The sequence below is a fragment of the Pinus tabuliformis genome, chromosome X (genome assembly GCF_031772625.1).
Source record: "Pinus tabuliformis cultivar Carrire ecotype Pingquan chromosome X, CPIR1, whole genome shotgun sequence".
NCBI lineage: Eukaryota > Viridiplantae > Streptophyta > Pinopsida > Pinales > Pinaceae > Pinus > Pinus tabuliformis.
This window is the reverse complement of record NC_142308.1, coordinates 1,523,293,075-1,523,365,163: the sequence shown is the minus strand read 5'-3', so window position 1 is coordinate 1,523,365,163 and position 72,089 is coordinate 1,523,293,075. Positions and strand designations below refer to the sequence as shown.

Sequence of the window (72,089 nt, the reverse complement as noted above, 5' to 3'; positions counted from 1 at the left end):
ATCATGAATTTGACTATTAGAAAGAGAAAAGTCAAACTGTGAGGAAACTAGGCGAAAAACAGAGTTTTTTTGGCCAAAATGAGCAAATTTCATCCTATGCGTCGCGTTGATTTCCCTATGCGCCGCGCCACTTTGGAGCTGATTTTGGAGGCCTTCCTGTGCACCAAATTTTCTCCAAGTGGGCTTGTTGGAAAGGTATTCCTATCTATTTTCCAGAACAATTAGAATTTCTAAATTTTACCTCCATTTGCTCCTCCAAAACTGAGTTCTCCCAACACTTCTTCCTGTGTGTCCAAAAAGGGGCAGAAAGGTCATTTTTGAGGTGTTTTTGACCCTTTTTGGAAGCTCAAAACCTGTCAAAATTTCTTGGCCATGTGAGGGAATTCATATTTTTCCATGAAAAATCCAAAAATGTTGAGTTTTCCTCAAAAGAATGTCTCTAGCAAAAGCGTGCACCAAGTAGCGCGACACATCAGGCAGAAAAACCTGTTTTTTAGGCCAAAAAATTCAAAATTTGCAAAAAGTGTCCCAAATTTCTTGAAATTTGGGCTGAGTGTCCTTCATTAAGTGCTATGTTGGGCTAAGGAAGCCTCAGCCAAGATCTGGAGTCTATCTTGCTCTTTTCGCTTCCTCGATGCTTTCTTCAACTTGGCCTTCAAAATCCTGATTCTTGCTTTGCACACCTTGTTTCTCACCAAGTAGTGGTAGGCCATGTGCCTCAACATATTTTTCTCTCTATTTTCCTTTTCTAGCATCTTTGCCAAGTGCATATTTGCCCTTTCAAGCCAAGATTCACGATCAACATCAATTTCTTGTTCAAGTGGTGTCAACTTGACCTTCCTCCTCTTGGCAGCTTGCCGGTTTTATCTTATGTTTCAAAGCTCCATGATGGTTTGTTGATCTTATAAATATTTGTTTCTCTACTCCAAACAGTTGATTATCCACTTGGCTCTTTCCAGGTTGAGAGACAAGTGATGAATGTCCTCTTGCTGCTCATGAATGATCTCTTTAAGCTTTGAGCTTTGTGAGCCTAAATCAGTGTACTCATCCTGAATGAGGATGAAATCTGCCTCTTGACCTCCTAACGGTCCCTCATCATGCAAGGGCTACTTGCTCTTGTCTTGTACCTGCTCTGCTGATGGAGGAAACGAGACCCCTTCCACCCCGGTTGGAGATAGTACTCATTTTTCTATTGGAAACAACCTTCTAGTGCCCTTTTGGTATGTGAAAAACACAGGCACACTAGTGGTTTGTGTCTCATGAACCTCCTGCTGATGTGAAGGCTCTCCTGCCTCATGAAAAACTGACGAGGGCACTTGAGGACCAGTGAAGACCTCATGTGAAATGAAATCCTCCCATGAGATGTTCAGTAAACCAAGCTGATGCAAGACCACAATTTTGATTAGTGCAAAATGATATATGTTGTTATACTGCTGCTGAGGAGGCTTCCTATGCACTAAGGTGGTCATCTTCTCAATGTTCTGGCAAATGAAATAAGGGAGGTTCATCATCTTCACCCTAGTAAAGTGCATCAATAACCTGATATGATAGGTGTACATACGATAAAATCTACCCTCACAGCTGAAATATCTAATTATGAGCTTCATCAAGGGAGCATATGTGTCCTATAGATACTTGAAAGGAAAAAATCTACTGACATGTCTCTGAAAACCAGCCTTGATGTAAGGCTCATAATGCTCTCTATCTATCAGTTACCTCTTATTCCACTGCTCACCTACATTTGGAATGCCAGTTGCTTGAGCAATAGTCTCAGGTGTCAAGGTGAATGTCACACCTGCCAAAGTGACTTGGCCATTATGAAGATGGAGCACAAACAATCTGGCCAGCTCATGGTGGTACTTGACTCTCTCCACCATCTCACAGAACTGATAACAAGATTGGTGTTGAAAGCATGTGACAGCAAGAGGACAGGTCAACAGCTCAGCAAGTGAAGTAGGCTCCTCCCGGTTATGTTTTCCACTCTTGTGAGGTTTCCTTGGTGCATGCATTTCTCTAGAAGAATCACTGTCTGTCTCCTCATTTCTGTCAAAGGAAGAATCTAACTCCATGTTTGTCAATTTTTGAGTTTTCTTAGATGAGTATAAAGAGATTTTATGGTGTCTTTAGGTTTTTGCTACCAAAGATATGAATGGATGAGGGACTATGGAGGGAATGTGTCTGAGGGGTTTGGGAATGTTGCTGACAGGTTTTTGGGGAAATGAAAGAGTTTAGGGAATAATATTTAGGCTTGGGAATAGCAATTAGGGTTTGGGGATATTTGACTAGGTTTTGGGATAGTGGGATTAGGGATTTAGGATTAATAGTTTTAGGGATATGGAGATTAGGGAGTGGGTAATATGAATGAAAAGGGAGGGAGAAAATGGAAATGAGGGAGTGAGGGAATGAGGGAGTGAAAATGATAGGAGTGGAATTAGCAACAAAATATGCAAAGTGTAAACGCTATGCAATTGTTTTTAACAAGAAATGCAAGGAGGGAGGGTTTCAATTTTTTACCATTAAATCACCATAATTACCAATATAAACTCATTCATTGGTGATGAGGGTGCATTAACTTACCTGGACAATTGAGGATTTATCTATTTTGTAAGTTTGGAAGAGGCTGTGAGTTATTTCGGGCCTTGTAGCCCTGTGCACATCGCCACCTCACAGGTGCGCTGCGCTCTCTCAATGCGGCGCGCCTATTATAAAATTACACTACCAACTGTTTCCCAATGTGCCACACTAGATGAGTGCGCTGCGCGGGCCGGCCGATATGGGATTCTTCCTCACCCTCCATTGTCAGGTGAGAAATTATTCCTTGCCCCCGTGTTAACGCTCGAATTTGCCTCAGGCTGAGGAAGGCAAAACTCAAGGCAACATCAAACCACGCTCAGCCTCGTAGCTAACCCTACGAGGACAGGAGAGGGCTCTCTCCAGGTCAATCTCAGAAAAATATAATCAATGAGGCTCGAGATGACTGAAATTGTAACTAATCTTAGGCTAGGTATTAAGTGCAGAGGTTTAAAGGTGATTTTTTTGGGGTTTTTATTGAATCAAAGGGAAAGACAATTTTGGGTGCGGGGATGAGACACAGTTTCTGCAGAGGTCTGATTGGAGCAGGGTAGGCAATTGTTTTGATGCTTTAAAAGCAATGAGGTGAATAGATTAGACAGGTGAGGAGCTAAGGAGAGCAAGAAAACCTCAAGAGTTCTCCTTAAATAGATGAAAACATAGGATATCAAACAAACTTAAAGGCAGAGCATTACAGATTATGAATTCTACCTTAACACTTCATTTGTTCAATTGGAGAAGATGAGAGAAGGAAAATGAGACACATAACAAACTTACAAGTACTGAAAGAAGCACACCATCAAGACATAAAGCCACAAGAATTCCAAACAGTGCTGCAAAACCCTGGTCTTTCCTTTGCCAAAATGTTGAAGTAAAATATACAATAGAGTCTCAAAACCTCTTCCCCAAGAGTCCAACCATGAAAATGACTAAGAAAATACATAATATAGGCAAGCTAACTCATTCCCTTGCCTCTAGGGGTCGAGCTCATCATCCTAGGAGTTGTTTCAACCAATTCTAAACATGGAGCAAGAATCTAGTTGACCAAAAAAACCTACCTCTAAAAAGAAGGAAACTGATTCATTCATTTAATTTTCAATTTTTAGTGAATGAATCTTCTAGAACAAGTAATAAAGTGCCGAAATTACATCATGTTTCATTAATTACATCAAGAGGAGTGAAAAAATCCATCACAAGTTAAAACTGGTCAAACTAGCTTCGTTTCCTGAGTTGAAAATGAAAATTGTGCCAAAAAAACCCTGATGCACCACGTGCCTGAGCCCTATGCACTGCGCCAATGTATTTTTACACTGTGAAAACTTGCTCAATGCGCTGCGCGCCGCTGATGCGTCGCGCGCCTGCCCAACGCGCCGCGCGCCTGCCCAACGCGCCGCGCACCACATAGTGCATTTTGCAAAAGGCTTTCGGAGGCCTTCCCGGTGTCAAAATTGGGCGCATGATAGCTCGTTGGAAAGGTCCTTGAGTCTATTTTTCAACCCAACTGAATTTTTCAATTTAGAGTTCATTTTCCTTGTCAAAAATCAAATCTCCCAAGACAGGTCAAAATATGCCAAATGAGGCTGCCTCAAGGCAGAGTGCTGTTGCAGTCAACTTTTGAATGCCTTCCTCAACTCAAAATTGAGCTCGTGATAGCTCATTGGAAATATATTTTTTTCTAGTTATCGTTTGACTCATCAAGAAAGTTATTTGGCCAACCAAACTAGGAGAAAACCTGATTTTCCCAAGGTCACTTTAGAGGTGCATCAATTCTCCCGAGGCGATTGTATTTTTGACATTTCTCTAAAACCATGACACCTGTGTAAAAAGTGAGGGAGTTTTTTCTTCTTTGGCATGTTTTGGACAAAAACCTCTCTCCGTTTTCCAAAATTCATCTTTTATTGCTCTGAAACATCTTTTGAGTGAAACTTATCCCGATGTGTGAAACAAGGAATTTTGTGGAAATGAAGCGAAATGAAGGGGATGAGGGGCTTGTAAATTCTTGGGGAAATTTTGGGAAGTAGGGAGGGATGTTAAGAAGTAGGGGAAAGTGGAATCTTAGAGATGGAGTGAGGGGAAGGGGTCCAAAAGGGCAAAAAACAGGCCTAGCCTAGAAAATTGCCAAGTTGTGGCAAGAAACTAGGGTTTGTGGAAAAATGAGGAATTTGGGAAATCTCAGTGATGGGAAGTGTTTAATAAGGTACATTAATGATAGGGGAAGGTGTATGAACATCAGGATACAAATTTTTCCGATGATTTGACCCTCCAAGGGAATTTACCTCCAAAACCCTAGGAGAGGGAAATGAACCTTGCCTAGGCGCAACTGAAGCATGAACAAGGTGTAAAATGACCCAATGGAACCTGACATGATGAGGAAAACCCTATGAATGATGATAGACTCAGCTTAATGATGACATGGACCGACATTTGGACAACTTTAGAAGGAGTGAAAGCAAACCCTAGACCTAATGCCTAGTGACCAAATTTTGCTTGAAGACTCTTTGAAATGACAAAATTTGACCTTGACACTCTGAGACCACTTTGTAAGAGCATATTTGATCACTGGAGGAAGGCTGGAAAGACTGACACTAACAACCCGGAGGGACAAGCGGCTTCGCACCTTATAATATAAAGAGAAAGCTTCAGCACTTCGCAGAGCGGAGGGAGGCCGAAGGCCTTCAGGGTATTCAGCCAGCCCTGGATAAATAAGGATATCCAGTGGGGGGGGGGGGTGGGTGGGTAAAGAACGGGGATATATCCTCGTAATCCCTCCCTCGGGGAGCGTTTTCCCTTCGCCCTTCAGATAACACTGCAGGCCACCTCCTTTCTTCTGAAATGGAAAATCAATAAGGAAGGAAAGGATGCGCAAGCAGGCTCGACCAACGCCCCCCACCCAAGCCTGCATCAAGGAAGGCATGACTCGACTGATAAGGAGAGGATGCGGAGCATGCTCACCAACGGGAGAGGAATCCAACCCCAGTGCGCCATGCCAGTGATAATGCCAAACTTGCTGCGATTTTTGCCTCCTTTGTTTCAGCACGACTTTTCAATTGTTCACTCTTTCTCCCTTGGACACAAATGAAAATTTTAAACATGAACAATAGTTTATATACATATAGTTTTAATTTTTCATTTACAAAACCCATTCTTCTAATGTTTGCTTTTGACTTGCTTTTAAAACTCTATTTTTGGGCAGTTTGCTTTATTTTTGCCTTTAATGGACTGAATGCTTTGACTTCTTTTTTTTTCTTTGCTTTGCAGGTGGTAGATTTGAATAGGCTTGGCAAGGTGACCAGGGCTGCCTCTGAAGTTATTTCATATGTAAAAATTGAAATTACATCAAATTTGTACATGAAAACATTAAAACTATGTTTTTCCTCAAAACAGGGTTTTGAGGAAAAATCAATCACTGAGCATGTCATTATGGAAATTATTGTTGCTAAAACTTTATTTGACCTCCTCATGCGCCTGCTGACCTTTATTGAGCATTTACAAGACCTTATTGACGAAACCCTAGACCTAATGAGACCTAAAACCCTAAAAATGACTTTTGCATATTTAAAGGCAAAAAATGACTGTAGGTGATCTAGATGTATGAAAATGGGCCAGTAGGTAAAGGACATGAGGGAAAATGTATAATATGCCACTTCCATTAGATGATCCATGACCCTAATGGAATTTAGTTGATCGGGTGAGACACCTAACATGCAATGCAACAAGAGAATTTGATCACTGATGGAGGGATGAAGATACCGACACTAACACCGCGTGAGAAAAAAATGACTTTTCGTAAATAAACAAAACACTGTTTGAACACGACACGTTTCAGGAAGATAAATTCGATTTGAAAAAAAAATCATGATGTGGCATTCAATCCATATGGTGAATCTAAGAGTCCAATTCACCACGCCTTCCATCCTTAATGCCTAAACGGTCTCATGATTTAATCTCCGTGTTTGACTCGTACTTCACTATACTTCTCCAAGCACACCTGTTAAACGACTAGATACATGACATAACCCAATTGAATACAGCTCTTCGAAACCCCATTGTTCATTTATTTCATCGAGTTTCTCTCTTATACTTTCGCAGTCTTCTTGTGTATACAAACCCTCTGTTACATTGAGCACATAGTTATTCTATTTTCATATCTGTGTATAGTGGTCACTCTGTTTTCACACAGTTCACATGTGCAGCCACTCCATTTCATATATCTTTTGCACACTCTGTTTTCACATATTTCATGCATACAGCTTCTCTGTTTTCATGTATGTTGTTGGCATTATGAGACAAGTGTTGTCCTTGATGGCAAAATGACAGATTATAGTGTAGCAGGTCAGTAGCAAAGAATTGATGATCAGACTACAAAGAATGAAGAAAGAAGAGTATATACGCAGGTTCACTATATACCAAGTAGGGTATACACGCAGGTTCACTATATACCAAGTCGCGTATACGCAGGTTCGCTATATACCAAGTAGGGTATACACGCAGGTTCACTATATACCAAGTCACGTATACGCAGGTTCGCTATATACCAAGTAGGGTATACACGCAATTTCATGCATGGAAAAGCGCCTTCATGTCGGAAAGCTTACTTTTGGTTCATGGTAGTTAGTCCTCGGTATTTGAACCTATGGTTTTGGACCATGGTATCTCTACAAGTGTGTTGATCCCAAGTATTGGGTTCTTGGTATTGATTTGTTATGGTTTTGGACCGTGGTATTGAGCAAGGCCTAAGACTATAAAAGGAGAAGAAGATCATTAGGCAAGGGAATCGAAAAAGTCTTGAATATCTGATGAAGGATGAGATCCAGTATGCAGGTTATGGGTTGATGATGCATTGCTTGATCTGAGCTAAGGAGGGATCTCACCGGTTGATGGAGAACAAGATCTAAGGAGAGATCGGGATCAAATGGTTTGAAATGAACTATCTTTATGATGCTTATTCTAGATCTGCATACTGACGCATGTAATATACTATAAATATTATGAGTATGACTGATGTCTGGTACAGCTACAAAGTTATAAGAAAATATTTTTAGATCTGTGCGCGGGTTGTCTTTGGGAAAAGCGTGTATGTACGCGGGTTTGATTCATCGTAGTAGCGTATACATTATGAAGTATAATATTTGAAGTTGCAGATGGGTCTGAATGTTATGGCAGAGTTTTGTAGTCTATTCTGGTGACTGTGTTATTGACAGGGTTTCAGTGTTTCAGTGATTGATGATGTTAGTAGTGATTGTTTTGAGCTTCAATGATAGTTATGGGTCCAGTATGAAAATTGGATGAAACGTGGTACCCGGAGGAGAGAAGATTGTAGGCCGGCGCCTACGTACTAGTATCTTAGCTAGTACAAGAGCAAAGGGGGTTGTAGCTCCCTTCCAAGAGAGTCTGGAGAACGAGAGAAGGTTGTAGCCTTCTGCAGGTTGTAGCCTGCGTGCTGGTAAAGGACTACACCAGTACATTGTAAAAGAAGTTTCTTAATAAAGGAAGATAGAAACGAATTGCAGCAGGTGGTTTTCACCCACATTGGGTTTCCACCTTATATCATGGTGTTCATGTGTGTTGATCTATCTGTTTTACTGCTACTGTTGATTGTTAATATGTCTAATAATGTTCTGATGCACCCATTGAAGATCACATAACTGAATCATGAGTTTAATGGTTATACGCTAGTTGCAATAGACATAGTCGCGTATATACGCGGGTATACTTAACTGAAGTAGCGTATATGAATCTGAGTATGAAAATGAAAAAGTTTTATTGATTAGATAATACTGATTCACCCCCCCTCTCAGTATTATTTCCAACAATTGGTATCAGAGCAGGTCCTTTGGTAGAAGCTTGATCGCTTGAAGGAGATCCGTGGAACAATGGGAAAGAAGCTTAAGAAGAAAGCACCTAAGAAGAAGAAGACATCTCAGAAAGTCTATGACAGTGGGAGAATCGATTGGGGATTAGGTATAAGAAGCTCTTTAGATTCAGAATCAGATTCAGAATCATTTCAGAATGAAGATGAACTATCAGGTATGAATTTGCTATCCTCTGATGTTCCAGCTATCTATCCATTTGGAAAAGATGAAAGTGATAGCGAAACAACTGAATTTGCTCTTATGGGTGAACAAGAAAGATATCAAATAGAGGCAGAAGTTAAAAGTCTGACAAACAAAATTAGAACTCAAGAAGAACTTTTGAACATAAAGGATGGTGCCTTCAAAGAAGCTGCTACTAGACTAAAGACTCAACTAGAGTTATTCAAGGACAAATATCAAAAGTTGCAGGATGAAGTAACATCTCTAAGAAATGAAGTCATTGAAAAGAACACAACAATCAAGGAGCTTAGAGATCGATCCAGTTATTATGAAAGTCTTGAAGCTACGACCCTCTCGCTAAAGGAAGAACTTGAAGAAACAAAGAAGCAGAATAAAGATCTACTCCAAGCTATTGAAAAACAAGAAAACGAAGTTATCAGTGTAAAATCTCAGCTGGAATTTGCCTTCAGAATTCGTCAAATGCAGCGTGATGTGAATGAAGAACAAGAAAAGGAGATTCTCAAACTAAAGAAACAAATGGAAGAGGAAAGAAAAGCTAAAGAAAACATGAAGAAACAATGTCTGGAAAAGGAAGAAAAACTTCAAGTTGAGGTAAATATCTTGAGAGGTAAATTAGAAGAAAAGGATAAACTATTACGATTTCAAGATAGTACTAAAGCCTTGGATGATATTCTTAGTAGTCAAAGTTCTCCTGCTATCAAGACTGGTCTTGGTTTTCATGAATCTGTTGAAGGTGAATCTAGTTCACAAGGTGAGGCAAGGAACTCTAAAATTATCAACAAGGAGATAAGAGAGATGAAAGGTCAATCTCATCATCAACCAAGGAAAGAAATTCTTCAAAGAATTTTTTTTACTCCTCCTATGAATAATGTTGAATGTTATGTATGTCATAATCTTGGACATGTTGCAGCCAGATGTAGAAGAAGAAGAGTTCAAGACCATCATGCAGAAAGATCATCACATTCAAAGTACTTTAATGGATATTGCTTTGCTCGCAATATGTTTGGTCACAAAGTTGCTGATTGCTACAGGAGGAATATGAAACATGTAAGATGTTATGCATGTAACAAGCTTGGACATATAGCAAAGGAATGCAGGAAAAAAGGACAAACATCACACCAAAAGGAGAAAACATAATCACACTTGAAGATATGGAAGAAGAAGGAAGTACAGTCAGACAGATGTGGCACAGCACAATGTACTCAGATACAGCACAACACAGACATAACAGACTCAGAGGGAGCTGAAAGTACAAAACTTCAGTATCCTCAATCTCATACGCAAGTTCCATAGAGGGAAGTCGCGTATATACGCGAGTTAGACACTACAAAGTCGCGTATATGTCAGTCTGAGGAAAAGCAGTGGGGACATGCTCAGAAAAAGGATCTGATATGATTCAGTCCATTATTTTCTCTATTGGTTAATAGTTACAGTCTGCTGAGGATGTGTGGAAATGTTTTGATACTTGTAAGATGTCTAGAAGTGTTTTGATCCTAACTAGATGATGATGATGTCTTGATGCTTATTGCTGATATATGCATGATCAGATCTAACAGATGGCACAGGTTGAGGGGGAGCATATGCCTTTAATAATGCATTGTTGGCATTATGGTTAATAGTCCTTGCCGATGATGCTTATATGGCTAAATGATATATCTTGCTATAATATGGTTATGAGTTGTTCAGATGATTCTTGGATTTTTAGATCAGATCTGTGGTTGATTCTCTAATGGTGCTTACATGGTGATATTCATAAAGATAAGGAGAAGTACATAGCTTGAATTCACATCTTCTTTACTTGATGATGAGTCACTCATATGCTGTTGTCATCATATGCATAAGGATCATATTATTCTTGGCACATATATGGATGAGGATTGTTGGCTGGATACATGGATGATTATTCAAAATTGCATTATTGGAGACATGATGATGATGAGTTCTTACCTAAATGATGATAGGTTGTAGATATGTTGATTGATGCAGATATTCCCAATTGATGATACTTGGTTCATGCAGATCTGGATGGCTATGGTGTTTCTCACATATGATAAAATGTGAATGAGTCTGTATATGCAGAATTCTGTTCAAAGGGATGAATTGATTATACCCTGTCATAGGACATTTACAGGTTGCTGATCTGAAATTGGATGTATGCGAGTTTAATAAGGAGTATCCACTTATATACGCAAGTTTCTGTGGATACAGTCGCATATATGTTGGTTTGAATAAAATCAGTGGGCCAAACTCAGAATGAGAAGATTCTGATATGGATCTGACAGAGACCATCTGGCACAGGTTCAGGACGAGCAGATAATCTTCCAATGATGCATTGTTGGCATTATCTTAGAAGCTTTTGGTTCTAGTTCACAGTTGTTGTTGGTTTCAGGTGAAACAAAGGCAGAGGGAGAACAGAAGGATCTCTTGGTTGCTGATCTGAATGGTGATTGACAGATGCTGGCGATATCAGTTATTGGTGACTTTCATAAAGTCTTACTCTAGATATTTCGGTCATATATCTCTTGTGTGATATGTCTTTCATGGTGTCAAGGTCATGTAACGGCCTATATTGGTTTCCCCGCTATGCCTGGGATGAAGATGTAATGTTCTTGCTTTATCATGTGTAAACTTTTGATGTATCCCCACTTGGTTGGGTGGATAAGTCAATTCTAGTATATTCCCACGTGGTTGGGAAATGGATGTATGTTATGAAACCAGCTCAAGAAAAGATAGAAAAGATAGATCAACGCCTTAGAATTCAGCCTCTTCGAGGGGGCAACCTTCTTTACATTACATAAATGAACAATTCTTGGATGATTCAAATGACAAAACCTCCTTTCTATATATAGGAGTCTAAGGAGTCACAATATAATCCAGCCGACCTAACAATAATAATATAAGCCACAAAAATAACAATAGAGGGATTCTATGGGGCACAGAAATAACAATATGGGGGTAATAGGGGCACAACAATATAAATAAGGGGTATAACTACAATAGTAATGGGGTAATCACTAGTATTATAGGGACCCAACATGCACCTCTCCTTCAAAAAAGTGTTGACCTCAACGCTTGAGTAGTTCTGGATACTTCTGCATAAAATTCTCATCCTCCCATGTGGAATCTTCAGTGGATAAGTTCTTCCACTTGATAAGATACTCTGAAATTGATCAATTTCATAGCTGTCGAGTTCTTATTTCTGTGACTGCTTCCGGTTCCAATATAATTTTTCCTTCCTCGTCAAGTTCTGGCAATATTGTTTGAACTGGGAGCTTGTCACCTATAACCTTCTTTAAACATGAAACATGGAAAACTGGGTGCAATCGAGAAGCTGCAAGAAGCTCCAATTTGTATGCCATAGTACCAATCTTTTGCAACACCTTGTACGGACCATAATACTTTGGTGATAATTTATTATCCTTCTTAGCTTACTTTAGGGACATTTGCTTATATGGTTGTAGCCGTAGGAATACCCAATCACCTACATCAAAACTTCTTTCACTGCGATGTTGATCTGCCTGTTGTTTCATCCTATTTTGTGCCAACACGAGGTTATCCTTTAAGAGTTGGAGGACTTGTTGTTGATGTTTGATGTGATGTTCCACTGCCTGAACCTTAGAATTTTCTCTTAAATATGATGTGATGGATGGTGGTTGATACCCATAAAGTGCCATAAATGGGGTCATTTTTGTTGCTGTATGGAAGGAAGTGTTATACCACCATTCAGCCAGAGGCAACCATTTGACCCATTGTGTCTGTTTATCAGATACAAAGCAATGAAGATATCCTTCCAAACATTTGTTTACTATCTCAGTTTGCCCATCAGATTGAGGATGATAAGATGAGCTATGAGCTAACTGAGTACCAAGACAAGAAAATAATTCTGTCCAAAAATTTCCAGTGAAAATGGGATCTCTGTCACTTACAATAATCTTTGGGTTTCCATGTAGCTTTTGAATTGTTTCCATAAATGCAGTAGAAACTGTACTGGCTTTAAATGGATGTGATAATGCACAAAAGTGTGCATACTTGGTAAGTCTATCAACTACCACCATGATGACACTTTTCCCTCAGACTTGGGTAAACCTGTGATAAAATCCATTGAAACCTCCTCCCAACGTTGGCTTGGAATGGATAAAGGTTGATGTAGACCCGGTGTCTTAATTGTTTCAACTTTATTTTGTTGGAAAACCAAACATTCCGCCACAAACTTTTGAATATCTGATTTAAGGCCATCCCAAAAAAATTCCTTCTTAACCCTGTGGTAAGTTTTTAAAAATCCTGAGTGCCCTCCTAAGGGAGAAGTGTGCAATTCCATAAGAATCTTTTGTTTTAGCTGGGAATTCTTACAGAGGTATAAGCGATCTTTGTACCATAACGAATCATTTTTCCAGCTAAATGTATCAGACGTACTGGAATCTTGTTGTAGCTTTCGAATAAGTGCCCAAACTTCTTCGTCATTCTTCCATTCCTCCCTTGCTTCATTTATCCAATCTGGTTGGATAATAGAAATGGCGCACAACAATGCTTCCACATCCTCATCCTTTCTTGAGAGTGCATCTGCCACCACATTTTGCTTCCCTTTTTTGTAGATGATTTCAAATTCATAACCCAACATCTTTGTGACCCACTTTTGTTGCTCTTCAGAGGATAATCTTTGTTCTAAAAAGTATTTAAGGCTATCATGATCCATTTTTACCTTGAAGTGTCTTCCCATTAGGTAGGGTCGCCATTTCTTAAGTGCATGGAGTATTGCCAACATTTCCTTCTCATAAATAGCTTTGCTTAAAAAATTTCCCTTGATTGGACGACTTTCAAAAGCAATGGGTCTTTTATCTTGCATTAGAACAGCACCAATTCCATTTCCTGAAGCATCACATTCCACAATAAATGTTTTTGTGAAGTCCGGTGTAGCTAAGACCGGTGCTTGGCACATTGCCTCTTTAAGATGTTCAAAGGCCTTTGTTGCTTCCGGAGTCCATGAAAATGCATCTTTCTTCAATAATGTTGTTAGAGGTGCTGTTATTCTCCCATAATTCTTAACAAACTTGCGATAATACCCTGTCAACCCAAGAAATCCTCGAAAATGCTTTATGGATGTGGAGATTTTCCATTCCTTAATGGCTTTAATTTTGCTAGGGTCTACCTTAACTCCTTCATGAGATACATATGACCCAAATATTCCACCTCCTAGACTCCAAAGAAACATTTGGATCTTTCTGCATATAATTGTTTCTCCTCCAATAGTTGTAGCACCCTGTCAACATGTTCAACATGATCCTTCCAAGACTTGTTGTAGATTAGTATATCATCAAAAAATACTAACACAATTTTTCTAAGGAATGGTTTGAAAATTGAATTCATCAAACCTTGAAATGTTGAAGGTGCATTGGTAAGGCCAAAAGGCATGACCAAAAATTCATAATGACCCTCATGAGTTCTAAATGTTGTTTTCGGAATGTCTTCAATCTTCATTCTGATTCGATGATATCCCGAACGAAGATCCAACTTGGTGAAGTAAATTGATCCATGCAATTCATCTAGTAATTCATCAATGACAGGAATGGGGAACTTATCTTTAATAGTGAGCTTGTTGAGCTCCCTATAATCCGGACACATGCGCCATGATCCATCCTTCTTGTGCACCAATACTACTGGAGCAGAGAAAGAACTTTGACTCGGTTGAATTATACCAGCCTCTAGCATTTCTGCAACCATACGTTCAATTTCACTTTTTTGGACATAGGGATATCTATACGGCCTGATGTTTGGAGGAACACTTCCTGGAATCAGATGAATAGCATGATCATGATCACGCATAGGTGGGAGACCTTTGGGAGTCTCAAATACCCTGGAATGATTGTCCAGGACTTTTTGGAGATCTGGAGAAATAGATGATTCCGATGTGGAAACATCTAGCGAACATAATTGTGCAATTACACCTCTTTGCTCCTTTTTTAGAAGCTTTGTCATACCATTAGAGTCGATTATCTTTCCTGGTTTCCCTGCAATACCCCTTAATTCAACTTCCTTTCCTTCCGTAGAAAATTTGATGAAAAGTTCTTGAAAATTAAAAGCTATTGTACCCAAGGATTGTAGCCATTGGACTCCTAGTACAACATCAGCACCTCCCAACAATGTAAACTTTGAAACGGGAACTGATACTGTTACCCGTTTTGTAGAGGTGGCAAAAAATGACCCGATTTTCAAAAGTGGTGATGCAGAATACACATGTTTTTTTTAGAACATGGTTTTTGGAACTTTAATTTTTTCATGTGCATTAAGTTTTAGAATGGTAGTGAATGGTAGTGATTTTCATCCTGATTTTAAAAAGTGAGTATTCTGCATCACACCCTTTTTTTAAAAGACCTATTTTTTGACTTTAAATTTTCTAGTGTGTGAAATGTAAAAAATTATTTTCTAAATTTGATAGTTTTTGAAGTGGTCATTTTATTCATATTTTCTTGTTCTCTATCTTAATTTTATTTTTTTTTCTTTTTAGTGGGGTTTTTATTGTTTTGCGTTTTTAAATTAGAAAGTCGATAGTTTGAATTTTAGATAATCTACATATTTATACATCCTTAATTAATTTTTCAATCCACATGAAATAATTGTTTCTAAAAAACAACATTTTTTAACAATGGACATAAAAATAACCATTTTTAACATAAATATAACAAAAAAACTAAACGTTTTGATAATTTTTTGCTAGAATTAACATGTCAAAATCACAATTTTTATACAAAAATATTAACTAAAAATGGTCAAATAATAGTTTTTTTTATGAATTTCATGTCAAAAAAATAATAATAACAACATTTTTTTTTTCAAAAAATAATAATTAACTAAAAAATCAATGCGAAAATCACAGTTGTGCTCTCCCCCGCCCACCCCTCCACCGCCACCGCCCCCGCCCACCCCTCCACCGCCACCGCCCCCTCCCCGCCCACCCCGCCCACCCATCCCCCGCCACCGCCACCGCCACTGCCCCCCCGCCCACCCTGCCCACACCCTCCCCGCCCACCCCGCCCACCATCCCCCGCCACCGCCACCGCCACTGCCCCCCCGCCCACCCTGCCCACACCCTCCCCGCCCCCCCTCATAAGAAGTTGCAAAAAGAGGACGGATTGTAGTTTCCTGTGTATATTTTTTAGATCTAAAGGTCAAAACAGTGACATGTGGCACTTCATACAAGTTCTCTCTTCTGAAAAGGTATATAATCAGGTCATCTTGGGAGATTGTGCATAACTCTTTCTTGGAGAATCTAAATTCGATCAGACTGGTGGCATTGGAAAGAGGACAGAGAGGGATACTATAGGTCGCAATTTCAGAACTCAAAGATCTGAAAGTACAGAGTTACAGTCATTTCAAGATCGAGATCCTAAAATCAAGAAAAAGCAAGATGAGGAAGTTTGATGGCAAGGATCCAGTAAATTGGATACTACAGATGGAGAAATATTTTGATCTACATGGTGTACCACTATTACAAAAGGTATGTATTGCATCTTCATATTTAGAACAAGATCAAATTTTATGGTATAAAGGGCTTTGTTCTTGTAAACAACTTGTTACGTGGTCAATCATGGAGGAAATTATAGCACATTATGAGAATACAAAGAGCAACACCTTCTTTAGAGCAACACCACAACAATTGGAATAAAAAGGAGAAAAAGGGCTTTGTTACAAAGTGGAAAGCAAAATTATGGCAAAAAGGAATTCTACCCCTCACAACTATAAAGATGGAAGTGTTGTTTCTCCTAGCCTTCCACAACCTAAAAGGGTTACACCACAACAATTGGAAGAAAAAAGAGAAAAAGGGCTTTGTTACAATTGCGATAGCAAATGCACTAAAGGTCATAAGTGTTCTGAGAAGAAATTATTTTACATAGAGTATGAAGAGGAGGAATAAAATGATCAAGAAACATCAAAATAAAAGGATATAGCTAGGACCCAACCCCAGAGAAAGAAGAAATGAATCTGACCATATCTTGTAAAGCATTGGCAAGAATTACCACTCCTCAAACTCTCAAGATAGAAGGACATATCAAGAAGAAAAAGGTTCAAGAAGTGAAAGATCACATCAATAAAGAAGAAATGAATCCAACCATATCTTGTAATGCATTGGCCGGAATTACCACTCCTCAAACTATCCAGATAGAAGGACATTTCAAGAAAAAAAATGTTCAAGAAGTGAAAGATCACATCGAGCATCAAGAAATGAATCCGACCATGTCTTGTAAAGCATTGGAAGAAATTACCACTCCTAAAACTCTCAAGATAGAAGGACATATCAAGAAGAAAAAGGTTCAAGCAGTGAAAGATCACATTGAGCATCAACAATAAGTTCTCCAACTTTTAAAGGATAATGCCACTTTGGTGCAAAATCGAATGAAACAACAGGTAGATCAACATCGTAATGAAAAATGTTTTGATGTAGGTGATTGGGTATTTTTACTGCTACATCTCAAGCAATATATTTATGAGAAGGGAATATTGGCAATACTACATGCACTTAAGAAATGGTGACCTTACCAAATGGGAAGACACTTCAAGGTAAAAATGGATCATGATAGTCTTAAATAACTTTTAGAACAACTATTATCTTTAGAAGACCAGAAAAAATGGGTCACAAATATGTTGTTTATGACTTTGACATCATATATAGAAAAGGGAAGAAAAATTTTGTTGCATACACACTCTCAAGAAAGGATGAGGATGTGGAAGCATTGTTTTGTGCTATTTCTATTATCCAACCAGATTGGATAAATGAAGCAAGGGATGAATGGAAGAAGGACGAAGAAGTGTGGCCACTCATTCATAAGTTTCAGAAGATCCCAATTCAAACAATATTTCCAGAACTTGAAGAGGAAGGAAAAATCATATTGGAACCTGGAGCAGTCACAGAAACGAGAAACTGACAGCTACGAAATTGATCAATTTCAGAGTATCTCATCAAGTGGAAGAACTTACATGCTGAAGATTCCACATGGGAGGAGAAGAATTTTATACAGAAACATCAAGAACTACTCAAGCATTGAGGACAACACTTTTTGAAGGAAAGGGGCATGTTAGGCCCCTATACTACTAGTGTAACCCCTTATTGTTATTAGTACAACCCCCTTATTATATTGTTGTACCCATGTAGTCCCCATATTGTTACTATTGTGCCCCATAGAAGCCCACTATTGTTATTATTACTCCCTTACATTATTATTGTTATGTCGGCTCTGATTATATTATGACCTCTTAGACTCTTATATATAGAAAGGAGGTATTTTCATTTGTATCATCCAAGAATTGTTCATTTGTGTAATGTAAAGGAGGTTGCCCCCTCGAAGAGGCTGAATTCTAAGGTGTTCAACTATCTTTTCTATCTTTTTTTGAGCTGATTTCATAAAAAACTTAGATTTTGTTAGTGAAAGAAATAAGAAATGATTGTATCTTGTAGATAAATATAAACTAGTTAGGATGGTGGTACAGCTAATTTATAAATTTTAAGGTCTTGACTATGCTCATTTGCAATATTTCATTATAGGAGGATAAAAATGTCCTTGTAACGTATAGTAGTAACCCTAAGGGAAAAACAACTTATCCCTATGAGATAAGGTGCTATGAGGATTCTAGACCGCATGGTAGTTAATTTATACGTCAACATCCTTGGGGTGGAACTTTTAGTGTGGTCTACTTTTTGGAGTGCATAGTAGCTCATTCGAAATATCTAAATGAGAAGTACAATTTTGTCGGGCTTGTGGTAACCCTAGGGCCAAAAATGGCCAAAAAACATTGTTTAAGGAATAAGCATTACTTCAATAGTTTAGAACCTAAAAAACTATGACTAGAAACTATCAATATGGAGAACTATGTTTGGTCAATGGAAGAGTTGGGAAAGCAATGTTTTCCTTATAGATAATCCTCCTATTTTTCCACTCACCATTCTCAACATTTGTGTTGGTTCTTATGAGTGGAGTAAAAAACAATAGATTTGTTATACATATTTTGGCCATGCCAAGTAAGCCTTGCATTCTTGATGAAGGTAAGACAAAATTGCATTTTAGATTTTTTACCTTCAAAACAATTTCTTATATAATCAATTGTGTGTACCTCCTCTTGAAGCCAAACATCTTATTATTAAAGAGACTCATGCTTCTACATATAGATTTTACTTTACCGAAACCTTGCATCACTTGCAATATTGTTATTTTCCCATCATAAATAAACAAAAAAAAATCAATTATGACACATCCAATCTTGTCAATTAAAATATTTTTATATCATGACCTTTGCCTACTCCTACTATACCTAAAAATATATACAAGTAAATTTTATTAACATTGTATTTATAACAATCCACACATATGTTATCTTTAAATTTATTATATGAAACTTTTCAAATATTATAGTGATTATTCCCTGCACCTAATAACTTGCAACTTAGAATTAAATTCATGTTATCTTTATAACAACCCACTTACCTATGCCATCTTTAAATTTATTATATGAAACTACTTTTCAAATATTGTAGGGTTTATTCCTTGCACCTAATAACTTGCAACTTAGAATTAAATTCATGTTATCTTTATAACAACCCACTTACATATGCCATCTTTAAATTTATTATATGAAAATTTTCAAATATTGTAGGGTTTATTCCCTGCACCTAATAACTTGCAACTTAGAATTCTCTAACCATGTTTTTGAGTCATCTTTGGGAACTTTTTAGGATTCCCCTCACCATAATCTATGATATATATTTTTTATTTTCTTGAGAATATTTTTTGGTCGCCAACTACTGCATTTCACTCTTAAACCCAAAAAAAAATCACACCCTAATTCATATCCTAATAATGTTGAACCAGGAGCACAAATAACGTGATCATATTTTATAGATTGTTCCACACAACTATAATAGGGTAGTCCATGAATTGAAAAGTCATTCTTATTCCAATGTGTCTTACAATTTTCACCCTATATTTCCATAGCTATGTCAATTCCCTCCCCAATAAGAGGATGAATAAAAGGCTTCCTCTTTACGAGATCGATTGGGTGAGACCCATAACGATTGGGTGAGATCCATAACGAAGTCCATTGTGTACTTGAGTAGGGTTAATTCAAGTATACATTAAGACATGTTTGACACTAACTTCAAAAAACAATAATTAAAGTTGGAAAGAATATATAACTTTATTGAAAATATATCATTTAACCTAACTTATAAGTTATGGTTTATATACTAATTATATAATAGGTGAAGCAAAATGCATTGAAATTTGGCTTACAAAACAAACAACCAGTGAATTATTAAAAATGATCAACTTGATATTGTATGGACAATCCGATTGGAGAGAATGTTCGCTTTATCTCACCCTTCTCTCACCATCCCAGATTTCCAGCCCAAGCCAATAGTTAAATACTGCAATATTTCGCATTAAGTTCCTTGTTTATGTGAGACAGGCGGGACCCAATTTATGAGATCTATTCTATAGAACAAATTGAGTGGCTAAATTTGATGGAGCCGTCATTAGGGTGGATTACATTACAAATTACAATGTTATTCCTTGGATGGAAGATATAAATTTATGATCTATATTGTTGTATGGACAACTTCCCTGCTACCATGATGATGATACTAACTTGATACCTCAAATCTATATCAATGCAACGCCGTCGATTGGAATAGAACATGTCCTCCATTCATCCTCTTCCTGTTTACGTTACGAAATATTATTTCTCGATCGCTATGGCGAGAAAATCAGTATCCGCATCTCCTGTTACCTGCAAACGCCACCTTCTTTTCCTTTTTCCTTTGTTATTGCTGTCTGTATTTTTTGATTTGATGGATTGCTTGCATGCGTTAAATTCGGTGCAACCGCTGAATGGATTGAGAATAGATATTGTGCGTGCAGATTCATTTACTTCAGCGAATGTCACATTCACAGAGCGCTGGAAACGAGCAGTCCATCGCAGTCACGAGAGACTTCAAAAGCTGCAGCTCATGTCTGGAAATAAATTTCAGGGTGATGCTCAAACGGCAGTTATCCAGGCTCCAGTAAGCGCAGGAAATGAAGAATTTCTTATCAACATGGGAATTATTTCGAGAAATACTGTATACAATATTGAGGAAAGCTTGATGATGGTAATACAGCAAGGAGAAAAAACTAAAATATTCAGTACCGTAGCGAATAATCCGTCTGAATATATAAACTAGAGCTCACAAGCTCCCAAGCCGGTACGGGTCGATTCCCGGAATCGACCCGCCGCCAGTCGGGCGGGGCGGGGCGGCGCGGGGGTGGCGCTGGCGGCGCGGGGTGGCAGCGCCACCCCCGCGCCGCCCCGCCCCGCCCGACTGGCGGCGGGTCGATTCTGGGAATCGACCCGTACCGGCTTCGGAGCTTGTGAGCTCTAGTTCATCCCAATTAATATAAAATGTGGGGCTATGCAGACTAAGGCGGTCTCTTAAGTAGGGCTTTGTTGTGTCTTGTTAGACTTTATAGTTAAAGAAGTTCATGATAAATTTCCATACTGTTGTATCGTGGAAAACTTCAATAGTTTGCCTTTATCAAGGTCTTATATAATATACTATGCTTCAACACTATTTATCTAGCGAAAACTTTGGGGAGCTGCTCCTACCTCTGGCCGTCCGTATTGGTGATTGCTGTGAGGATTGGCGACGTTCCTTTCTGAACTTTGCTACGCACAAGCGTGCGAAGCTTTGTTCTGTCACATGACACCGCTGCAATCACGAGACTTACAGACAAAAGTCATTTAAATGCGGTTTCTGCTAATGTCTCTACAATTCTAACTACGCTATTAGCTCGGATTTTACGTCTTACCACTTACCAGTAGTGTCATGTGATTGTTCCGTTTTCACCGTTCCGCAGAGAAGTACTCTATGAATGATGGAAAATAACTTTATAAACAAAACTTCTCTGCATATTTGAACGAGGAATAACCCTTTGACCAGACAATGCAGAAAAACGTATTTTTTTTTACACTTATCTAATTTTAAGAAAATAGGACAGTAACCTCCCACATCAACATTTTCCTATTGTAATTTATTATCTAATCTCCCTACAAAAACCGACGTTTACATGAAAATGAAGAGCTGGCGTCTCCTACATGAAAATGGAGAACTGGTGTCTCCGGGTGGGAGGATTGGGTGGTTGTCTAGATGCTATTCGTCTATCTGGTTTCAAATTTCAAATCTTATTGGGACACTATGATTTTTCACAGTAAAGTTGGAAGTAGTCACTAGATTTCATCCCTAGGCCTCGTCCATATTATTGTGATGAATTACCAATTCACTATGGTTTAAAAATTACCAATTCACCATTGTTTAAAAAAAAATAGAAAACCAGCCTGCAATGACCTTCATTCAATATGAGCACATCTCACAGTGATAATTAGAAAAATGGAAAACCAGCCTGTAGTGACCTCCATTCAATATGAGCACAATCTCACAGTGATAACTCTAATGCCAGAATCAAACGCTAAGATCACTGGTATGTTAGTAATACTTGGCCTTATTTCTATTGGTTTATGACAGGCTTTGATTTTTAGATACATAAAGTCTTCCAGTATGTTGTGTTCGATGATCTAAAACACTGAATATTAGATTGGATATTTTAATAGTTCAATATGAATATTAAAATGGGTATGTGAGCCGTTATGCACGACCTCACTGACGGTTTATTTTCCCGTGTCGTTGAATTTTTGTTTTTCAAAAAACATTTTAAGCATAAAAACCTAAAGTTAAATGACACTATGATTAACGAAGTTCGGTTAACAGATAATATATAGGAGCGGTCTAATTTAAATGAACTAGAGCTCACAAGCTCCGAAGCCGGTACGGGTCGATTCCCGGAACCGACCCGCCGCCAGTCGGGCGGGGCGGGGTGGCGCGGGGGTGGCACTGCGCACCCCCGCGCCGCCCCGCCCCGCCAGACCGGCGGCGGGTCGATTCCGGGAATCGACCAGTACCGGCTTCGGAGCTTGTGAGCTCTAGTTTATATATTCAGACGGATTATTCGCTACGGTACTGAATATTTTAGTTTTTTCTCCTTGCTGTATTACCATCATCAAGCTTTCCTCAATATTGTATACAGTATATTAGTTATTGTTTTATTACAAATTGTCATGATTTTGTGCCTGATTGTCTCGGTTTTTGGTTGGTTTAGCAAACAACTTCTTAGTTAGGAATTCTTAAAAACATAGAATACAGAGAATCACTTGAGAAATAACATATTAAGTACAACGCTCGAGTTTTCTCGCAAGATATCGGACTTTTAGTTTCCAGTTGGTGTTTGATTATTCAACTTGGTTGTCTTATACGACTCTAGAATAATGGAAAAGTAATTTGGAGCTTTAAAATATGCGAATTTCAAAGTATAAAAATGTATAATAAAAAATTATACGATATATATAATTTTTTATATTTGATATTCATAAACACTTTTATATTTGAATTTCGTATTCTTTATAACACAAGAGTTGCATGGTAATGATGTCACTGCCTTTTTCTTTTTTTGTAAAGATGTATAACGATTTAAAAAAGTAAGTAATATATTTAATGTGGACCCTGTACTAACAAAAACACTATTTATAAAATTAAATCTTATTTGGAATGTATTTTCTGCATGTAGCGTATGGAAGGCAGACCATTTGAAACCCTCCCCAGATGATTTGGAAGAAGTAAATAATATATTTAATGTGGACCCTGTGCTAATAAAACACTATTTATAAGGTTAAATGTTGTATGCTATATTGGATAATGATTTAATGATGTCTTAAATTAAATTTCTAAACTTATAACATGTAATTTGATCTCATAACTGTGATATTAACAAAACCAAAATTGTACATATCTTACTATTTCTGCTAATCAGTAATTTATTCTTCTAACCATTGAAAATTTTAAGGAAGTCAAAGCATAATATTGGCTATGGCTGATACAGAAATGAGTTCAAAAGGTTGAAAAAAGATCAGGTTCTCCAAATTACAACCAATTTAAAAGTGTCTGCATCTTATTGAATATTTGTTGTTGCAAGTATTATTGTGTCAAGCACACACATGCTCGTGGGAAAAGGTTCTCCATTTTTTGTATTTCATGATCCTTTTATATAGATAGGCCTTGCACAATGTATCAAACGTTGGAAAATATGATATCATTGATAGCAGAATAAAAGAGAATATTAGATGTGCTAAGAATCTAGCTATTCAATTTCACATCATGATTATAATAATAGGTTTAAACTGCTTCTAAGATTGTATTATTGATTTTTAATTTATAAAATTATTTTTTCAATTTGGTTTGGTGAAATAAAGAAACAAATAGTTCTATCTAATAGCATGTTTGTTACCTAATTGATTTTTCAAGTGTTAGTCTTGGAAAGGGATTTAGAGAATTAGTTATCAAATTTTGCAAATTATTTTTCCTATATCAAATAATAAAAGAAATAGCAAAACCAATCCATGGTATGACAAAGAGTGTAAAAGTGCGAGGAGAGCAATTAAGGAAGCTGTTGATGAATCTTTTAAAATGGACAAGATAAAAATATATAAAGCCCTAACTAAAAAGAAAAAGAGGCAATACATTCGTCAAAGACAAGGGAATCTCTCACACCTCTCTAAGCTAGCTCCTAAGAAATTTTGGAGGCAAATTCTGACTAGGAAGACTAAAGAGGTGTCTCACCTCCATTCTTGGAATAAGAAGAAGGATTCAGGGGAAGTTGCTAGGGGGATGCATGAGAGAATTCAAATAGGAGGATTCTCATAGATATGATTGCGCTTAGTTAAAAAACAACCGTGCATATTCATTGAACCCTTATGCTTTGGAACAATACAAATATTAGGATTGGATAAGTTCTTTAGTGATGCATACGCCCTTTGGTTGGAAGTCCTCACATGTATAGTGTATTTCAAGACCATATTACACTTCATGGACTCTTAAAGACTATTGTAATATATTGTATTTTATTATATGATACTGTGAAGGATGCCTCTTAGGTCAGCAATGGTCCAAGTAGCATGTTTTTGAAAAATTAATTGTATATATTAAATTTGTTATTTATTATGTGAATGTTTGAGCAACGATATCTATATTTGGTCGAGCTCTATTATTTTGTCTGTACTCCAATTATATATAGTTAGCATTATAGTTTTGATGAAAATTTTAAGGTGACGTTAGGTTGCCTTCGCATCCCTGACTACAGGTTTCGAGGGTGGACGTCAGCTTGTATGTGCGATACAACGGACAGAGAGACAGTACGCGACAGAGAGACTCGGCAAAGTGAAAAGATGCAAACATTCTCCATTGACGGGCAGCTTGGGTTTTACCAATTCCACGCATCAAATGACGATCCACATTACCAATTCCACGCAGCGGCACCCCCGGGCCGCCCCGCCCCGCCGGACCGGCGGCGGGTCGATTCCAGTATCAACACTTTCGTTCTGAAGCTATATTTTGCAGGAAAATTTCGTAGAAAATTTCGTAGTCACTGCCATTTTTAAAACAGCCGCAAAATTGACACTTAAAAAAAAAATCATTATTCCAGTATCAACACTTTCGTTCTGAAGCTATATTTTGCAGGAAAATTTCGTAGAAAATTTCGTAGTCACTGCCATTTTTAAAACAGCCGCAAAATTGACACCTAAAAAAAAAAAACATCGTTCCAGTATACACACTTTTCGTTTTGAGCACTGTTTTTGTGGTTTTTTTGGGGTTTTTGGGCCAGAGTTCCCGTTTTGAGTTTATAGTTCCCGTTTCAAAGTTTACATTGTTTCCCATTGGAATGGAAAGCATTGGGCTAGTCAATGCATATTCTCCCATGGATAGCTTGATATTATGGCACCTTCCAGAGCAATTTATTGTTCCTCCATTTGCAATCATCACTTGACACTCTGGTGCTGGATATAGGAAGCAATTCAATTCTTTTGCTACCCTACAATGAATAAAATTGTGGGTGCTTCTTGAATCAATCAATACTATTGCCTTTTTCTTCTTGATTTGTCCTTCTATCTTTATGGTTTGAGGAGTGGTAATTCCCGCCAATGCATTACAAGATATGGTCGAATTTAATTTTTCTTCATCTAGGCTTTGTTCCTGGAGTATATCCTCTTCTTTTGACCTTTCTTGCTCCTTTTCTTCTTCCTCTTCACAATCTATGTAGAATAATTTCTTCTTGGCACACTTATGACCTTTAGTGTATTTTCTATCACAACTGTAACAAATCCATTTTGCTCTTTTTTCTTCCAATTGTTGTGGTGTCAACCTTATAGGTTGTGGAAGACTAGGGGCAACAACACTTCCATCTTTATAGTTGTGAGTGGTATGCTTCCTGGTTGCCATAATTTTGCTTTCCATTTTTCTTGCTAACCTGAATGCCTCTCTAATGAATCAGGTTCCCAAAGGTGAACATCATGTTGGATATTATCCTTTAAAGACCCTATGAACACATCAACCCTATGCTCCTCTGGAATATCTTTTACCCTTATGTTCAATTTTTGGAACTCCTCAATGTGCTCCATTACTGAACCCTTTTGTTTGAGACTTATCAATTGGCTAAAAAAAGTGTTGCTTTTTGTATCCTCATAATGTGCTATCAATTCTTCCGTAAAAATTGCCCAAGTGATAAATTTTTTATGAGAGAAAAGCCATTGATACCATACAAACTGATTTGGTTCCAAATATACAGTTTCCATACGTACCTTTTGTGTGTTTTTCACATTATTGAGATCGAAGAATTGCTCCATCTGTAATATCCATGTGGCAGGATCCTTGCCATCAAATTTCCTCATATCGATTTTTGGAATATGGTGAGTCTTCAATCCAACATTAGCATCTATGGAATCATGATTAACATTTCTTTTATTCTCATCATGAGTTTCCTTTAGTACCCTTTCATCCTTAGTGCCCATTTCTTGTAGCAACTTATTCATATTTATCTTCAATTCGTCCATGTATGTCTTCAAATCTGTCTTCAAATCTGCCATGTCTCTCTTCAAATCTATGTTTGAATCATCCATCTTAGCTTCCATGCCCTTTATCTTAGATTCCACGCCATTTATCTTAGCTTCTGTTAGCTTTTGTGAGCGTGACATTAGTTGCACTTGTTCTTGTAATTTTGATATATCATGTAGCATTTCTTCCTCTTCTTCATGAGTCATGCTAGAGCTTTCAGGTTCCTTACTAGGTGTTTGAATTTTATTTCCTTGGGGCATCAGTTACTGATAATAATGCTTTACTATGCCCTTTGAATTCCTTCAAACCAAGCTTATGCAAAAATTAAAAAAAAAAACTACACACCTTTTTTCACTTTGTAGAAGCTTGATATTGAATCTGATCTATCTCTATAATTTCGGATCATTCAGTTCCAAAATTTTGCCTTGTAGTAGCCTTCTGAGTCCTCTTTCCAATGCCACAATTCTGACCCAAATTGGTTTCTCCACGGAAGAGTTATGCGAAATCTCCCACAGTGACTTGCTTATAGACTAGTTCAGTAGAGCAAACTTGTACGACATGCCATGAGTCATTGTTTCGACCTATGGATCTACAAAATGCATACAAGAAACTACAGTCCGTCCTCTTTCTATAACTTCTTACCAAATTTCAATCCGATCCTCAGAGAGAAAGTTATGACGATTTTCCCCAGGTCACCTGTTTTGAATGTAATTCAGGAGTCTGCAAAAAGACCAACTTCCTTAGATCATATCTCCGAAAATATCACGCGAAAAGCTCTGAAATACGGACCCAAGGTTCAGCGGGATTCTTCTCAAATGGGTTTTTTTTGTGACTTCTGAAATGTCACAGAAAAAAAGTTATAGCGAAAATGCCATGATGACCTGTTTGGAGCAGCGAAACCCTAGAATCCAAAGCTCTGATACCAAATGTTATGAAACCAGCTCAAGAAAAGATAGAAAAGATAGATCAACGCCTTAGAATTTAGCCTCTTCGAGGGGGCAACCTCTTTTACATTACATAAATGAACAATTCTTGGATGATTCAAATGACAAAACCTCCTTTCTATATATAGGAGTCTAAGGAGTCACAATATAATCCAGCCGACGTAACAATAATAATATAAGCCACAAAAATAACAATAGAGGGATTCTATGGGGCACAGAAATAACAATATGGGGGTAATAGGGGCACAACAATATAAATAAGGGGTATAACTACAATAGTAATGGGGTAATCACTAGTATTATAGGGACCCAAAAATGTATGTATTGAGTCTTTTGGTGATAGGAAGGCCTCTTATGATGTATAAGTCATGGTTCTTCTTGAAGAAAATCTTTTTTCAGATCTTGCCTTCAGTCAGGAAGAGCATGAACAACACACTTCGGCAGTACAGAGACTTGGCATGTACTCAGGGGGAGCATGAACAGATTGGAACACTTTGGCATATACAAAGGGGGAGCACATTTGGAGATTTCAGCAGGTACTCAGGGGGAGTATGGACAGCAGAATGTTTATCAAGGAAAGAGAATATCTTGGTCCACCCTTTGCCCTTGATGTCAAAGGGGGATAGTGATTTGGTGTTGTTGCCATCAAGTCCAAAGGGGGAGATTGTTGGAATTATGATGCATGTGTTGTACTTGATGGCAACCCTCTCATAGAAGAACATCTCACTTACATATAACTGGATCAATCTACAGATGTGACTAAATGCATGGGATGCAGGACAGCTCAAAGGAATAAGAAGATCAAGTTCTAAGTATGACAAGTTAGCTTTGCAATCAAGTCCAAAGGGGGAGATTGTTGGCATTATGAGACAAGTGTTGTCGTTGATGGCAAAATGACAGATTATAGTGCAGCAGGTCAGTAGCAAAGAATTGATGATCAGACTACAAAGAATGAAGAAAGAAGAGTATATACGCGGGTTCACTATATACCAAGTAGGGTATACACACAGGTTCACTATATACCAAGTCGCGTATATGCAGGTTCGCTATATACCAAGTAGGGTATACACGCAGGTTCACTATATACCAAGTCGCGTATATGCAGGTTCGCTATATACCAAGTAGGGTATACACGCAGTTTCATGCACGGAAAAGCGCATACATGTTGGAAAGCTTACTTTTGGTCCATGGTAGTTAGTCCTTGGTATTTGAACCTATGGTTTTGGACCATGGTATCTCGACAAGTGTGTTGATCCCAAGTATTAGGCTCTTGGTATTGATTTATTATGGTTTTGGACCGTGGTATTGAGCAAGGCCTAAGACTATAAAAGGAGAAGAAGATCATTAGGCAAGGGAATCGAAAAAGTCTTGAATATCCGATGAAGGATGAGATCCAATATGCAGGTTATGGGTTGATGATGCATTGCTTGATCTGAGCTAAGGAGGGATCTCACCGGTTGATGGAGAACAAGATCTAAGGAGAGATCGGGATCAAATGGTTTGAAATGAACTATCTTCATGATGCTTATTCTAGATCTGCATACTGACGCATGTAATATACTATAAATGTTATGAGTATGACTGATGTCTGGTACAACTACAAAGTTAGAAGAAAATATTTTTAGATCTGTACACGGGTTGTCTTTGGCAAAAGCGTGTATGTACGCAGGTTTGATTCATCGCAGTAGCATATACATTATGAAGTATAGTATTTGATGTTGCAGATGGGTCTGATTGTTATGGCAGAGTTCTGTAGTCTGTTCTGGTGACTGTGTTATTGACAGGGTTTCAATGTTTCAGTGATTCAGAGATTGATGATGTTAGTAGTGATTGTTTTGAGCTTCAATGATAGTTATGGGTCCAGTATGAAAATTGGATAAAACGTGGCCTTTCAGATTAAGTGTTGTGCTTCAGGAGTATCCAATCTGAAAATGTATGAAACGTGGTACCCGGAGGAGAGAAGATTATAGGCCGGCGCCTACGTACTAGTATCTTAGCTAGTACAAGAGAAAAGGGGGTTGTAGCTCCCTTCCAGGAGAGTCTGGAGAACGAGAGAAGGTTGTAGCCTTCTACAGGTTGTAGCCTGCGTGTTGGTAAAGGACTGCACCAGTACATTGTAAAAGAAGTTTCTTAATAAATGAAGATAGAAACGAATTGCAGCAGGTGGTTTTCACCCACATTGGGTTTCCACCTTATATCATGGTGTTCATGTGTGTTGCTTATGTGTGTTGATCTATCTGTTTTACTGCTACTGTTGACTGTTAATATGTCTAATAATGTTCTGATGCACCCATTGAAGATCACATAACTGAATCATGAGTTTAATGGTTATACGCTAGTTGCAATAGACATAGTCGCGTATATACGTGGGTATACTTAACTGAAGTAGCGTATATGAATCTGAGTATGAAAATGAAAAAGTTTTATTGATTAGATAATATTGATTCACCTCCCCCTCTCAGTATTATTTCCAACATCTGTACAATCGTTTTACTCTATGCTCATATTCTCTGTCATTTCATCCCCATATCCATAGCTATCTGTCTTCTTTATGCAGTCACTTCATTTCTCAAACAGTGAAGGGAATTTTGAAGAATAGCAGAGAATAAAGGCTCATGAATGATTGGTCTTGTGCACTAGTTGCAGTCTTGGACTTTCTTCCTGGTACCTGGCTGCATAAAATTTCTTTTCCAATAACTTAAATCAGAAAACTAATGTCTTGGCTGTCTTTTAGCTATGGAACACAGCCACATTCCGCAACTAATTGGTTGTTCCGCAGCTACTTTCACGCTTTTGCAAGTTCCAAGTGTCAAGAGGGAAAAATGACTACATGAGTAGCTTGGAAAACATCAGGGCAAGAATTTAGAGGTGTGTGTTATCACTATGTCGCCGCATGTTTGACTTCAGGGAGGAAAATGAAAAACAAAACAAAAGATTCAAAGATAAAAAAAAATAAAAAACGAATCAATGAAATAAGTAGATTATTTTCTCACTTTTCTGAAAGGTATTGATTAATTTTGGACTGATAATAAAAAATGGATAGCTAACTTTCTGTTCAAGATTTTTAGCTACAAAAACTATGCACGCTCTGCAGCTAAAGCCATTCTACAGCTAAACATCAATTCTGCAACTGAAAAACCTCATTGTTCAAATCAGCCTAACTTTCTCATACGAAATCAAATTTAGATGATTCAAGTGTCATTGGAAAGATATCAACGAGATCTACATAATGATAAATCCATCATCAGAGTTTGAAACAGTCAAGAATAAATAAATTGCTCAAAAGGTATAACAGTTAACTTGAGGCACTAATTCCAAAGCAAGCATAAATTCTTTTGGTTTTCCTTCGTGTACTCGTTTGATTAATATGAATTCTTAGTTTTGTGTGTAAATATCATAACTAGAGAGATTGGCCACCTCTCTGTTTTGATAGTCTTACATTCCATTGCATAAGAAGTATTAGTTTTTTTGCAGGTTCCAGGAGGAAGGACAGATGACTACAAGTGAATAGTGTCTCTCTAAGAGACCAATTTGTTTCATAAGAGGATGATCAACAACAAAGAAACATGCTAATGCAAAATCAAATCCAAACACTTGCAAAACTTTCAGATACTATTGTCTCCATTACATCCATACTTCATAATAAACCATTCACCTCATTTCCCTTCATATTTTCCATTTACACTAACATACACTTTCCATTACTTTTTGTTCACTCCTAACCCACAAATAAAAGCAAGAGGCTCAGTTACATTCTTATTGCCCATTACCATTACTACTTTCCATTGCCATCTTCCATTTTCATTTTCCCTTTCCTATCATTTTCATTTCGCAAATAAACCCTTCTTCAATGCAAACTATTGAGTCCATGTTCCTTTGAGTCTAAATTCCTTGCAAAAACACCTTGAGGCTTGCATGCCTTAATGGCAAGTCATCATGCTGACGAACAATGCGAATACATTAATATCCCTTGTTCATCAGATCTTCTAGGTGACTCGACATCGGCAAATTTATTCATACCTATCAAGATGTGTTTGGGCATCTTGACTCTCATTGTCATCAATGGTGAGAGTTCTTGTGTTGACTAGTGGCATCCATTAATGGCCACTAAGTCAACAATTTCCTATTATGTTCAACATCAGAACATCTATTCACATAGTAGGAATTGTGCCAATGAGTTTTGAAGACATGAAGACTATTATTTTCAGCATTTTGGAGCAGATATAAAATAGATCAGCACTATTCAGCAGTAGATTCAGCAAGTTTTAGTAGAAGCAATAAAAAGTCATCTTGACTCTTTTATCCATGACTCTTTTTGTCCAGCCACTTGAAGAAGATTATGATCAGAATTTTGTAGCCACCACACATACAACTCATCCATTTCCAAAGGGTAAGTTAAGGTACATCATTTTCTAACTTTTTACCATAGAATTCCATAAAAATCTAGAATGATAATGGTTGGAAAAACATTTTTCTTCCTCATTTCATAAAATTGTCAATACCATCAGTTCAGGGGGGGAATGCATTCATATTCATATCTTGCCATGTTCATATCATATTCAGAAGCCCACATACTTCCAAAATATATTAACTATTACATTATTATTATGAGCATACAATGGCTTTTCAAAAGTGCTTAAAGGATAATTGGATACAAACACAATCATGGTTGTCACACAAGAACCAACCATGATGAAATCCAATTGAAGATATATTTTGCAACAATAATCAAATTATTATTACGCAAAGTTCAAAGATAAAAATTGAATGCAACAACAAAATATGGTTGTAACACAAGAACCAACCATGTTGCAATTCAAGTAAAACACTTTGCAGAAGTATGAAGTTATCAAGTGATATCATGCAAATTTAAGCCAAAGCTCAAGGATCAAAAGAATTAATGTAATATATATTGCATGAGGGCATGCAATAGCTTCAGTTGCGGGGTATGTTGGGTCTTGAAATTGTCATTCACTTCCATTACACTTTCACTATCATGTCCATTATATCACTTCCATTTCACCTTCATTTCACTACCATGTCACTACATTCATCTCACTTTCATCATTATTGGGTCAAATTAAAGTTTTTCCAAACTTTATTAATTCTTAGCATTTTTAAGTGAATTTGTGGTTAAAAATTAGAAAATAATGTGCATATGCTTATACCTAACAAGTGGGATGAGATTGTTGACATGTGTAAGTCAAAAGGAAGCTTCTAGAAGACCTTTATGTGGCATCCTAAGGCCAAATTCTAATTTGAGTGGAGAGGATCATGGGATCATGAGGATATGTGTCACATTTCCTATTTGTATTGAAACTCTAAGAAGACATGTGTCCTATCAATTCTTATTTTGATTATAATTCCAGAGGTATAGGGAGAGATTCATGGACTCTCATTAATGAGATGACTTCTCATCTTTTTGTATAAATAGGAGATCTCTCTCCTTTATTTGGAAGCTTTGTAAACTTTGTTAGCTCAACTTTGTACTTTGTAATTTTGAATAATTTCAATAAAGCTTTGAAGTTCCCAACATGGAAGGAGATGTGAAGTAGGAGATGTCATGGAGCATATTAGAATGTAAGGTAGAGTAGATTTTATTTTGTAGTTTTTCTTTGATTTCATTCAAGTATGTCATTTTATTTTTATGATTATTTTCAAGTTTAATAGTTTAGATTTTCCATTCATGCAAGGTTAATTCATGCAAGTGTGTTCAACCGGTTGATTGTAGATTTATCTAACTGTGTAATCTATGCTTAGAAATAGTCCAAGAAAGTATTTCCAATTGGTGCTTGGAGCATTAGAGCACACAGTAGATTAATTTTCCTTTACATGTTTTGTATTTGATTTTGTTGCAATTTCATTTTCATTTTTAGAACAATGAAGTATTGAATCCCCCCAAATGCTATCACAAGGAGGTAGTTCCCCCAAAATTGTATAGCGGAGTGATAAAACACTTCATTTAGCTGTTATAGTAGAATAGTTGCAATTTCACTTTTAGTCTTAGTCTTTCATTTAAGTTTGTTGCAATTTCATTTTCAGTTTTAGAACAATGAAGTATTGGATCCCTCCAAATGCTATCACAAGGAGGTAGTTCTCCCAAAATTGTATAGTGGAGTGATAAAACACTTTTGTTATCATTTTTGCTTTCATTTCATAGATATTTTTTCGGCTTAGATTAATCTAACTATTAAAAGTTTTGATTTTTTTTTATCTAATGTCCCTTTCCTATCATTTTCATTTCGCAAATTAACCCTTCTTCGATGCAAACTATTGAGTCCATGTTCCTTTGAGTCTAAATTCCTTGCAAAAACACCTTGAGGCTTGCATGCCTTAATGGCAAGTCCTCATGCTGACGAACAATGGGAATACATTAATGTCCCTTGTTCATCAGATCTTCTAGGTGACTCGACATCGGCAAATTTATTCATACCTAGCAAGATGTGTTTGGGCATCTTGACTCTCATTGTCATCAATGGTGAGAGTTCTTGTGTTGACTAGTGGCATCCATTAATGGCCACTAAGTCAACAATTTCCTGCTATGTTCAACATCAGAACATCTATTCACATAGTAGGAATTGTGCCAATGAGTTTTGAAGACATGAAGACTATTATTTTCAGCATTTTGGAGCAGATATAAAATAGATCAGCACTATTCAGCAGTAGATTCAACAAGTTTTAGTAGAAGCAATAAAAAGTCATCTTGACTCTTTTATCCATGACTCTTTTTGTCCAGCCACTTGAAGAAGATTATGATCAGAATTTTGTAGCCACCACACATACAACTCATCCATTTCCAAAGGGTAAGTTAAGGTACATCATTTTCTAACTTTTTACCATAGAATTCCATAAAAATCTAGAATGATAATGGTTGGAAAAACATTTTTCTTCCTCATTTCATAAAATTGCCAATACCATCAGTTGGGGGGGGGAATACATTCATATTCATACCTTGCTATGTTCATATCATATTCAGAAGCCCACATACTTCCAAAATATATTAACTATTACATTATTATTATTATGAGCATACAATGGCTTTTCAAAAGTGCTTAAAGGATAATTGGATACAAACACAATCATGGTTGTCACACAAGAACCAACCATGATGCCATCCAATGAAGATATATTTTGCAACAATAATCAAAATATTATTACGCAAAGTTCAAAGATAAAAATTGAATGCAACAACAAAATATGGTTGTAACACAAGAACCAACCATGTTGCAATTCAAGTAAAACACTTTGCATAAGTATGAAGTTATCAAATGATATCATGCAAAGTTAAGCCAAAGCTCAAGGATCAAAAGAATTAATGTAATATATATTGCATGAGGGCATGCAATAGCTTCAGTTGGGGGTATGTTGGGTCTTGAAATTGTCATTCACTTCCATTACACTTTCACTATCATGTCCATTATATCACTTCCATTTCACCTTTATTTCACTACCATGTCACTACATTCATCTCACTTTCATCATTATTGGGTCAAATTAAAGTTTTTCCAAACTTTATTAATTCTTAGCATTTTTAAGTGAATTTGTGGTTAAAAATTAGAAAATAATGTGCATATGCTTATACCTAACAAGTGGGATGAGATTGTTGACATGTGTAAGTCAAAAGGAAGCTTCTAGAAGACCTTTATGTGGCATCCTAAGGCCAAATTCGAATTTGAGTGGAGAGGATCATGGAATCATGAGGATATGTGTCACATTTCCTATTTGTATTGAAACTCTAAGAAGACATGTGTCCTATCAATTCTTATTTTGATTATAATTCCAGAGGTATAGGGAGAGATTCATGGACTCTCATTAATGAGATGACTTCTCATCTTTTTGTATAAATAGGAGATCTCTCTCCTTTATTTGGAAGCTTTGTAAAATTTGTTAGCTCAACTTTGTACTTTGTAATTTTGAATAATTTCAATAAAGCTTTGAAGTTCCCAACATGGAAGGAGATGTGAAGTAGGATATGTCATGGAGCATATTAGAATGTAAGGTAGAGTAGATTTTATTTTGTAGTTTTGCTTTGATTTCATTCAAGTATGTCATTTTATTTTTATGATTATTTCAAGTTTAATAGTTTAGATTTTCCATTCATGCAAGTTTAATTCATGCAAGTGTGTTCAACCGGTTGATTGTAGATTTATCTAACTGTGTAATCTATGCTTAGAAACAATCCAAGAAAGTATTTCCAATTGGTGCTTGGAGCATTAGAGCACACAGTAGATTAATTTTCCTTTACATGTTTTGTATTTGATTTTGTTGCAATTTCATTTTCATTTTTAGAACAATGAAGTATTGAATCCCCCCAAATGCTATCACAAGGAGGTAGTTCCCTCAAAATTGTATAACGGAGTGATAAAACACTTCATTTAGCTGTTATAGTAGATTAGTTGCAATTTCACTTTTAGTCTTAGTCTTTCATTTAAGTTTGTTGCAATTTCATTTTCAGTTTTAGAACAATGAAGTATTGGATCCCTCCAAATGCTATCACAAGGAGGTAGTTCTCCCAAAATTGTATAGTGGAGTGATAAAACACTTCTGTTATCATTTTTGCTTTCATTTCATAGATATTTTTTCGACTTAGATTAATCTAACTATTAAAAGTTTTGATTTTTTTTATCTAATGTCCCTTTCCTATCATTTTCATTTCGCAAATAAACCCTTCTTCAATGCAAACTATTGAGTCCATGTTCCTTTGAGTCTAAATTCCTTGCAAAAACACCTTGAGGCTTGCATGCCTTAATGGCAAGTCCTCATGCTGACGAACAATGGGAATACATTAATATCCCTTGTTCATCAGATTTTCTAGGTGACTCGACATCGACAAATTTATTCATACGTAGCAAGATGTGTTTGGGCATCTTTACTCTCATTGTCATCAATGGTGAGAGTTCTTGTGTTGATTAGTGGCATCCATTAATGGCCACTAAGTCAACATTTTCCTGTTATGTTCAACATCAGAACATCTATTCACATAGTAGGAATTGTGCCAATGAGTTTTGAAGACATGAAGACTATTATTTTCAGCATTTTGGAGCAGATATAAAATAGATCAGCACTATTCAACAGTAGATTCAGCAAGTGTTAGTAGAAGCAATAAAAAGTCATCTTGACTCTTTTATCCATGACTCTTTTTGTCCAGCCACTTGAAGAAGATTATGATCAGAATTTTGTAGACACCACACATACAACTCATCCATTTCCAAAGGGTAAGTTAAGGTATATCATTTTCTAACTTTTTACCATAGAATTCCATAAAAATCTAGAATGATAATGGTTGGAAAAACATTTTTCTTCCTCATTTCATAAAATTGCCAATACCATCAGTTGGGGGGGGGCACACATTCATATTCATACCTTTCCATGTTCATATCATATTCAGAAGCCCACATACTTCCAAAATATATTAACTATTACATTATTATTATGAGCATACAATGGCTTTTCAAAAGTGCTTAAAGGATAATTGGATACAAACACAATCATGGTTGTCACACAAGAACCAACCATGATGCAATCCAATGAAGATATATTTTGCAACAATAATCAAATTATTATTATGCAAAGTTCAAAGATAAAAATTGAATGCAACAACAAAATATGGTTGTAACACAAGAACCAACCATGTTGCAATTCAAGTAAAACACTTTGCATAAGTATGAAGTTATCAAATGATATCATGCAAAGTTAAGCCAAAGCTCAAGGATCAAAAGAATTAATGTAATATATATTGCATGAGGGCATGCAATAGCTTCAATTGGGGTTATGTTGGGTCTTGAAATTGTCATTCACTTCCATTACACTTTCACTATCATGTCCATTATATCACTTCCATTTCACCTTCACTTCACTACCATGTCACTACATTCATCTCACTTTCATCATTATTGGGTCAAATTAAAGTTTTTCCAAACTTTATTAATTCTTAGCATTTTTAAGTGAATTTGTGGTTAAAAATTAGAAAATAATGTGCATATGCTTATACCTAACAAGTGGGAGTTGTTGACATGTGTAAGTCAAAAGGAAGCTTCTAGAAGACCTTTATGTGGCATCCTAAGGCCAAATTCGAATTTGAGTGGAGAGGATCATGGGATCATGAGGATATGTGTCACATTTCCTATTTGTATTGAAACTCTAAGAAGACATGTGTCCTATCATTTCTTATTTTGATTATAATTCCAGAGGTATAGGGAGAGATTCATGGACTCTCATTAATGAGATGACTTCTCATCTTTTTGTATAAATAGGAGATCTCTCTCCTTTATTTGGAAGCTTTGTAAAATTTGTTAGCTCAACTTTGTACTTTGTAATTTTGAATAATTTCAATAAAGCTTTGAAGTTCCCAACATGGAAGGAGATGTGAAGTAGGAGATGTCATGGAGCATATTAGAATGTAAGGTAGAGTAGATTTTATTTTGTAGTTTTCTTTGATTTCATTGAAGTATGTCATTTTATTTTTATGATTATTTTCAAGTTTAATAGTTTAGATTTTCCATTCATGCAAGTTTAATTCATGCAAGTGTGTTCAACCGGTTGATTGTAGATTTATCTAACTGTGTAATCTATGCTTAGAAACAGTCCAAGAAAGTATTTCCAATTGGTGCTTGGAGCATTAGAGCACACAGTAGATTAATTTTCCTTTACATGTTTTGTATTTGATTTTGTTGCAATTTCATTTTCATTTTTAGAACAATGAAGTATTGAATCCCCCCAAATGCTATCACAAGGAGGTAGTTCCCCCAAAATTGTATAGCGGAGTGATAAAACACTTCATTTAGCTGTTATAGTAGATTAGTTGCAATTTCACTTTTAGTCTTAGTCTTTCATTTAAGTTTGTTGCAATTTCATTTTTAGTTTTAGAACAATGAAGTATTGGATCCCTCCAAATGCTATCACAAGGAGGTAGTTCTCCCAAAATTGTATAGTGGAGTGATAAAACACTTCTGTTATCATTTTTGCTTTCATTTCATAGATATTTTTTTGGCTTAAATTAATCTAACTATTAAAAGTTTTGATTTGTTTTTATCTAATGTTCATTTCGTTTTCTCCCTTCTTTAGAAATTAGATTTTAACATTAAAAGTCATTAGATTTAGTTGTCCATTAACATTTGGAGATTTTCATCTAGAAGCATACCTTTTCTTTCTTAGAATAATTTCCTTAAGCATAAGAAACAAAACCCCCAAAAATAGCATAAACTATAAAACAAAGAAATAAGAAAAAGGTTAACTAAGCACAGATAGTGCACCACACTTCATCAGTTTACGATACCCAGATTGATAATTTATGTAGAGAAATTTAGGACAGTAAATTGACTAGACATGGCTCCAAGGAGGTAATGAATTATGCAAACATATTTAGAATAGGAATTACTACCAACCCTCTTTTGAGTTGGCTAAACTAAGAGAAACATAATACCCCCTAGGCTCCTCTCTATGGAATCTAGCATAGGAAATTAGAGCATTGTTCAAAATCATGCCTTCTAGGAAATCAAGAAGGGCCACACAACACTATTTTGGAAAGATGTATGGCAGCAATTACATTGCCTTGGTGATCAAGAGGAGCTCCGGGAACTAGAGTATTTTACAATAGCTCAACATTGCTCTATATTAGTGCATTTTTGGAAACTATATCCTTGATCTACTTCATGGCGAGTGTGGGAAATGGTGGAATACTTGCCAAATCACCCTACTATGACAGCTTGGCCAATACGAACTTAAGAGATTCAAAGCCGTAAAATGTCAAGCAACAAGGGTCAAGATAAACTCCCATATGGGTATCAAATCAAAGGAATGTTTATAGTTAACGAATCTCATACACTATTGGTTGGTCATAACGACCTTCCAAGAGAGCCAATTTGGTGCAAATTTTGGATGTAAGGTCACTAGCCCAAAGTCACCCAATTCGTGTGATTGGTTGGAAAAAAAATCCTTTCATGGATTCAAATTTGGAAAGAGGGGTTTTAGGGCCCTTCAATCTACCCTCTATATAGGACTCGAGAGGATCCTATATTGAACACCTTCTCAATCTATGTCCTTTTTCTGACCATCTATGAACTCAGATATTACATTTATTTAGGTACTAAGGTTGAAACTACAACAATCTTCTAGAGACAATGGAGCAATGGTGACCAAGCATTTAACGTATCCGGTCCTTAATCATGCATGGATATTTTTTATGAGATTGATAATGTAGTTGACCTGTAAAGAAAGTTGAAGAAGGACAAGTGTGGCAACTTATTAAGAAAAATGTCAGGGAGACCATCTTATTAGAGAATTGGGCTCAAGAGGATTAGAAAATTGACCTGCATGAGACAAGGATTCTAAATGAACTAGAAATTTCACCATCTATGATTTCTCAAATCAAAACCAAGTCCCAAAGTAGAAGAAATTGTTCTCCCTTAACCTTTACCCATCCTCCAATAGGCTTTGTAAAATTGAATGTTGATGGCGCTTCTAAAGGGAACCCAGGCCATTAAGGTTATGGCGGGACATTTTGTGATTATGAAGGACATGCACTACTTATTCATGTGGGAAATTCAGGGATAAACAATAATAATGTGGCTGAATTCCTTTCTTTGGATATAGGTTTGTATCTTGCAAATAATGAAGGATACTCAAAACTATAGGTGGATGGTGGTTCTCAATTAGTTACCACAATAATTAGGAGAATATTAAATGGGACTCCATTGGAAATTTGTGTAAAATTTGGTGTCTAGAGGTCCTCATATCCTGCATTCAAATCTTGATCCAATCCGTTCTTTCAATCATTACTTCTCACTCTTAGAACTTTGGTAACAAGGTAGCATATTTCCCCACTAATGTGGGTTGCCAAGAACAAAAATTTTACCTGGTAGTTGCATGGTCTGATGAGGTGTGGTCGACATGGAGGAAGCAATTTCAAATATCCTCGACCCTGACAAAACATCCTTGATTGAGTGTTGGATTTTGTGTCAATGAAGGAAGGGGGTGATCAGCCACCCCATTCCCTCTCATTGCATTTAAGAGGGGAACATGGTATGGCTACCCCACACCATGCAATAACACATGTTAACTAGTAGTCATTCCCTCCAAACTCAAATGGTAGATTGTTTTATATATGTGTGTTCCTAGCCTGGTAACTTCAGCTTTGTGTTTTATAGTTGTGCCTCCGACAGTCCCCCACCATAGTGTCATATTTCCTCACTAATGTAGGTTGCCAAGAACAAAAATTTTACCTGGTAGTTGCATGGTCTGATGAGGTGTCGTCCACATGGAGGGAGAAACTTCAAATATCCTCGACCATGACAAAACATCCTTGATAGAGTGTTGGACTTTGTGCCAATGAAGCAAGGGGGTGAGCCCGCCACCCCATTTGCTCTCATTGCATTTAAGAGGGGGATATGATATGGCTACCCTACACCATGAAATAACATATGTTAACTAGCAGTCATTCCCTCCACACTCAAATGGTAGATTGTTTTATATATGTGTGTTCCTAGCTTGGTAACTTCAACTGTGTTTTTTAGTTGTGGCTCTGACAATCCCCCACCATAGCTAGGATATTTCCCCTATGGAGCATGTTTTTTGGAGTTGCACTCCATCCCTCATAACCCCTTTTCCTGTGGCAATTCTTGTGATTCATCTCTAGTTCAAAGAAAAGATTTATCCTACAATGATGGGTTAGTGATATCTGCATTACAGGGTGACCCTAATTCCAAATGTTGGGACACATAATTGACATTTTTTTGCACCCATTTTCCCTATCATTTCCTACCATTTTGACTTTAAAATCCATGTCTTGTCACTTCATTAGCCACTATTGACCAAAGTATGTTTCCTTTTGTATATCATCCTTATTATCTGGTTTTTCTTGTAATTTTACATAAAATCTAACTACTTTAGGTTATTTTCTTAATGAATTAAAAAAGAGTTGTTTTAGGTTGTGTGGCTTGTTGAGATGTTGTTACAAGAAAATATCTTCCCATTTTTGCCTCATTGAAAGATGGAACAAAGAATCTACTGATACAACACTAAGATTATTTTGGATACTCTATTCTTCAATGATTAGCAACAAAGACCGATTTGAACAGATACATATTCAGATTCAGTCTGACCATTGAAAGGAGACATTTATGGACAACTCAGCTAACTTAGTTGAAATAGTTAGGATTTCCAAATGACAAATCATTGTAAATTATAAATGTTGATACATCTTTTCTCAATATTTCTTTCCTAACTAGCTTGTTTATTGTGTAATTCACCAACCCCTGCTAAGGAGGAAGGCCCCTCCTTCTTAGCAGGGATCACTGGTTAGAGAGGTGTTGTAGAAGTATATTTATTATCTCTCAGTTGTGATTTATGTGTGATTTATTTTTATTATTATAGATCTTGTTTATGCATTGAATAGTTGCAAGATTGTAACTTTTGTCGTTGTGTAACAACATAGGTCTTGGAACAGTCCCGTGGTGGTTATTTAATTTCTACTACATTTTTTTGGTTTGTTTATTTAACTGAATGGGTTTTTCATAAATTTTTTAATGTTGAATGGTTTCCATGAGTATGGTCTCTTTTTTAATAAGAGTGATAGTGTGACATAGTGTGATTTATTCTGCAATGTGTGCTTCTTTTCCTTTAGAAGTGTGATCAAGGGTTGGAGTGTAACAACAAGTGTGATGGAGTGTTGAGAGTGATACCTACAATGATTGATTTTAAGTTTTGGTTAGCAATAGTTTCCATTTGTTCCTACATATATTTTTCATAGTATCCTTGAAATACAAACCCTACCTGGATTAACAATTTATGTGTCAATTGGATTGGTTGTTCTAAATTAAAAGTACAATTGATCCACCCAAAATTTTGGCATCATTGCCAAGGAGGCTATTAGAGGTGCATATGTGTGACTAGATTATTTTCATGCATTGATTGAAAGTGTGGTAGATCTATTCTTGGCTCTGAGGTTCCCAAGCGGTAAGATGAGAGGTAAGAACCTATGCATCGCTTCAACATTTGGAAGTAGCTCATCCTCATGAGGAATTAGGGCACATAGGATTGCATTGCATGAATAGTGAAGAAGAAAAATATGGTGCCCCAAAACTTTAACTGGTCATGCAAGTAGAAGAGGATGTTAGAGAAAGAAGAAGAATCAAGATTTGGGTAGAGTAACATATATACAAGGGATCATCTCAAAAGTTGAAGTTGAATCATCCACTCAAGGAGCAACACCTAAGAAGAGAGAATTAGGTAAAACTGCTTTACGAAGGATAGTATTCCATGAATCATCTATGTTGGATGCACATATTAAGGAGGTGGAATTTTTTGAAACTTTGACCTTAGATACAATCCCTAGAGTTTCTAGTGCATATGTCTCAATAGAGGAAGGATATCAAGGCTTGATAGAGGGACAAGGTGATACATATGAACATGACTTGGAATCAATTCCAGAAGAATGACCACTTGATGGTGCATCCCAGATTTAGGAAATGATGTGAAACAACTTGTTGAGCATTTTGTTGTGGAGGGTGTTGCGAAATCATTAGGACCACCTGGACAATATGAATTTTTTGAGCAACCTAAACAACCTAAGAAACCTTCATCACCAAAAGGAAAGAAATATCCTCCAGTAGGGGAGCCACCTATAACAGTTGTACAAAACCCTTAAGCTTTTAGGCAGAACCAAATGGTAGGGATCTTAGTTACCACCTTTGAGTCCTCCATTGGAAATCTCCAGGTACACGCCCCAATGAAGAAAATTCCTTTGTCTGCTCTTCCTACTTTTCAGGGTACAATTATTGAAGATCCTGATACATTTCTGTTTGAGTTATGATTATACCACCAATGAACAGAAATTGAAAATTTTCCCAACTACATTAAATAGAGCAACATTAAGATGGTTTATGGGACTCAGTGGGGGATCCATTACCTCTTGGGATGGGATGAAGAAGACTTTTTTAGAAAAGTATATAAAATATTTTATTTCCATATATTAGAGGGAAGAGTTATTCAAAATAATTTAGACACCATATGAAAATTTGGAAGAGGATGTTAAGCACCTTCAGTATAATTTACAGAGATATCAGCACAACAATTTGCACAAGGAAATAGTTAAAACAATTTTGACTAGAGGAATATGGGATGAATGCCTTGACATGTTAAATATTTTGGGGAAAGGAGATATATCCAAGGAACCTTATGATGAAATTGTTCATGTTTGTCGAATAATTTCCAAAGGATCGAAAAGAAACAAGACTATGACAAATGATGCTTCTACTAGGATTTTAAAGTCGGCCAATAGTGGAGAAACACGAGCAGAAATTGGAAATTTGCTAGAGAATTTAAAACTAACATTATGAACTCATTTTCCTCTCATCTTGATGTGTTGCAAGTGAAGCATAAATAGATTGAATTAGAACAAGATTTGGCTATATTCTTCTCTTGATGCAAAAAAAACATCCTATGAGAGGATGTCCACTTATTAGCTACAATATATGTCAGCATATCATTCTATACAACAATACCCCTTATTTCCTAGATTTAAAGAAATATATAAGGAGACAATTGAGGATATTGAAGAAGCATATTTTATTGGCACCAAGAAGCCATGGCAGCCTCAATCATCACGTATGGTGTAATAACCCTTCTCTTCTTTTAATTCTTCGTCTACTATGTATAGTCCTCAAAAAATTCCCTAGCAAATGAAATATCTAATAGCTCCATGGTAGCCCCCTAATCCCCCTTTGGTCCAATACCCTACACCTTGGCCTCAATGGCCCCCTCCATCATGGCCTCATCCATGGCAAGGGATTGTTCTCCCTAAAAAAATGTTTGTTCAAATTCCAATGAAGCAACAATAGTTACAACTCCCCTTCATTATTCCTATGAATGTTCCTCCATTATGCCCCCAACTACTATGCTATCTAACCCTAATCCCAATAACAAGGCACTACAACAAGTTGAAACACCAATCCTCCCTACCTATTCTATCTCACCTATGGATTGTAATAAAATACAATTATGATTAGGAAATATAGTAAAACCCATTGTTTCTCTTGTTATTATATAAAATTAGTAAGAAAATTCATCAAGAGAAGAAAACTTAATTCAAGGATCTTTAGAAAAATGACAAGTTGTAACATTCGATGCTACTACTAGTACTAGAACAGTTGATGATATTCATGAAGTTGTAATAGATGCTGCTATTGCTAATACCATTTTAATAGTCATTGATAGCTCATATGTCATTGTAACAACTGATGTTACCCCAATAATGAGACCTGTAACAAAGTCTAGTAATGAGACTTCTTTTCATCCCCCTTATCCTGAAAGATTAACTAAAGTAAAAAATAATCCACTCTGAATCTTATTTATTAAAGGAGTTGAATAACTTGAATATTTGGATTCCCTTACTTCAAGATATCCCAGATTATCCAATTTATGCTAAAACGGCTAGAGAATTCTACTAAAAATCCAGGAAGGAAACCTTGGGACCCCCTTACCATACATGTAATTAGAAAGCCATCATAGTTAATGTTAGGGGATAATACACCTACTAAATATGAAGATCCAAGAAACCCAAGAGTAACTACTCATATTAGAAGAATAACTCTTCGAAATACCCTGATTAGCAGGGGAAATTTTAAGAACCCCCCCAAAATTTATAAATATAATAATTGGGCGAATCTCCATGGTATATAGGAAAAATGGAAGGCGATTTTATCAATAATATAATATGTATATATAATTTTCTGGCGAATCTCTCACCAGGCATGGCGAATATTTTACTCAATTATAAAATCTTGTAAGAACTTGGCAAGTCTTTCACTAAATAATAGAACTTTGTAAAGTCCTAGTGAATTTTAGCATTGTGAACTCTTAGAGAATTTTTTGAAGAAGTATAAAACCATATATGATAAGAGCCACATGGTGGCAATATCACTATCTTTTTTCACATTTCCACAACATGGAACTTGTCTATAAAATTATAAAAAAACCAACCGAGTCCCTTATAATATGTAGGTAAGCTTATAACAGAGTCTGATACCTCTATTATGCTTGTCTTCATTCAAGTGTCATAGCTGCTATACTTAACACTGTGAATCACAACTCTCTCAGAACTCAACTCTATAGTGTACTTAAAACCTTTGGAAATTGAATCTGACAACTCTATAAAAAGTATTAGTGAAATAGAAGCTTTTTTGAATGAGCCCACTAACTATCACTGCTAAACAATCAATCTAGACTACGAAGTCTTCCATCTTGATCACAATCGTGCTCACGATCAAGGGAGTGCGATCACCTGGCCTGACATAATGGCCATCATAGATTCCCTGCCAATACACAAGTATGTTCATGTTTGCAATTAGAAAAATTACCCAAATTACAATCTATTTACTCCAGCCTATGTTGGAAAGTTATAGAAGGATGACTAGTGCAATCAATCCATTCCTTTTAGCCCTGGATTTGTTTCAGTTTAAAACAGAAGTATACAAATATACTTGTCCAATGTCTACTGCTACTGAGCATTAGTTAATTCATAAGAAAGTATCTAAACACACAAACATAAATTCACACTCATGAATATCCCAACTTTGTATCAAGTGCTATGACTAGTGATGGAAATCACAATTATTTTCAAAAGCCTGGAATCATGCCTAAGCATCCTCTATGAATGACCCCATGCCTTCCTGGTTAGCTGTCTACATTAAAGTTGCAACAAACAATATGACATTAGGCATGGCTTGAAAGTAACAAACCGCTACAGAACTCAGGCATAGATGGCAAGTGCAGACCATGTTTTCAAGATATCGGTTAGAAAATCCATAGCATATAATAGCACAAATTGAGAAACTCATAATGTCCTATCTGTTGAATATTGTAGCCAATTTTCTCACAGATTATACTGCAGAGCATAAAACTGCTCATAAATTAACATAACACGCAAGCTTCATATTCCTTGTATATGGCTTCATATTCTTTGTTTTTCTTCAAGTTTGTTGCTTTACAAGACTTAAATTATTCCTTCTAAATTTGTTTTACAAGACTTAAATTATTATAGATAATAACAAATCTTCCCAACCATTCAAGATAAATCTGATTTAACTTGAATGCACATATTCTTTATTTCCATTATCTAAATGTTTCACTGTCATGAAAAATAGATATTTCCATCTCAACATATCCTTGATCACTTGACATTTCCCTTGGTTAGTTTTTAAAGGTAATGGCTAAACATTTACAGAAGTTCTAATATTGTAAGCCTTACCATTTCCTTTTCATTTGTCAAGTTTAATTTCCACATTTTTTATTTCAATGAAACATTAAAGGCTGCAAACTTTGTGGTTATGATCCAACTGGGAGAATAAGGATGACTTTCTATGAAGCTCAAACCACTCACAGGACCCTTTAATACCACCATGCTTATTTGGCATGCCCGGGGTCTACAAAACCACAAGACTGACATAATAGATTTCATGCTTCAAGAAAACAGAAATACTTCAAGCTTGACTTCCATTACATTTTTTTACACGCACTATATGGTCTACCCTGTCCTCTGAGATGGACAGAGGTTCTTTGTGAAGACACACCAAATACAACCGAGTGATTTATGGCACAATGATTAAATAATGATAAGCCAACAAAATATGTACTATTAAACATAAGATATGCTCACTCAAGGGAAAGATTACTAGCCGAGGATTTAGACTCCAAACACCTAATTGGAAGTTGGTTTATGTGGCCTCAAACCAAATGCACTTGGACTCATATTTTTTCCTTGACTAACCATGGGAATGCCCGAATGCTTTTCCCCTATGTGAGGGCTATGTGTCTGTCTGATCTCACTTATACAGGGGCTATATATTTGTTTAGCTTCTGCAACTTGGGGACTTAATGCAGACTCGGATCCATGAATTGGTGTGCAATCACTCAAGCTAGTTATCCGTGGACTATATGTGTGTTTGACCTCACCGCGACTTCATATAATCATCTCATCCAAAACTTCGCCATCATTTGCACCTGTTCCCATGCTTCCTAGTCCGAACCCCTGAATTCCAGCTTCCTGCAATCAATATATGTTACAGTTCAATTTATTATTGTTCATGTTGCAGGGCTTATGAATTAGAATTGAGTAATATTTTTAAAATTTGTTTGATATGTGTATTGCACTCACTGTTATATTGCATGGCATTCCAGGGGCTTCTTCATACTCTGCTACATCCAATTCTTGAAGATGTGATCCTTTGAAAAACTTGGGAAGGATATACTGCCTCGCTGGGACTAACAAGTTACAACATGATTAGTAGTGGGAAGAGAACACCATCTATAGGCACCCATGTGATACCAAAACATGCCAGCAAATAACATGTCTGGAAAATGGTGAAAGTGGCAATTGTCTTGAAAGGCACAGTTTCAAGAAATGTAGCATGATACTCCTAAAGTTCTCTGTAACCATCAGTTCAACATTGATCAGCTTTGAAAACTATATTACAAGCATTAAATTCAATCACATTATAGTTTGAATAAATTTCATACTTGTATCTACGGCTTGGAGCAGTGAAAAGAAACAATAGCCTTTCCCAAAATTGATTTCCTGGCAAACTCTCTATGGCCATGAAGGCAAAGTAACCCCAAAGCACAGAAGTTGGGATCTTTCTAATGATGGGCATTACTGCAAGGCAACCAACCACCATCAGAGATTGCAATAAATTACTCAATTGCTGTTCTTTCACCTCAACAGGAAGCAGGTCATCCACGTCCTTGTCAACATTAAAAATTGATTCATCAACTAGGGCATCCATATTCCCAGTACTTGCGGCCAACTGAATTGTGGTCTCTTTCAATTCCTTAAGTGCCTGCATAAATGGTTGGGACATGACAAGACAAATAAATAAAGGGAGAGGAAAATTAGATAAAATGAAACACCCAAACTCAAAAATAAGACCATTACCAAGGCAGGTGGAGGCTGATAAACCATTGGGGTCTGCATTTGCTCACAGGGATGGCTTCAAGTAGGGATTTCACCAGAACTAACTTATCCCCCTTGATGATAACCATCTATTACACCATATTGACATCTCCTTTTCAACCTTAGAAACCATCCACACCCATTATATTTTTTGCAGTCACTTAATTTAAATAAAGACATAGCGCTGCGATTACAATTGAGCTAAGGACAATTCCACTCAAATGTATCTTCTACTCTAGAAACATTAATTATATCTTTTGTTATATTTGAATCAACAATGATTGTCCAACCTGTTCATAGTTTCAGTTCCTCTGTTACACTTCTAGTGAACATCAATTTAACTATTTTAGAAATATTGAAGCGTTGTGTGAACAGTATTTGATCACATTAATGGCTTCCAATGAGCATAGAAATTCATTTGGGCTTACATGGGCAGAGCAGTGGGATTATTCATACAACGACCAGGACACAGCACAGAAAAACAAGTCTGTGGTCTTGACCAGATTAGCAGATTATAACAAGAAGATGAAATGTGCGGCGTCTGCTGGGGCCAAAATGGTGAAGGAAGGGACTTCGGCTGGTATCCGTTGGGCCAAACATCAATACCACAAAAATGCCCAGAACTGAAATGGTAGTCAGTGTCCAAAATTAGCAGAAGAAATGAGTGTGGGAAGGGCATATATGTGAACTATTTTGCTTCTGTTGTATTCTAGAGCAGACTTATATTGTATTAATTTTTGGGCTAAAGTTTTGAGTATATTAAATGACTGAACCATGTAGAACCATTGACTTGACTTTACATATATGGTTGTAAGGCCTCCTGGTTTTAGTCATCCATTAAAACAGGGGATATTTGTGCACTAAATGTTCACTCCATGCTTTATTTTTCTGCTGAAAAAATATTTGAATCAACAATAACCTCACAATCATGTTCAAAAGGCCTCTCATTGTCATGCTTATTTGAACTAAGCACTAATCCAGCATTGTAGGCTTCCTATCATTTCCTTGATTTTATTCTCTACTTCAAAGCAAGATCATTCTAAAGCTACATTTATAAAAAATGATCTATTATTATTTTTTTGAGTAAAGGTTCGCCTTTTCATTATGCCATCAATCATTCACAACTGATTTGACCTTGCATTATTGATTTTCTCGATGGGAAAACAGACCAATAACACAAGTTTATGAAGGCAAAGTAACCCCAAAGCACAGAAGTTGGGATCTTTCTAATGATGGGCATTACTGCAAGGCAGCCAACCACCATCAGAGATTGCAACAAATTACTCAATTTCTGTTCTTTCACCTCAACAGGAAGCAGGTCATCCACGTACTTGTCAACATTAAAAATTGATTCATCAACTGGGCATCCATATTCCCAGTACTTGCGGCCAACTGAATTGTGGTCTCTTTCAATTCCTTAAGTGCCTGCATAAATGGTTGGGACATGACAAAACAAATAAATAAAGGGAGAGGAAAATTAGATAAAATGAAACACCCAAACTCAAAAATAAGACCATTACCAAGGCAGGTGGAGGCTGATAAACCATTGGGGTCTACATTTGCTCATAGGATTCTTGCATGTTTCTGTATAATTGCCCTAAGGTTGAATTTTTCTGCATACTTTTCCGGATTGTTGTCACTAACTTGCTAAGCACCAACTGTAACAAAAGTACTTGTAAGTTACTCGTCTATAAAATGTCTGAATTGTGTCTTTTCCCTGAGAAGCTGCAATTGATAGTTCCAATATATTGGTACCTGATGTTTGAGGGTAGCTAAGCCTTTCATGTGCATTGGAGATTCAGGAATAACACCATTTGAAGGAGGTATGCCAACAATACCACATAAAATAGTCTGTCACAATAAAAGGAAAATTTATGAATCCACTAGAGATTTTTTATGGAGGTGAAAACAAAGAATGAAGAGTTAGATCAAGATGTCTTCAGGAAAGCAAACGCTCTTCCAGAATAGGGTAGCCAGTGACAGTTGAACCTAAACATGAACCCTGACAAAAATTACAACATAGTTCTAAATAATATATATTTACTGTGGTAATTTGCATACCAAAAATCCTAAGAGAAGTCATAATGGTATGAAGAAGGTTTTCTTAAGTTGAACTCATTCTGTTGGGCAAGTTGGGATGCAACGCTGTGATCAAAATAATAAAGCACTGCAATCATTGTTGCCCGAATGAAAGCTCCAGAAATGCATAACAATGGCACATCAAGCATTTCCTGTGTGGAAAAATAAGTACTGTTATTGCATGGAAACGAAAACAAAAAAGGAAAAAAAAATGGATTCTATGTTTTGAGGTGGTGGATGAAAGGCAAGATCAGTGCCTTATCATGTTTGGGCTATGGGAGCACGCATTTTATGTCAAAGGGAGAATGTAAAGAAGGATTATGGGTTATAAGCAGCCAAGGATCATCCCCCTGCCTTGTGTTGTTGCCACCCCCAACCTTCCAAAGTTCAAACCAACTGTCTTCCAATCAGCGGAAAGGCCAACACCACCACCTTCCAAATCACTGAAGATTTATTGTAGGATTTATTTGGAGATCTTATACAATCCTCAGCAGACAGAGGCTGTATGTACTTCCAACTCACCACCTTTCTCAATAAGCCCTTCCCTTCTATAATTCTCTAGACATATTTAGCAGCCAGGGCTCTTTCCAAGCAATGGAGATTTTAAATGTCCCATGCTCACAGCTCTTTAGGAACAACAGTTTTTTTCCATGAGACCCGAGGAATATTCTTTTTTCTGTTTGTCCCCAGCCCATAGGAATCTGAAACTAAGTCTTCTTACCTGTTCCAGGACCTGTTTGGGAATAAAGGAAAAAAACACTCAGTACACAGGGATGGCTTCAAGTAGGGATTTCACCAGCACTAACTTACCCCCCTTGATGATAACCATCTATTACACCATATTGACATCTCCTTTTCAACCTTAGAAACCATCCACACCCATTCTATTTTTTTGCAGTCACTGAATTTAAATAAAGACATAGCACTGCGATTACAATTGAGCTAAGGACAATTCCACTCAAATGTATCTTCTACTCTAGAAACATTAATCATATCTTTTGTTATATTTGAATCAACAATAACCTCACAATCATGTTCAAAAGGCCTCTCATTGTCATGCTTATTTGAACTAAGCACTAATCCAGCATTGTAGGCTTCCTGAGCTATAGGGTTCCATCACCATTGAGATGTTATCATCAAAAAAAACATAAAAACCACTTGAATATCATATCCTCTACACATCAACATAACAAGTAAATACTTGCGCTATAAAGCATAGAAAGCCATATTGCACAATATTATAAAATACCCTGTCAGTAACAACAGATGGCAAATAATTTCAAATGATCAGTCATATTTGACAATCATAAACAACTTAATTTCCAAATAAAGTTTTGTTCAATAGTCTTGAAGAACTAGAACCACCACAATCCAGCTACACCAATGGTGAAAATCCTTAGCAAATGTGGTAAAATAATTTTTTTTAAACATGGTATACTTGATCATGTTACTTATACAGGTTTCCATCTATTTTACCAGTATCCAAAGAGAAACTCACTGGTGAGATGATGCAGGCTACACTACAACAGGCCAATAATATTTTTATCCCCACAGCTAATATACAAGTCAGGGTACAAAACCTAGATCTTTGAAATACTCGTGCTCCTGAGCACTACAAGCAGTGATGCGTCCAAAAATACCAAAAAACTCATTTCCAAAATTCCTACACCTTTGTCTAACTGCAAACACATCTAATGTCAATTGGGTCTAGCTCCACTGGTTAGGTGGAATGATTGTTATCCTCCCTACAATGGTTCTATTCCCACCAATGACATGTTGATATGGCCTTTGGCCCTAAGGAATTTGCTTAAGCCTAGGTGCTATCCTCATAATGAGGCAAAGTTCCCTGGGTTTTCTCAGGATATATTTTGCAAAAAGCATTTTAGTCAATTGGGTCTAGCCCAAGCAATTGAGGGGGAATGTTATCCCTCCACAACCAGGACCAATTCTCACAAGTGACATGTTGACCTCTTAATGAATGTATTGTTGATTGCCTCGTACCCCAAATAATTTGGGTTTACCCTAGATACCATCCTCAGAATGAGAGGAAGTGCCAGAACAGCATGAGGACAGCATGAGGTAAGTGTGTAAAACTAGCAAGAAACCTATTCTAGATAGAGTGTTCCACCCTAGCCTAGGAATGACATTTTTAAGGGTTCACATGTGTGCATAAAAAGCACCTCACCCCACCTCAAGCCTCGCGCTCCACTATCTGAGCAGATCTTCCATGAGGTCAAGTAGTAGGGTGAATTAGCACTAGGGGAAATTATAATTCCCCCCTACAGAACTCGGCTGAAGTTGTAGAGGTATAAAGTCACAGGTAAGCACTATCCATAACAACATATCACAAGGTTCCATAGGGATTTTGAGTCGTCGTTTTTGAGTGAGATGTGTGTCCAATCATTTCTTTGTAATTCGTCAATCTAGCTTTTATAGGACTTGAACCATTGAATCTGGCTTCATCGAATATCCCTAACCCTAATGAGCCTAGTGGATATCACCATCACGTGTGGATAACACTGCTTCAAATACAAGACCCAGTAGGGTAGACTAAACGCATGAACTCATGCACCCAACACACTTAGAAAACTACACCATTCACAAAATAGACATTCATGCATGCCCTCCCCTGGATGGGTAACTGTGCCTTCCTAATTGAAGACAATACATTCATACATGTGCTTCATCCAGTGATCCTACTAAACTATTGCGCCTCCATTAGAGGATCTCTTATGGGCCCTCTACTAAACATCAACTTTCCTCTGTACAAGTTGGAATGTATTTGTTGAAGGATGATGTTGTTGTCGAAGGAGAACAACTACTGAGAAATAGGTAAAATCTAAGACTACCTCCACTCTTGTATCAAATAAAAGTAAAATTGTTGTCAAATTAAGCAATATTGTTAAGCAATTTTCTCTTTGTATATTCAGCAAGCCAAAAATGAAAAATATTATATCATATGTGGGTACATGGAGCAGTTAGAAATCAGTCTACTGCCATAGACTGAAATGGAGTACAACCCTTTTACAAGGCCTATGGTACCAAGTGCAACATCTAATCTTCTTCTGGAAAAAAACTAAAAGAGCTTTATTGCACTTTGAATTTCAAATGCTTGTTAAATGATCAAGTGGTAGTTGCAAAGAACAACTCAAACTGGGTGATATCAAAACAAAATAATTTAGTATTTCCAAGACAAAATAACATTACTGATGTATCTCTGGATTCCATGAAAACAAAGAAATTTGATGTATTGAAATGATATTAGGAGATTAGTAAAGAGGATCAAATTAAGTGATGTTATGGCCATACCATTGTATCCATTTACGCTTCGAGCGAAGAGACTCAGCAACACCAAGAACATCGAGTGCCCTCCAAGAAAATGTAGTCCTTGTGGTTTGTAGAGAGTCTTCACACTCTAACATCGGGCTCTTCAAACCATCTCTGCACAAGGTCATTACAAATGTAAAATATCAGCAAGACACAAATTTGGTAGTAAATATGACCAAAAGAAGAACTAGTGCAAACAATTTTCACAATCTTGTTTTTGAAACCAACATTATAATCTCCTTAGCATTATGATCAGTTGTCAGTGTTCTTCCCAAGTCAGCAAACTCAGCTTCGCCTTGAAAAAGTGTAATTGCATAAAAGGAATGTCGATCTCATGCCAATAGGTCTCCTACGATGAATGTGCAGGAACATAGTACATAGACCATTTTTCTCTTCACTTAGCTACCTAGGGCTTATTTCCCTTTCCAAATATCAATAATTCTTTTCCAAGAAAACATAAAATAAGAATAATATTTTACTATATTCTAAAAGGTGAAGATGTTGAAATCATGCCACAAAGTGAAAGGAAATCAAATATCTTTCCTCAAACCACCAAATATATAAAGAAAACAACAATAATTATAAAAATAAAACTAGATCGACGCATGAAATGAGTCAAGCGACTAAAAAAATATGACCAAAACAAACCAAAAATTTCAAACTTGACAAAATCCTCTAAACAAGCAGCAAACAAACTGCTAAAATTTTCTAAGATATTAGAGCTAGACATCAACACAATTTCATGTACTTGAATAAGCCCATTGTTGCTTAGCGTTAGACTTCTTAAATTAGTTATTTATCATTTAATACTAGGACACTGTCTATGTGAAAAGAAATAGGTCCCAGCTTCATCAAATCCGACTTCATTTCAAATCAAAGTTCAAATCCAAAGGACACTAACTCGTTACTCTTGGATGGTGCTAATGTTAAATACACAAAATAACAAAAAATAAAGATATGATAAAAAAGTAGACCTGCAAGATTATATTGGTCGAGTGTGACAGGGACACCAATAACTGAGACTAGAGAGATTTATAGAAGGTAGTAGTTACTATTGTGTGATTAGTGGTATGGTGGAGAGACCTACCAAGAAGGGACGTTGGTCTCGGAAAAGTATAGTAGGGAGATCCATAGAGCATTTATGTAAAAGGAAGATGAGAAGTGTCGTCTTCAAGTTGGTTTATGTTATGGTAGAATTTTGTTGGTGATAAGTGGTAACAAAACACTTACATCAATAGGTAAAAAGTAAATTCGGGGCATGAGTTGGACTGACTCATGTTATCTCATCCCTTAATGGTCCTAAGGACATGTGGGGAACCGAACAACTTAGTACCTAAAAGACTTGAAAACATGGCTGACAAATGACTGAAAAATGACTGACAAGAAATGGCTAGCAAATGACTTGAAAGTCTTGTTAAATTTGTTATTTATCATTTAATAATAGTCAGACACTATCTATGTGAAAAGAAATAGGTCCCAACCTCACCAAATCCAGCTTTATTTCCTGTCACAGATAAGAAACAAACAATGTAATTATTAAATATGAAACATCAATCTTAAAATAACACACATCAAAATAATGTTGATGCAATGTTACAATGAAAAATACAAATATAGAACCTATTTTTACCTGAAGTTGACATATAGTAATTTTGCATGATCAATGGAACATGTATACCAAAATAAGAGTCCTAGGGTATTTCAATTTCCGAATTCTCATCTTGGTCCTCATTTTCTAAATTGTGAACATGATCTTCTCTAAATGAACTGTCATTATGAGCCTCCAAAACATTATGTTCTATATCAAGTTCATTAGATAGATTTATTATATTGTTTTCTCCCCTTCTATCACAATCTGATCGCCAAAGAGTTAGCGCTCTTTCATATGGAAAACTGTCAATGTCATACTTTGTTACATATAATCTTAAACATGTATCCACATGTTTATCAAGCTTGTTCCTCAACTTTGACTTCAAGAATGATAATGCACTAAACATTCTCTCATCCTCCACTGATCCCAAAATCATGGTTTGACACAAATCTGCTAATTTGAAATATTCTGATATGTTTTCTTACAGGTATTGGCTAGCACTTAAAGTAGTCCATAATCTTGTTATAGCACCATTTTCATTAGGATTCTCCAAAAAAGGATATTGCTTCCACATTGTTTCAGCAAAGCGTCTACCTTGTTGATACAATTTTGATGAATCTAAAATACCTTCAATTTGTTCTCCATGTATCGAGACTTTCTTGCAAAAATGGTCTACTAAACATTTTAATCTTTTTTGAAAATCAGCGTTTAAAGTTCTTCGACATTGACAATTGTTCCAATATTGAGGGTATACCACACACATGGCCTCCAACAATTCATCTCGAGGAAATCGTTCTCTTATCTCTAATGATAGTGATCTTGCAATTTCTATCAAATTTTGTCTCACTGAAATCACAATATTATCAAATTGGTCTCTTGACATGGGGCAATCTTTGGTGATTTGTCCTGTCTTACTAATATAATGAAAGGGAACCATATACCCACGCACTACGATACATAGTATCCCTTTTTCATCAAAGGTCAAAAAAATTTCAGTATTTTCTATATTGATGATCTCAGTCCAACTTTTAAACTCTGGACCAGTAAAAGAATCTGGCATCATATACAAATTATCCAATGCAAGACATGCTGACTTTCTTGCATTTGTGTATTCCGCAATATACATTGTGCGATTCTAAGACATTTTCACGAGGACATTCATTTCATGTAGCATAGGAAGAATTCTAGCCAATGTCAATAATGTCTCTATATTAGTTAGTTGAGAAAGAAGATCTTGAGCTTTGTCTACATGATAGCGATTTTCATATATCAACCCTACCAAAGATTTGAACTCACTAAATAGTATTTGAGCTGGTCCATTTAATGAGATCCATCTTGTATCAAAATCTTTCAGTAGTTTTTTTCCATCCGTAATACCATCTGCAAATTGTTGAAACTCTAAATATCGTTTGGGACTACGAGAAAAGTATGCATGAGTCTCACGTACAAGATCTTCAACTTTTGAAACTAATGGAAACTTTCTTACTATTTTAAATGCAAGATTCATCCTATGAGCCATACAATGAATATTAAGCATATATGGTGAAGCTGATAGTTGTAGCCTAACACAAAGGCCATTCCTTTGTCCTTGCATTACCGCTGCTCCATCTGCTCCAACACATACCAACTTTTTTGCAATCATTAATTCATCCATACCACTTTCCTTCAATCCATTAAGAACAAGTTCATAAATATTTTCAGCTGTAGAAGTCTCTCTCATCTTATTAATCCCAAGTAGATAGGAATGTCTAATATGGTCATTAACCATATAAATGCTCATGCAAATCCATGAAGTATTATCTATAGTTGTAACCTCATCTAAAGACAATGCCAAAAACCTAGCATTTGCAATCTTCTCTTTCAAATCATCCTTTTCTACTTGAGCTAGATATCCTGCCCATCCCCAACCACTAGTTACAGACCAATGAGAAGATGGAAAGTTTGGCACTTGAAGAAAAGATAGTAATTTCATGTGATCTGGATAATCTGTCATAGGACAACCTTTAGATAAGATGTGAAATACAGTGCTCAATTGTATCGTCTTGGCTAACAAATTTCTTTCCATCGTCTTTTCAAATAGAGATATGATGGTTCCTCCGTCTGCCTCAAGTTTCCTCTTACTTAATAAATATTTTTTATATTCTTCTGCATATTCAACATGTCGACATTCCTCGGAAGATTTCCATCTAACAATAGATTTCTCTTTACCATTTACAATTTTCTTTTCATACACCTTTCCTGCATGCTTTTGGACCGTATCTAGCTTCATCTGAAATTTCACTTCCTTTTGAGTTTTCCAACTACACGCAATACATCTAACTTGTCGGAAAACCTCTTTCTCATTTGTAGGAGGTATTTCTTCAATAAATGGAAAACTTGAGACCCAATTTTCTTGGAATCGTCTCTCTATGGCCCACTGGCCTCTTTTCCTTTTCCGCGAATTGATTGTGTCACTTTCCAAGGAAAAATCTTTAACATTTGCATCACCAATTTCTGTTGAAACTGCATTTATCTCACCCTGACCACTTGAGGAACCTATTTCTTCATCCATCGTATGGATATCAAATGCATTTCCACAAGAGTTAACCTCTCTCTCAGTAACAGATTGTTCAAAGGAGCTTGAATCATGAAGAGAATGTGTATTTTTGGATGGAGCCTTTTGAAAGTATGATAATACATCTGTTTGCCTTAATGGTTTCTTCCCATGATTATCTTTTGACATCTCACTAAATATTCCACAAGTAAAATTTCCAATCGATCTGTAAACCTGCATCAACAGTTTTCAAGCGTTGAGATATGCTTCATATAAATTCACTTGTTCATAGAAAATAGAATTGTACTTTGCAAAATAATTGTTGAGTCAACATTGAAAGAACATATATCAGAAATTGAATTTTGAGGAAAAATGGAATTTCACAAAAATTATTTAACAATGATAATGGGAAACTATTAAATTTTAAGACATAAAATATAACAATTCATTTGTATAACATTGAAACAACATCACTTTCTTTGAATTATTCCTAATTTCCTACAGAAGTTGGTTGACAGGATTCAGGACCTGGTCCCCTCCTCCTAAGCCAGCTTACAGTATGTCTACCATGCCCAAAACTCAAAAGCTGATGCTAAGCCAAATGAAAGGGTATTGCTACCTGAGGAAGAAATTTGAACAACCAGAAATCTAAGTATGGAAAGGGTAGAGCCTCCATCCCTTAGCATGTGAAAAATAAATGGTTAAAATATAATAAGATGGAAAGCTTAATTTGGAAGTCTTGGCAGGGTCAAGGAAAGCCACTATTACTTCCACATCAAGAGGTTTGTTTAGAGAAAAGCTCATCTACTGAAAGTCAGGGCTTCTTTCTGACCAATCACTAGCCTTAGGAAGATGAGACTTCAAGAGAAACAATCAAGTCTGAAGATATAGGAGTTGATGAATGCCATTGCTCAGTTGGCTTGGCATTCTCTGTTTTATAAATCAAACAGTGTAAGCGGAACTATTTTGAGGAGTGCAGAAGTTTTAAGCATGTCTAGTTCCCGTTTTGGGCAAAATGGTGAACATTGAACCTTAGCAAATAACACAGATCCAGAATTATAAAAACCTGCATTTTGCTTTTTATGATCAAAGCAAACCTTTTTCATTGAAGGATCTCCTTTATGATATACTAGTCAAGGGTAAAGCTGGCCAAGTTTCTTCGTGATAACAACAAAATCTTATATGGTCTGGTTAAGAAAAATATTCAAATTTTGCTTGGCTTCTTGCTAAAGATATTTCCTCAAGAGGTTTTCCATTTTGCATCATTCTCAGAAATTTTATAGTCTGGAGTGCCAAAGAAAGTTATCTCAGGAATGTTCTCAACTATGATCAAAAGTCTAAAGACCTACCTGTTTTTACTGACATCTAAGTGACAGCAATTTTCTCATGTAATTCTTCTTAAAGTCAAATTTTTCAAGGGGTTGTGCTCCAAGTGGGCTATTAGAGCCTACCAACCCACAACTTCAATGACCAAAATATTCTAGGCAATACAGTTAGTACAGAAGAAATATATTTTATAGATATAGTATCATCGTTCAATACCTACCAATAGAAAAATTTAAGCCTGACCAACTTGTAGGATGCTACAAGTCAAGACTCAGATTTAAAGGTTGTCCTGCCTTTATTACAAAGTTCTATCTAATTTTGTAGCATAAGATATAAGGCTGAGAAACAATGTAGATAAGGCAAGATAATTTTATTTAAGTCTAAATAAAGCCTGACAGATAGGTAAATGGGACTACAAAGTACAACCAGTGATGCTAATATGTAGGGGAACCCTTATATGGTCTGGTTAAGAAAAATATTCAAATTCTACCCGGACTGTGGTAGGTATCCTAGGTTTATATCCTCAGTTAAATTTCAATATCTTTTTTCTAAACACAACTTAGTTTTGACTTAGTCTTTGATTTTCCATATGCTTCTCTACCAGCATACTGGCTCCCCTTGTGTTTTCTCTGTGAGCACTGCTTTGTAACCAAGCTTTGCTGTGTAGCCGACTGAATCAAGGTTGTTAGACCAATTTAATTCATCCTCCTTATCTCTAATTTTGATTGTACTTAGTTGCAATATGTTAAGTTGTTAACATAGCCAACTCGATTGTTAAATGAATCTCCTTCCAAACCTGTTGACCCTGCTGATATCTAGTGTTGTTTCTGCATGGTGGTCAAATTTGGATCCACAATATCAGCTTGAGTGTGTGCCATTGTTATGCAGGGTCTCAATAGTTTCTTCATTAATCTCCTGGAGCCTTTTAAACCTCACCTAGGTATCTTCACCTATTCTCACTTTCTCTCCATTTCCTATTCTCCACATTGTACTTAGTTGTAATATGTTAACATAGCCATCTCGATTGTCCTTTGAACCTCCTTCCAAGCCTGTTGACCTTGCAAATTTCCAGTTCTGTTTCTATATGGTGATCAATTTTGGACATAACATCAGCTTGAGTGAGTATGCCATTGCCAGGGTCTTGATAGTTTCTTCATTAATCTTGTGGAGCTAGGTGTCTTCACCTATTTTCACATTCAATCCATTTCCTATTCTCCACATTGCCAATTGCCCAACAAAGGAAAAGATTGAACAAGAGCCTTTTAACCATTGAGACATTTGTAATAATTTTATTTGGAAGTCTAATCCATTCCTCCAAAGATCATAGGTCCACATATTTTTGCCCTATGACTTGATGCCACAAACTTGCCCCTGTATTACTTTCCATATGCTCTTGGAAACTACAGCCTTGCCATAATAGTGTGTATTTTTTTAAACTCTCAACCTTCTTTTGGTTTGGCTATTTCTTTCCATTTTATGAGGGAGCATCCTTGATTTTAATTATGTAACTTACACACACGTAAGCTATAAATGATAAACTTGAATTTTATTAGGACAATAAGTAATATAACTTTAGATCGTTGAAAGTTGTAGTTTGAGTAATGAAGGCATTCCTCCATTGGTTGTTGGAGTATATGTGATTTGGTTCATAGTTCTTTTGATATTTTAAGCCCACAAACTAAGGTTCATCATCAGGACTTTAGTGTCAAGATATTTCATCTTTCCTCGATATATATATTTACATGCTTCCTTAATTTGTTAATGAACTAATTGTATAACCGGCTGAACATGAATTATAATAGACTTTTGTCATCATTATTAAGCCACAGTAAAAGGGGTAAGCTGATTATGCTTGTCATGATATAAAAGATTCTAAGATGCAAGTGTGAGAACCCAACCTACAACCTAGACTACTGAGCACAGGGAAAAACTTCAGTTGTTGCTTTGCACTTCATTATTCCTAAGAGATGAAAGCCAACTACAAGTCTACAACTAATCTTTAATCCATCATCTTGCTAAAGACAACTTGTATTATTTTCTATTTTGATGGCCTCTTTGATCCTTCTTTCATAGTAGTTGTTCCATCAACTAGTGAATGTGTGAACATCTTTGAACCAAAAGAGCCCAGCAATAATTGCTCTGTATCATATGTAGATCCAGTAAACAATGGCTTCATGCATGGTTCTAAAGGACATAATCCAAGGCCTGGTTTCACAGCTACTGAAGCTAGCCTGTCCACTGTGTCATACCTGAATGACAATACCTACAAAGGTGCAAACACATTACCCTATCAGAATCCTCAAGAGGTGGCTTCAAACTATGGTTACGACTGAGATCCAAATGATTAGGAAAGATCAGGCCAAGCAGTTAGACCGGATTTTAATCAAATTCAGATATACAACCAAGCAACCCATCAAGAACCTTGCTGATATCTAGTGCTGTTTCTGCATGGTGGTCAAATTTGGATCCACAATATCAGCTTGAGTGTGTGCCATTGTTATGCAGGGTCTCAATAGTTTCTTCATTAATCTCTTGGAGCCTTTTAAACCTCACCTAGGGATCTTCACCTATTCTCACTTTCTCTCCATTTCCTATTCTCCACATTGTACTTAGTTGTAATATGTTAACATAGCCATCTCGATTGTCCTTTGAACCTCCTTCCAAGCCTGTTGACCTTGCAAATTTCCAGTGTTGTTTCTATATGGTGATCAATTTTGGACATAACATCAGCTTGAGTGAGTATGCCATTGTCAGGGTCTTGATAGTTTCTTCATTAATCTTGTGGAGCTAGGTGTCTTCACCTATTTTCAAATTCAATCCATTTCCTATTCTCCACATTGCAAATTGCCCAGCAGAGGAAAAGATTGAACAAGAGCCTTTTAACCATTGAGACATTTGTAATAATTTTATTTGGAAGTCTAATCCATTCCTCCAAAGATCATAGGTCCACATATTTTTTCCCTATGACTTCATGCCACAAACTTGCCCCTGTATTACTTTCCATATGCTCTTGGAAACTACAGCCTTGCCATAATAGTGTGTATTTTTTTAAACTCTCAAACTACAGCCTTGCCTTATTTTGGAAACTACAGCCTTGCCTTATTTTGGTTTGGCTATTTATTTCCATTTTATGAGGGAGCATCCTTGATTTTAATTATGTAACTTACACACATGTAAGCTATAAATGATAAACTTGAATTTTATTAGGACAATAAGTAATATAACTTTAGATCGTTGAAAGTTGCAGTTTGAGTAATCAAGGGATTTCATCCATTGATGAATGAAGGAATTCCTCCATTGGTTGTTGGAGTATATGTGATTTGGTTCATAGTTCTTTTGATGTTTTAAGCCCACAAACTAAGGTTCATCATCAGGACTTTAGTGTCAAGATATTTCATCTTTCCTCGGTATATATATTTACATGCTTCCTTAATTTGTTAATGAACTAATTTGTTAATGAAAGATCAGGCCAAGCAGTTAGACCGGATTTTAATCAAAGTCAGATATACAGCCAAGCAACCATCAAGAACCTTGCTGATATCTAGTGCTGCTTCTGCATGGTGGTCAAATTTGGATCCACAATATCAGCTTGAGTGTGTGCCATTGTTATGCAGGGTCTCAATAGTTTCTTCATTAATCTCCTGGAGCCTTTTAAACCTCACCTAGGGATCTTCACCTATTCTCACTTTCTCTCCATTTCCTATTCTCCACATTGTACTTAGTTGTAATATGTTAGCATAGCCATCTCTATTGTCCTTTGAACCTCCTTCCAAGCCTGTTGACCTTGCAAATTTCCAGTGTTGTTTCTATATGGTGATCAATTTTGGACATAACATCAGCTTGAGTGAGCATGCCATTGCCAGGGTCTTGATAGTTTCTTCATTAATCTTGTGGAGCTAGGTGTCTTCACCTATTTTCACATTCAATCCATTTCCTATTCTCCACATTGCCAATTGCCCAGCAGAGGAAAAGATTGAACAAGAGCCTTTTAACCATTGAGACATTTGTAATAATTTTATTTGGAAGTCTAATCCATTCCTCCAAAGATCATAGGTCCACATATTTTTTCCCTATGACTTGATGCCACAAACTTGCCCCTGTATTACTTTCCATATGCTCTTGGAAACTACAGCCTTGCCATAATAGTGTGTATTTTTTTAAACTCTCAAACTACAACCTTGCCTTATTTTGGAAACTACAGCCTTGCCTTATTTTGGTTTGGCTATTTATTTCCATTTTATGAGGGAGCATCCTTGATTTTAATTATGTAACTTACACACACGTAAGCTATAAATGATAAACTTGAATTTTATTAGGACAATAAGTAATATAACTTTAGATCGTTGAAAGTTGCAGTTTGAGTAATCAAGGCATTTCATCCATTGATGAATGAAGGAATTCCTCCATTGGTTGTTGGAGTATATGTGATTTGGTTCATAGTTCTTTTGATGTTTTAAGCCCACAAACTAAGGTTCATCATCAAGACGTTAGTGTCAAGATATTTCATCTTTCCTCGATATATATATTTACATGCTTCCTTAATTTGTTAATGAACTAATTTGTTAATAAAAGATCAGGCCAAGAAGTTAGACCGGATTTTAATCAAAGTCAGATATACAGCCAAGAAACCATCAAGAACCTTGCTGATATCTAGTGCTGCTTCTGCATGGTGGTCAAATTTGGATCCACAATATCAGCTTGAGTGTGTGCCATTGTTATGCAGGGTCTCAATAGTTTCTTCATTAATCTCCTGGAGCCTTTTAAACCTCACCTAGGGAACTTCACCTATTCTCACTTTCTCTCCATTTCCTATTCTCCACATTGTACTTAGTTGTAATATGTTAACATAGCCATCTCGATTGTCCTTTGAACCTCCTTCCAAGCCTGTTGACCTTGCAAATTTCAATTGCTGTTTCTATATGGTGATCAATTTTGGACATAACATCAGCTTGAGTGAGTATGCCATTGCCAGGGTCTTGATAGTTTCTTCATTAATCTTGTGGAGCTAGGTGTCTTCACCTATTTTCACATTCAATCCATTTCCTATTCTCCACATTGCCAATTGCCCAGCAAAGGAAAAGATTGAACAAGAGCCTTTTAACCATTGAGACATTTGTAATAATTTTATTTGGAAGTCTAATCCATTCCTCCAAAGATCATAGGTCCACATATTTTTTCCCTATGACTTGATGCCACAAACTTGCCCCTGTATTACTTTCCATATGCTCTTGGAAACTACAGCCTTGCCATAATAGTGTGTATTTTTTTAAACTCTCAAACTACAGCCTTGCCTTATTTTGGTTTGGCTATTTCTTTCCATTTTATGAGGGAGCATCCTTGATTTTAATTATGTAACTTACACACACGTAAGCTATAAATGATAAACTTGAATTTTATTAGGACAATAAGTAATATAACTTTAGATCGTTGAAAGTTGCAGTTTGAGTAATGAAGGCATTTCATCCATTGATGAATGAAGGAATTCCTCCATTGGTTGTTGGAGTATGATTTGGTTCATAGTTCTTTTGATGTTTTAAGCCCACAAACTAAGGTTCATCATCAGGACTTTAGTGTCAAGATATTTCATCTTTCCTCGGTATATATATTTACATGCTTCCTTAATTTGTTAATGAACTAATTGTATAACCGGATGAACATGAATTATAATAGACTTTTGTTATCATTATTAAGCCATAGTAAAAGGGGTAAGCTGATTATGCTTGTCATGATATAAAAGATTCTAAGATGCAAGTGTGAGAACCCAACCTACAACCTAGACTACTGAGCACAGGGAAAAACTTCAGTTGTTGCTTTGCACTTCATTATTCCTAAGAGATGAAAGCCAACTACAAGTCTACAACTAATCTTTAATCCATCATCTTGCTAAAGACAACTTGTATTAGTTTCTATTTTGATGGCCTCTTTGATCCTTCTTTCATAGTAGTTGTTCCATCAACTAGTGAATGTGTGAACATCTTTGAACCAAAAGAGCCCAACAATAATTTCTTTGTATCATATGTAGATCCAGTAAACAATGGCTTCATGCATGGTTCTGAAGGACATAATCCAGGGCCTGGTTTCACAGCTACTGAAGCTAGCCTGTCCACTGTGCCATACCTGAATGACAATACCTACAAAGGTACAAACACATTACCCTATCAGAATCCTCAAGAGGTGGCTTCAAACTATGGTTACAACTCAGATCCAAATGATTGGGAAAGATCAGGCCAAGCAGTTAGACCGGATTTTAATCAAAGTCAGATATACAGCCAAGCAACCCATCAAGAACCTTGGGCATCCCATTATTACACAACTGGTCAAAACTCTGAAAGGGAGGAGGAACCTGGTAGTTCAAGTTACATGCAGAATCTGCCATATCCATAAGGCACCGCCATTTTTAACTTTGTCCAGAAGGCATGATTACCACACAGATGGAAGATAAGGGTTTAGGCAGAATGGTGTTTCAATTTCAATAATCAAAGAACGGAGATGATGATTTAGATGGGATGGAGGGTAAGAATTATTATTATGCTCAGGGGTCTGGTTATGCTGGGTAATACAATAAGCCTGACAAATAAGGGAGGGAAATGTGAAGGCTATTATTGCGTTGCCTGCATGGTAGCATTCTTATCTTTTCACTCATTATACATTTTACCGGATTTTTTTTTCTTGGTTTGATCCGGTGTTTCTTCTTCTCATTGCCTTAGTGGAGTGTAAGATATCTGGTCAATATTAGAGTTGTTCCTGTCCTCTATTCAAGCAAAATCCTACATATTAAGTGGGTGTCTTTTTTCCCAAACTCAAAACATAGTTCTTCATAGTGTAGGCACTCCCATAGGTTACCAGGTTCTTAATTCTTTATTGGTGCAATCTTGCATCTTATGTAACTGGAAATAGCTACATGCAACTCTTATCTTTGGGTCCTAGTATTTTTGGTTAACCAAACCTGAAAGTGGACCATTTTAGAGTGCACTATACAAAATGCATGGGCAGGCATGCTTGGATCATTCCTCGAATGGTTCAACAATGTAGGCCACTTTGCTTGTTAAAAACGTGTTGTCAGTGGTTTATCAAAGTCCAAATGACCGGGGTAAATGGCAAGATAATGTTAAATATGAAAAATCCATTGCATGCTCTGAAAAACATAGCAGAATAAGTGGAAGCAGAGATTCAGCCATGGGTAAAATTAAGCGAAAAGCAAATTTTTGCAATGCTCGACATGGTCTAGTCAAATATTATGCATACTACGAGCAGCTCCAGTGTTGTATATAAAAACAGTCACCATGGATAAACTTGGCAGCAAAATAAAGCAACATTCAATACAGTTCAGCATACCTTATAAAGTTCTCATATGTTGAAACGCACTCACGTGTTGAATACTATGATCTCTGTTCAACTTTTCTATCAGATGTAAAGAGGTCATTATCAGTCATCACTTCCTCAATACTTCCACCACGGTACAAGGCCTCGGCCACAATCAGAATGGACCATTTCCTGAAAAGTCAATATACCATTCAGGTTAATTTTGAAGCCAAATCTTCTTTCCAAAAGATGAAATCCAAATCAGCATAATGATACTTCTACATGTTTTTTCAGCTTTAGTTATTCTCTTTTGCTTCTGGGGTAACAGGCAGATGGAGAGAATCTTTAACAAAATTTGATATCCAACCATTAAAAAAAAATCATGGTCTCTTGCAACCACGGTTATATTTGCTTCCAAACCAACGGAAGCATTCAGCGTTCACTGGCAAAGTGATTATCACCGCTGTTCCAACTGCAGGAGGCATGAATCCACCTAATTTGGCCTTCCAGAACAACTGATAATCTGTATCATACTCAGCAACTATCTTCTCCTGTACTTCAAACTTGAAGAAAAACAAGACATATGAAGCCAACTTACCCTGATTCAAAAGGCGGCTACAGATGGGCAAGACCTGCATAAAGGGGCCTAATTTCTCGCGCTCAGCCAACAATTCTGTCGAGTACCGACTGTTGTTGTTGCTACTGCAGTGGCATGAGCCGTTCAAATCCAAGAAACCATGGATACCAAAACAAGAGAAGAATAAGTGGATTGAAAATGCAAGAATATCACACCGAAACTGCTGCTGCTAACTAGAACATTTAGATTTGTGAACTATGATGAAAAAACCTATTTCAAAACCATTTTTATACAGGACCCAGGGAGCCATATACACCCTGAATCCGGAATTCATGAAAACAGCGGGCTGAATCCGTGAAAACAGGGAGCCGCCCTCCATTTGAAAACAAATTAAGCTCCGCCCTCCATTTCAAAACAAATCTAACCTCCCAGGACCAAATCGACCGTCACAAACCACTCCCAGGACCAAATCGACCCTCACAAACCACTCCCAAACCAGAAAACCCAAACTGTAAATCAGAAATGGTGATTTTTTTATCTCCCAAACCGGGAGCAAATATCAAAATGGGGCGATTCTAAGAAAATACGATTCGGTTAGTTTATCCGCCCTGGGTTAAAATAAAAAAAATAAATTAATTTTTAAATAAAATGAGGGCTAATTATATAAAAAAAAATATTATTTTAATTAAAAATTCGCCCCATTAAAATATAAAAAGCCTTAAATTTCGCCTTTGGGTGATTATTCGCCCCTAAAATTAACCTTGTTGATTGGCTTACGAGCAGGAATTAACATAATAACTTGAGAAATGGTTGAACTAGTTGGGCTTACCAACCTAAGACCAACTTCAATTGTTTTAGAATTGACAGATAGATCTAAGATCCGACATGAAGGAATACTAGAGGCTATTATTATTTTATCATATTTTGTAGCGTTAAAGCTTAAAACACGCATAAGGGGACATCCTCTAATTTTAGGCAGGCCATGGCTGGCCACTGCAGATGCTTTTATTGGATGTATATCTGGGTGCATGACCATCTATGATGGTAACACTACCAAGGATCTTGTTCTTTACCCTTCAGTTAAACCAAGTTTGAAATGTGAGAATCCATTATGGTCTCAATTTGAACCATAAGAGGTTTATACATGTCCACTTCTCACTGTAGGAATAGCCTTCCATTTTAAAACTGATATCGAGGAAGATTCTATTAAAATAATGATTAATGACTCTTCTACTATTACACCATCAACATCACAGTTGTTATGTGATAGACAAATCCAATGAGGAAGAGACTCCTTATGATCTTTTTATAGAAGAAATACATATGACCCTTACTCTTGAGCGTTTTCTAGTGGAGATAGAGCTTGGGAAGACCTTAAATACTAATCCTAATTTATCTCTTGCAAAAAAAGAGAGATTAGTACAATTTCTAAGAAATAATAAAGAAGTCTTTGCATGGAATTATAACGACATGAAGGGTATCCATCTTGCTTTGTGCACTCATCATATTTATCTAAAGGAAGGATCTCGACATGTTTGGTAACCTCAATGCAGAATGAATCCAACCTTAAAAAGTGTTGTGAAGGAAGAAATTTAAAATATCTTAAGTGAAAACTTAATTTATCTGATTTTTGACAGTCAATGGGTATCTCCACTTTTTATTTTTCCCAAAAAAATGGAAAGTGTAGAATCTATGTGGACTAGAGAGAGTTGAACGAAGCCACTTAAAAGGTCCATTTCTCATTGCCCTTTATTGATCAAGTCCTAGATGCTTTGCCTAGTAAAAAAAAATGTCTTTCCTGGATGGATTTAGTGGTTATAACCAAAATCAGATTGCTCTTGAGGACCAGGACAAGGCTACGTTCACTTGCCCCTAGGATACATTTCCCTATAGGATTCTACCTTTTGGACTTTGTAACGCACTTGCAACCTTCCAGTGTGCTATGTTAGGGATTTTTGTTGATATGGTAAATAATTGTTTGGAATTTTTTATGGATGACTTTGCACGCTATGAGGATGAGTTTGAAGAAGCCTTGAACAACCATGAAAAGATACTTCAACATTGTATATAGACCCAACTTTGTATCAGTATAGAAAAGTGTCACGTGATGATGACTGAAGGTATTGTTTTAGGTCACTATCTCTCTATTGCGGGTATACAGGTTGATCCAACAAAAGTTGAGGTAATTTTGAGAATTCCCACCCATAAGACATAGAAGGAGGTATGTAGCTCTTTGGGGAGGCAAATTATTGTAGATGATTTATAGAAAAAAATTCCTAAGATTGAATTTCCATTGTTTTCCATGTTAACAAAATTTAAGGATTTTGTATGGATTGACAAGTGTAACAATGCTTTTGCATACTTAAAAAGGTTTGTAACAACAACTCCCATCTTACAAGTACCCAACTAGAGTCTGTCATTTCACATCTCCACTAATGCTTCTGACACAGCGATTGGGGTTGTGTTAGGACAACATGAGGAAAATAAACCTTACACCATCTACTATATCAACAAGAACTTGACCCTTGCAGAGGTAAATTATACAATGACAGAAAAAGAGTTTCTTTTCATTATTCATGCTATCAACAAATTTAGGAATTACATTATTGGTTACCAAAAAAAATTCCATATTGACCACTCTACTATCCGATTTTTAATGAATAAACCAATTACTAATGGCAGGGTTCCTAGGTGGTTGTTGTTACTCCAAGAATTTGATATTACTATTGTAGATCAACCTAGGAAGAATAATGTGGCTGCAAATTTTATTTCTAGATTAACTAATGTTATTGATGATCTTCTTGTTGAAGAATATTTCCTGTCTGAGTATCTGTTGGGTCCCTAAAATACTAGTGATTACCCCATTACTATTGTAGTTATACCCCTTATTTATATTTTTGTGCCCCTATTACCCTCATATTGTTATTTCGGTGCCCCATAGAATCCCTCTATTGTTATTTTTGTGGCTTTATATTATTATTGTTACGTCGGCTGGATTATATTGTGACTCCTGAGACTCCTATATATAGAAAGGAGGTTTTGTCATTTGTATCATCCAAGAATTGTTCATTTATGTAATGTAAAGAAGGTTTCCCCCTCGAAAGGCTGAATTCTAAGGCATTGATCTATCTTTTCTATCTTTTCTTGAGCTGGTTTCATAACATTTGGTATCAGAGCTTTGGATTCTAGGGTTTCGCTGATCCAAACATGTCATCGTGGCATTTTCACTATAACTTTTTTTCTGTGACGTTTCAGAAGTCGCAAGAAAAACCCATTTGAGAAGAAGTCACGTTGAACCTTGGGTCCGAATTTCAGAGCTTTTTGGCCGATATTTGAGAAGATATGATCTGAGGAAGTTGGTATTTTTGCAGACTCCTGAATTACATTCAAAACAGGTGACCTGGGGAAAATCGTCATAACTTTCTCTCTGGGAATCAGATTGAAATTTCGTCAGAAGGTACAGAAAGAGGACGGACTTTAGTTTCTTGTATATCTTTTTCAGAACCAAAGATCGAAAATTATACATGTGGCACTTCATACAAGTTCGCTCTTCTGGAAAGTTCTATAATCAGGTCATCTTGGCAGATTGTGCATAACTCTTTCTTGGAGAATCCAATTTGGATCAGACTGGTGGCATTGGAAAGAGGACACAGACACAAAGTCAGAACTAGATGATTGGAAAGTACAGAGATACATCAAAGGCAATATAAAGCTCCTATAAAGTGAAAAAAGGTGTGTAGATTTTTTTAAATTTTTGCTTAAGCTTGGTTTGAAAATTTATTTTGAAGGAATTCAAAGGGCATAGTAGAGCATTATTATCGATAACTGATGCCCCGAGGAAAGAAAATGCAAACACCTAGTAAGGAACCTGAAAGCTCTAGCATGACTCATGAAGAAGAGGAAGAAATGCTACATGATATATCAAAATTACAAGAACAAGTGCAACAAATGTCACGCTCACAAAAGTTAACAGAAGCTAAGATAAATGGCGTGGAAGCTAGGATGAATGGCATGGAAGCTAAGATGGACAATTTGAAGATATATTTGAACACAAATTTGAAGACAGGCATGGCAGATTTGAAGACAGATTTGACAAATTTTCTACAAGAAATACTTACTAATGGTGAAAAGGTAGTAAAGGAAACTCATGATGAGAACAAAAGAAATGTTAATCATGATTCCATAGACGCTAATGTTGGATCGAAGAATCACCATATTCCAAAAATCGATATGAGGAAGTTTGATGGCAAGGATCCCACCACATGGATATTACAGATGGAGCATTTCTTCGATCTCAATAATGTGCAAAACGCACAAAAGGTACGTATGGCAACTGTATATTTGGAACCAAATCAGTTTGTATGGTATCAATGGCTTTGTTCTCGTAAACAATTTATCACTTGGGAAATTTTTACGGAAGAATTGATAGCACATTATGAGGATACAAAAAGCAACACTTTTTTTAGCCAATTGATAAGTCTCAAACAAAAGGGTTCAATAATGGAGCACATTGAGGAGTTCCAAAAATTGAACATAAGGGTAAAAGATATTCCAGAGGAGCATAGGATTGATGTGTTCATAGGGTCTTTAAAGGATAATATCCAACATGATGTTCGCCTTTGGGAACCTGATTCATTAGAGAAGGCATTCAGGTTAGCAAGAAAAATGGAAAGCAAAATTATGGCAACTAGGAAGCATACCACTCACAACTATAAAGATGGAAGTGTTGTTGCCCCTAGTCTTCCACAACCTATAAGGTTGACACCACAACAATTGGAAGAAAAAAGAGAAAAAGGGCTTTGTTACAGTTGTGATAGCAAATACAAAAAAGGTCATAAGTGTGCTGAGAAGAAATTATTCTACATAGATTGTGAAGAGGAAGAAGA

General features: G+C 36.5%; 1 pseudogene; it reads right to left on the bottom strand.

Moving 5' to 3' along the window:
* Positions 1-21,213: 21,213 nt before the first annotated feature.
* On the bottom strand, positions 21,214-65,700 carry LOC149145846 (boron transporter 1-like; annotated as a pseudogene).
* Between the last annotated feature and the right edge of the window lie 6,389 nt (positions 65,701-72,089).